This window comes from Cygnus olor, chromosome 1, assembly GCF_009769625.2.
Source record: "Cygnus olor isolate bCygOlo1 chromosome 1, bCygOlo1.pri.v2, whole genome shotgun sequence".
In the NCBI taxonomy this organism is placed as follows: Eukaryota; Metazoa; Chordata; class Aves; order Anseriformes; family Anatidae; genus Cygnus; species Cygnus olor.
Genome location: NC_049169.1, coordinates 117,675,287 through 117,745,125, shown reverse-complemented (window position 1 = coordinate 117,745,125; position 69,839 = coordinate 117,675,287). Strand labels below are relative to the sequence as shown.

General features: G+C 40.7%; 1 protein-coding gene across 1 annotated transcript; it reads right to left on the bottom strand.

Annotated features, from left to right (window-relative positions):
- Positions 1 to 9,410: 9,410 nt before the first annotated feature.
- MAOB (monoamine oxidase B) lies at positions 9,411 to 60,955 on the bottom strand. Its single transcript, XM_040545492.1, has 15 exons — positions 60,811 to 60,955; positions 41,993 to 42,087; positions 40,884 to 41,021; positions 28,314 to 28,418; positions 27,152 to 27,243; positions 24,103 to 24,244; positions 22,730 to 22,879; positions 21,907 to 22,066; positions 20,386 to 20,482; positions 19,483 to 19,536; positions 15,229 to 15,286; positions 14,144 to 14,241; positions 12,888 to 12,999; positions 11,256 to 11,318; positions 9,411 to 10,853 (listed from the first exon to the last, which is right to left on the bottom strand). The coding sequence occupies exons 1-15, from the start codon at positions 60,854 to 60,856 to the stop codon at positions 10,698 to 10,700; spliced, it is 1,566 nt and encodes a 521-aa protein (XP_040401426.1). The 5' UTR covers positions 60,857 to 60,955; the 3' UTR covers positions 9,411 to 10,697.
- Positions 60,956 to 69,839: the final 8,884 nt, after the last annotated feature.

Sequence of the window (69,839 nt, the reverse complement as noted above, 5' to 3'; positions counted from 1 at the left end):
CACATCTCCTGAGCTACTTTCTTCATTGTTCCCAGCCATGCTGTGTGAGGATCAGACAGCCCCTACCAGTTTCTCTGGGGAAAGAAAGCCTGACAGATTATTTATGAGACTATCTATGTTTTCAGTTTCAGCTTTCCCATCTACCTTGAACTTACATATGTGCTTCATGCTCCTTTCTGCACTGGAAAGAAGAGAGTGGTTTCAGTAGGAAGCAACAATGTTGGATTTTGTGGTATTAAATGGTCATTTTTTCTCCCCCCACCCCAGCCTTTACCATGCAGGTGTTCCTGTGCATATGGACTGCCTCTGTGCACGCAGCCTGGCATTGCTGTATTGCGAGCCTGAGGCTTGTGGGGGGAGCACTGCCTGTCTTCTGAGACATCTTCAGCGTTGTAAAATAGTTCTGCACTGTTACATCCTCTCCCCCGGGAATATTTCCACCACCAGAAAAATACTGCCCGTACCTGTTCGAAAACATTCACCCATACATGTATTTATGGCAGTTAGAGACGTTCATTTTGCTGCTGACTTGAATCTTCTGAATTTCACAGCCAATAACAGCTTCTGTGCAATATGCCTGTGGCCTGACACTGTCCAGCTTCGCTTTCCACATCACTCCTGCATGTTTCCATTGCAATTTGCTTGGGTTTTGACATGCAAGTGCAATCCAGCTGAACCACTGGCAAACAGGGCCAGGTACAATGTTCCTCTCTGCACAGGAAAGGAGCACGTCTCACTGCTGTGGGAGCGGTAAATGGTGAATGAAGTGAAAGAGGGTGATTAAAACTGGCATTTCTGAAACTCCTGCAGCTCCCAGGCACCGTGCTGCTACAGGAAAGGGCAACGTTTGTGACTGTCAGAGATCACAGACCTGCTTTCATGCCTCTTTTGACTATCAGAACAATTTCCCTGTTTAAACATTAAACATCTAGCTTAAATATTAAACAGCCAGGCATCTTTCTTAAACCAATTTTGAAGCAGAATGGGACTGAGTTAATCACTACTGACAGCTCTCAAAGAAGCGAGCTGTTGCCATCATTAAAAAGGCTGAAACACAGTGGAAACACCTCTTTTCACTGGGAATGGAGCAGAGACCTCACCAGGCCGAGGGGTGGGAAAGGCTTCGACAACCCCTTCTGAGGCTGGGGGTGCTTTGGGCACCATTTGTTGGAGGAAGAGCCCTGCACCCTCCCGCAGATGAGGGGGAAGCTCTGTCTTCTCTGAGTGAGGGGTGAGACGGGAGAGACAGGCAAAGATGGGGCATCCAAGGTGCACACCAAGCACCTGGGTGGGAACTGAATTGCATTTACACATTTCTAAGGGCACGAAGACCCTTAGTTTGGGTGTCAGTCTCCAGCTCTCCCATGTAAGCCACCAACCACCTCTTGCTGCCCACCTCCTTTCAGCCCCACTCCTCTTGGCGGCAGCTCCTGCCTGCACAGGGTGGCACTGCCATCCCCTCCCTGGCTGCCACCAACCAGCTCCATGAGGCTGGGGAGCTCCGAGCAGGATGGGCTGGCAACTCACACCCGTCTGTCTGGAAATCCACCATGTGAGAGGTCTGGGAAGGTGCCCGCTTCACAAGGATGAAGCGCTGGATTGCAGGGGCTGCGTGCTTCAGCTCGGGGGATGTCAACCTCCCACCAGTGTGGGCAGCATCCATCTAGTCATGCTCCTTGTATGGGGCAAGGAGGAGGTCTGCCCACCTTCACCCAGGATGCTAAATGCAGCACATCCAGGTCTAAAAACCACGCTGGGCAAGCAAGTGCTTGCAGCCTTCAGCCTGGTCTCTTTGATAGTCGTTCATCAGAGATACTTTCCAGTTCGTGTTTGATCCAGCCTCCAGTTTCATGCTGTTTGATCTTTTTTCCCCAGATCAAACACACCTCCAACTGTAGGCAGAAATTACCATTATATATCTGAACAAAAATACCGCCCAGAGGGGTGTGCCCAGCGCTACCCACTCACAACATGCAGGTTTCTGGTCACTCTGTTCCCGTGCCCTATTGACCAGGTTTGCTGCTTAACACCAAGTGCTTTCCTCTGCCTACAAACCATGCCGTGGGCAAGCTGGATGCTGGTTATATGTGCTTTATACAGAACACAGCTCCGATTTCCTAACAGCAGCACCAACAAGTAGAAAAATAAAGAAAAATCCAGAGGGTCCTTTTCTGTGGAAAAATAATTTTTGTTGGTTCTTCTCTCTTTCCTTTTGGACTGTTTCTGTTTTGGCTGTTTGAAACAACCAATTTTGCTTGTAAATGTTCCTTGCAAGAGTTGCTTTCCACATGCACACACAGAGAAAGCAAATTTCATCTTGGTGAAAATCCAGAAGGGGAAATTAAATATGCTCGCTGTTAGTGATCTGTAACTTTTCCTTTTCCCACTCAGCCCCTGCACTTGGCAATCAATGTTTTCAGCTCCAGTTGCATTTGCTGTTCTGCTTTTTTTTTTTTTTTTTTTTTTGGTAGCACTTGGCTTCTGAGTTTCTGTTCTCTCTCTGTCTGCCTCTTTTTACTTTTTATAAATTTTATTTTGGCCTTACCTTACATAGTGAAGACAGATTAGCCTGGGACAAGTAGGAGGAACAGGGGAAAAAAAAGTTTCCCAAGGAAGAACACATTACTTAGGAAAGGAAAAAGCTCCACCGCCATTTGCAGTGCAGCATGACAGGTAGCTCATCCTCCCTCTAGGACTGGCAATGAAGCAAAGGATGGTAATTACAGCCTGTGCTGGGGTTTGGCCTTCCACATCCAGACCATTCACGTGAAAACTCCTTCGATTATAGCCTGAATACCATCATTTTCATCCAAATATGAACTAAATCCGGTGAATAATAAGAGGCAGAGCCTGGCTTTTGAGGGGGACAGCTCCTGATGCGCACCAGCTGCAGACAGCTGGCTCAAGGCTGGCCGCCGCCAAGGCTGAAATCAAGGCTGCCATCTGGTGGCTCCGTAACCCCATCAGTTTGTCATCTCACAGGGAAGATCTGGGCGCTTTGCTTAGCAGAAAGGTCTTGGCGTTTCTGCACATGTTCTTACAAGTCCTGTTGGGCAACCAAAAACCATGGAATCAAAACACTGAAGGAAAGGGATGCAAGTGGTCCCCAACTTCAAGGCTTCCCCAAAAGGGACAGCTTACGTCTTTGCAGCTGCTTGTCAGCATGAAGGAGCTGGAATAAAAGCATGAGCACGGATCTAAATGCATCTGAACACTCCCCTCCGCTGAGAAGGGGTCACTTCGGGGCACTGCATTTTATCGGGACAGACAGAGGCGTCGACTCAAATATACCACCTCTGGAAAGCACTCTGGCCAAGCTCCAGCTCACAAAGAAGTGATTGGGAAATAACATACTTTCTAATTTAGTTTAATATTCTCATTCTGTTTGAGGGTGGCCAGGCTGGAGCAATGTCTCTCCTTGATTTTGATGAGGTACAAGCACGCATTTCAGTTGTTTCAGATAATGACTGCGCAGCCCGATGGAGCTCGGATCTGGAATAGTATTTTCCACATCTGAAATTATAATGTAATTTCTGCTAAATGCAACACTGCTGTGCAAAGTGTTTTCTTACAACTTGGAGCATATGCAAATTGTTAGTGAACAGCCTGAGAGTTGACATGGATGCCTCAGTGCATTATTAATACCCTTCCTTTTCTCCCTTCATTCCCACCTAAGCATTAGAGCATATTCGAGTGCAGTGTTGAATGCCATTAGACAGCAGCCATTTGACAAACCCAATGAGCCAAAGGCTGCTGTTTCTGCTGGATACCACGTCCTTGAGTGCTTCTTCAAGTCTCTGCTGTGCTACAGAAATAGCAGCAACGAGACCCTGAAAAGTTACCATTGACCCTCAACGACAATATGGCCACGTGGAGATGAGGCTGGGCTGCATTTGCTCTGCCCAATTCTGCCAGAGGTCAGATAAACAGATCACTTGGACTCGGATGAGACTTTTTCCCCTGGAAAGATGGGGTTGGAGTCTGCAGAACCTGATGACACCAGATGAAACAGAGCTGGATGGGTAGTAATTATTTCACTGGGGCCATTCCACTACAGAGTGACTGTAAAAGTTCCTAACAGAAAATTCCATGTGCACAGCAAAAACCAAACCTGAGTAAAAGCTAACAGCTCATCACTTCTAAAACAGAAAAGGTCTCTCTCACATTCTGTCAAAACACAGCAAGACTGATGTTAACCTACAGTGGATGCAAAAGCTCAAAACAATTGTTTACCTCTTTCAGCAGTGCCAGGAAGAACGGAAAGCTGGGATGAGCTAGCATGATGCTGAGTAAAGACCCAATGGACGAGATCTTTAATGTATGTTTTACAATTTATCAGAGCTATTTAAAATTCTTTTTTGATCTTTTCCTAGTCCAGCTTCAGAATAGGTTATTGCTGCTCTCTGTAGAAAACATGCAAATGAAAATCAGTTACAAATCCTGTTACATGGTTGTATTTTTTTTTACAGCTTATCTTAGCACTTAGCTACTGATGGCTTTTCTAGCAAACACCACAAATACCCTAACTTACTGGAATACCATGCCTTTATTTTTCTTTCCAATGACCAACAAAATCATTGTATAACCTTTCTGCATAGAGGGCAGCTATGTGTTAACACCCTATATGTGCAGCTACCTCTTAACATTCGATCCATTAACTGAGATCACAGAAGCTTCACAGCACCTACATTATTCCTGTTTGTATTTCTCCCAAGCTAAATATCCCAACGAAGCATTTAAGTGCCTAATTGCCATCAACATTTGGTGGGACGTAGAAGCTGCCTTACTTTATATCCACAGCACATCTGTGCCACCTGCGCGGGGCTGGTTGATGGCACAAGACCTCAGGAAGACCTGTAGCCTTTTGAGGCAGCAGCTGGAGGCCAGACAAGGTGCCCTCAGATGTCTGAAGGCTCCTGAATTGCTCTCTAGGTGAGTAGTTACCATATACTCCTTGAAAATATCTAATTCTGTTATTAATGTCTTTGCAGACAAGTGAAACAGATGTATTGGGTACAAAATCTCCTATACTGAGTTAATTCCATGTTCCCATGTCTTTGGAGTGCAGAACCAAGATACCGAAGCTGGAAACCTGGTCCATGTAGGTGTCCTTCTCCACCGAGAGCAAGAGCAGGATGTGTCCATAGGCCTCCTCCAGCCTTGCATGGGCTGAGCCTCTGTGCAAGTAGTCCATCTCTCCCCTTCACACGCAGAGAATGACCAGCAAGACCAAACCTCAATTCTCATACTAGAAGTTTTGGATGATCTAGTCAAATGATTTTCATACATGTAGCTGTTCTATCCTCTCCTAAACAATGAGCGAGATTTTAAATTGGTTTCTCAGGAAATCATACTAGTATCTGTTATAGATGTTGCACAAAATATATTTTTGTATTAATCTGGATACATTTGAGCAAAGAGTTAAAGAGAGGGTTTAAATTTGATCCAAGGTAGCGATGTTTAAGAGTCACAACCATTTGCTAACCATTTTGAGGGCCTGTGAAATGCAGTGTTGGTTCTGATGCATTTATTTGCAGACATATGCTTTATAAAGCATACAGTGCATTAGTGCAGGACATTTGCTTTCGTGGTATTTGTGTTCCTATATAACTTGTCAGTAATTCTGACAGTTCAGCCCATACACAGAGCACTGCATGCTTTCAATGTGTTTTTCACGTGGATGGTTAAGCTTTTTCCAGTATTCATAGACGACCTTTTGGTGAAGCACAGGTCCCTTCCCAAGGTCATCTTTGTTCCTCAGTTACAGCCGTGCACCTCCCGCCCCTGACTCCTATCGTCAGCTACAAAATGTGTCCTTCCTCATTTGTGTCCTGGTAAACGAAGAGCTGTGCTGCAGCTGGGAAGAGATTCTCTCTCTCGCGCTGATACTGAGCTGCTGGATGAAATTAAGGCAATGTTTTTGCCTCTCTTTTCTTCCATGTTTTTTACATTTACACCACATAGTATTTGGTACAAGGTCTGTTTCTCCCCATGTTCAGATGGAGACACCCTAAAACCCACCTATAGCAATAAAAAATACTTCTTGAGTGTAAGACTGTCAGCCACCTATATGTTAAGAAGAATTATTGCCAAATGTTGTTCTCCTTCTTTACAGAATTAAAGATATCTCACTGTCTTCAATGTGAAATGTGTTACTAAATAATACTCACCGTCACAACCAAATCAATAGGGAGGTTCTGGATCCACAAAATAAACGCCTCAAACAGTAAAGTGACATGACAATATTTATTGATTCCAATTAAGGTTAAAAAAAGGTTCACAGCTGTCAGATAAAAATATCTGCAGAGACAATTGAAAAGGGAACTTAAGAAGTAAACCAACGGAGACAGTCACCACAGAGGCACTTGAGAAAATGCTACAGTTATAAAAGGCACAAATTCATCACACACACAGCATATATATTCCTGCAAAGCAAAGTCACTTTTTTTTTTTCTTTTTCCCAAAACACAGAGGCAGGCATCACTTAACACTGACCCGCACACGGTCACAAGAGACACACTATAAGAAGCAGTCTATAACAACGCCTAAACGATTTGACTGTAGAGTTACTTTGAAAACAAGACTGCTTTGGCCATCTCATTTTTATCTCTAAGAATGGACTGTGAGATCAAGGTGATCTTAAGGTGGAGATGTGAGAGAGAATGTTAGTCTATTTAAACACAGGTCAGGCTTATTCCTGAGCATTGGTAATCTGCAATTTAAGTGGGTCTGCTCCTTGCCTGAGAGCAGTAGCAGTTTTGTTGTCATTTAATTCTGGCTCCCTTTTGCATCCAAGTACTTCTGTAGCACACACAATTCCTTCTTCCACAAAAATAGTTTTCTTTCGTGTCTCAAAAGAAAAAAAAAAACTTACAATTTCTGCACTTCTGTAAATTCTACGTAAGTGAAAAATAGTCCCACTGAGGAAACAGGAAGATCATTTTAATAGAAGTCCCTAGCTGCTCCACCAGATCTTGGGTTCTAATTTGGACAATGTTTAGATATATACTTGTGTGATTAATGTTTTTGTCTTATTCACAGCAGATATGCTATCTGGAATCAAGATTTGCATGAGGTGAAAAATGTACTGGAAAAGGAAAGACAAGGGGCCACCTTACAGTGCTCATTTCCTTGCTAGTGTTGAGTAGTTTGTAAAATTAACTTTCAAGTATTTCAAGTATTTTTTTAAGTATTTTGTTTAACACAGATTTTCCTGCCATGACTTGTCATCCTTTGCAGTATACGGTTACTACTGCAGCAGGGTATAAGCAAGTAAACCTCTTTTTGTAGCAAACTCTTAAGACCCTTAAAAATATAATGGTAACACAAATTAGTTTGTAAGAGGCAAATACAATTATTTCCATAGTTGTGCCTATTATACATTTCACTAATCTGGTAAACTCATTTCTCATCAAATGTTAAAATATAGCACTACTGGTTACCCGTTAAACCAGACTTCATCTTTCTCTTTAAAGTGTTGGCACGGAGGAATTTTATAGTGTAAGCCAATGCTAGCACAGCTCCCTCTATCCATGGGAAAGCAGCCTCATTCTCTACCTACATTTGTCAACTTTCTCATCATACTGGCATACACATATTCAACATGCCACATATTCATTTTGTGTAGAAGATGTGGAGAAAACAATAGCAAGCACCTTTTTTTTTTTTTTTTTTTTTTTTTTTTTAATCACGCAGTCGTCACAAGCTCCACAGCACAATGTAAAGACATGGCTGTGGAGACAAAGAGACCAACCCTAACACTTTGGTACTCTGGAATGAAGAAGTCAAAGACTTCTGAGTGATAATACAAATGTGGCAAATCAGACCTCGTAGCTCCGCAAGTATTGCCTAGGAAACCTCAGGGAATCCAAATTTAATTTGGGATTTCATGTCACCCCTACTTTTAGTAGTGGCAGAATAACATGAAAAATGCTTTGTGGTTTTTTTTTTCTGTTTTTTTTTCCCCATTTTTGTTTCACTTTGAAACTACGAACAAGAAAGGTTTATAGCTATACACACATTAAAAAAGAAGACCAACCTCATGAAAAGGTGTTGTTATGATTCAATCCAGTTCTACCTACATCTAAATTCTTCTTTTCCTTGCATTTTCTGTTCCTACAGCACGCAGCTTTTTATTGTTAGACTAGGAAAAAACTCTGTCAGATTCAGGAGCAAAAAAGAAGATACCTTTCGGACATGAATAAAACCAATTTATCCTCTTTAGTCTCATAGTTTTGCTCCCCTTTCCAGACCTGCAGAGTATTTCTGGGGCAGAAGTGGGACTTGAATTCCAAACACTGTTGGCAGGGAAATTATCTGCAAAGGCAGCAGTACTTTATATGTTAAGTATGCATTAGCTGTCTAACACTTAGAAATACTGGGGCAAGACTTCAAGAATCTCTTCCCAAATTTAGGCTCCTACGCTCATTTTCAGCCTGAGAATTGTCTGAGTTGCAAAAGCTCCGAACTCACAGAGTTCCTGTTCAGCTCTGGATTTCTAATTCATTTAGTAAATAAATCACACAGGAAAAAAGCCCACGTAGAAGCACTCTGTGGTAGGCAAATGTCCTGGCCAATTAGTGCTCAATGTGATACAATGAGAAAGGCCATATGTACAGTGCTGCACTGTTCTTCTGACTTAAAGATCTTTATGTCTGAAAAGTTCCCCCATGCATTTTAAAAGGCTGTTATGAGAATATTCATTTGTGATAAAATCCAAGCTGCTGCTACGAGAAGATTTTTAACTGGCACATCAAGATAAAAAGAATGAAACCTAAGGGCCGAAACTGATGCACTGCTCACAAATATTACAGCTTTATAGACAGTTTAGTGGATTTCCATAGGACTATTTGGAGAGTAAAGTACTACTCAGCACAAGCAAGGAGATCAGATGCTAGCCCAGAAAGTCTGCATGAGACTGGTGGTAAAGTTCCTCTGCCGTCTGCTCACCCATTTGCTGAATATATTCTTATTATACTTCCCTCCACAGCTTTTTACTGAAATGCTATTTTTTACATATAAATCACAGCTGGTTGAAGACAGAAGTGTAGCAAATGGGGTCAGAAAAATTCCAGCCATGTAACTTTCCTCAAATCACATGCACTGGGCCTCATCCTGTTACCAGTTATACCCGTGACTTGCTTTTTTTGTGCTGCAAAGATGTTACACAGCAGAAATACCTAGTTGACAGCTGGACACCTATGGTATGGGTGGTCTGGTGGTGTTTGTTTTTGTTTTTTTTGGCTGCTGTTTTTGTGTGTTTATGTGTTTCTGCCCTCCCCCTCCCTCCTTTGTTTTTTCTGGTTAATGTTGTTTGAAAGGTACCAAACTAGGGAGGGCAGAAGCACTCGTATGCGACTCTTCTATCCCTGGTTACCTTTGATCTCTTCATCATTAAGATCCCTGATTAGTTACCAAAAGTGCACAGTCAGGACAACACCACACAGCAGGCAGAAGTGGAAGTGCTAATCACATCAATATGGTTGTTAGGAGAGACTGGAGCTCTGAATCAGCTGAGCTGTGTTCAGCATGAAGTAAGCGTTGAGAGACAGATAAGGGTATTATTTACTACGCTAAAGGTACATTTCCAAGCCTGTTGTGCCCTACTAGGCAACAGACACCCTCAAGGTGTTCAAAGTATAAATGTAAGCAGATGAAAGAAAGGAAGAAGATAAGAAAATGGGGTAAAACAGTTTGTATGGACAGCTCTACAGCTTCCAGGGGTAAGCAGAGGTTAATTTGTTCACTTGCTATCTTGCAGCTCCCTTTAGGGATCTAAAGGGGGACCCTGGAGGCAAAGAGATGTCAGACAAGGTGACAGAAGTTCAGAAGGCTTTGTCTGTATCATCACATTTACACAAAGTTCCCAGTTCACACTCAGGCCCAACAGCCTGACCAGCCATGCTGCTCTACACACTGGCTGTCCTCTGGAGCCTGCTGTCAGAGAAGACCTGATCCCTTACAGTGACAGACTCAGACACATGAGCTCTGCCATTCCAGGCAGTGTGAACACAGCCAGGGAGCCTGAATTGCAACTCCTTTGTCAGAGGCAGTAAAAACATTGTCTTTTAACTCACTGACAAATGACGAATGTGACTTGCAATGACAAATATGCCATTGGAAATACTAACAACCTATGGCCGTTTCAGATGGTAGCCTGACTTGTTCTTTAAGTGCTGCCTGGGCTCTGGACATCTGGGAGAAAAAAAAAATCATTAAAAAGGTCCTTAGCAGCAATTTGCATGAACTAATCAATTACACTTTAAGTTAAGGATTTCTTTTCTCAGTCACACAGGAGGGCAGAAATGCTTTGTTTCCAGCTAGGGATGAAGTGCCAAGAAGACTTGGAGTTCAGGGCCTGGTTCAGAAGTGTAAACCACACTGGAAAACTCATCAAAACAGGCTTTATCAAGGCATTTTGTCACCTGTGTTCTGAAATCTGGATAAAAATCTCAAAGTGATAATTCTTGGCAGGGTTTCCTAGAAATGCAACAACAAAAAAAGTTACTGCTAGATGGAGGCCTGGATTCAAAGGGCTCTTTTTGAATATGGATCTCCACTTATCTCTCCACTCTAGTGTCTTCTTCTACAGTTTTCTCCTCTTCCCCAGTCCTGATCTGTTTTTGGAGATAGGGAAGTACATGCCAAAAAAACCTCTGAGAAAAACAAAACTGTGAGGCTTTGTGTTGGCACCTTTTTCAGTTTCGAACCAGAAGTCCTTTTTTGTAGGCAAGTAACCCTGCCACAGCCACAGAGGTGAATACAGTGGAAAATCCAATCAGCTTTAGGAGTCCTGGCACAGATGGCAAGTTCCTCTCCCAAAAGGTTGTAGTGATGGGCAAAGCTGGAACATCCTGTGGAGAGAGCATGCATTACCAACTCCACAGTGAGAGGCAGGATGTTAATCAAAAGATTCTTGAGCAGAAAAAGAACTGGGTTGAAGCAGTTCATGTTACCAAGAAGTTCAGGGCATCAAAGTTTTCTACTCAGTTAAAAGGAATAGGAAGAGACACATGAAAAGGATTCATAGCCTAGTTTAAAAGTGCAATTCTTTCTAATCCCATGTTACAGAGCTGTCACATGGGTACCCTCTCTTAGTTTCTGGTATGTTCCTGTTTAGGGATGGACAGTTTTGCTAAGTAAGAAAAAGATTATTGTTGTTTAAAGAATTTTAAAAAACAACACAAAAACCCATAAATTTAACTCATCAACAACACCAAAGGAAAGATAGTAATCCACTTAACAGAAAAACTTACAACTGATTCAGGTTCTGGCTTCCAAATTTCACTTTCTGGGATTTTCCTCATAGCAAACAGTATCTGAAAATAAGCAAAATTTTCTAGTAAGCACCACTCATTTTTTGAAAGGGAAAAGGCCTTGTTTTCAATTTTTTTTTTAAAATAGCATGATTAAGATAACAATTCATAAATCTTTGTGTATCCAAATTTTAAAGAAAATGCAATCTTTGTAAAACACATTTCCAGGGAGACTTGATATTTAATAAGACACTGCTCCTAGTAGAAAATAGAAACAGTAACAGAAAAAGCTCTCTGTTTAGTTGTTCCATGTGATATCAGAATTTGACTAGTCTCATGTGAATAGGGTAATATGAATACAACTAAGAGTTAAGTATCCACTCATGGCAACGCGAGGTGTGCATAAACCAGCTACAACACGTGCAACCAATATAGCCAGGAGTGGTTTGTTTTGCAAATTTTAACATGATGTAGGAAGAGAAACAGAATCCTGTGCATAATGACAGACCACTGCTTTCAGTCAGAGAAAAGCAAGATTAGAGAGGAAACCTTCACAATGGAAAACTAACCATTCATAGTACCAAACATAACAGAGATGAGTAGGAAAGCAAATTGTCTGAAATGACGGTAATGAAAGACAGCAAGATGAACTTCTTCTATAGTAAAATGAAACGGAGGTGGTGATATAAAAGTTTTTCCTATTTCATTTTAAGATTTAAAAAGATCTCACATCTTTTGTGATGGGCTTTTATTCTAGACAAGATTCAGGAACACCATCAACTTTTCAATAAAGGAGTGTGAGAAACGTCCCTGTACTGGATTTTACACATATTTTCCCTCCACTAGCAAATGAGGGAAAGAAAGGTATCATATTTTTACCAGTCAAGCTCACTTGCCAAATTCCCTGCTGACATCCATGGAGATTGTGCTGCAATGTATATTCTTACATTAGAGAGGTCATAAAGCACTACCTCTGGAGATTTTCAAGAACAGTTTTTTCCAAGAACAAGGTATAACATTCACAAATGGGACAGTTTAGGGACAGATGATCCCTGTCTTGACAGTAGTTTTTAGCCATCAGTTTCCCTTCATGTCATAAAACAAAGATGAAATTCCTTTTGCTGCTCTACAAACATAATATTCATTAAAATATTTGAGGAATTGGCTTTTTCTCAGAAATGAACTATTAAAATTCTTGTTCAAGGACTATATATAGCGCTATATCAATGGTATATCACTACATAAATGGTGATGTTGTAAACAGTTGAGGAAGGGACTGCCTTGGTCTGCAGACCTGCAGAACTGAGCTGTTCCCAGTGAGGCTAACAGCCGTGATCTCTCAGTATGATGACTAACATGAAGTGCCCATCTGAGGGAAAGATGTCTAGATGAGAATCTTGGATTTCTGTTGAAGAAGAAAAAAGGATTTTGTTGCTGGAAATAGAACGGAGTTTGATCAAACAGACAGAGTTCCTCCTAAGCACTCCAAGTCTAAGGGTTCTTCACCCTTCACCCTTTTTCAGAATGCCTGAGGATGTCAACACTCAAGTCCCATTTTGCCTCCAACCAGAAGATCTTCCATTTTAAATAGGATATTTGACAGTGTTGCCTGCTTTGGGTTTGTGCCTGTACCTCTCTGGCTGCTCTTTCTCCAGCCTGTATGGCCCCCTCCATGTATCCGCTCCACTCTGTGGCTGTCTCTGTGCCAGCAAAGTAGATCCTGCCAATGGGCTGCCGAAGAATCCTTACGGGGGAACAAGCAATAAGTCATGTCAGCCATACCAGGAAAGATAATGAAATCCTTGGGTGAACATTGGAATGGTAGTTTTTAAAATGACAATGGGTACTTAAAGATATTAACTTCGGATGAGTTGAGATGGATGGGTAGGCTGTCTGCATTGCATTGCATTTCTTACAGTAAGTGCAACAGTGTTAGTATTTTCTAAAGTTTTTTCACTGCACTTCTTGCAGTGCTATTTCTGGATGTGAATTTAATGCTCATGTAGGTGTAAAAGACAATTAGTTTGAGATGAGACATTTTGTATCTCGTGATTTTAGCCTATGTCTTAAATACCAGTGCTAGGTATTGCTGGTTCTTCACACTTCACAATGAAACATTCTAAAATATGTCCCCATAATATCTAAGCAACAACCAAAATAAAATAATTTTTATGCTTTTTTTTCCAGCATTCACAATTAGTGTCATTAAAATTACTTTAAAAACTAAGGCCTCCATACATTCTTCATTACAACTGTTTTATTGATCTAAATTCTTTTTAAATTGTGAAAACTTACATTTCAAATAGGCATTACAAAATATGTATCTGAAAGCCAACAACTGGTCTGAGCAGTAAGCCTTTTTCTTCTTGGTAAATCTTATTTCCATGCAAAAATTTATGCCTGAGAGGACTGTAAACAATGGCACACTGATTGCTGTATTAAGCCTTGTCTGCTAAAAGAACAGCCCAAAGAAATCACTTGACTGTCAATGTTGACAGGAATTAACTCTCCATCCGTATTTACAAAACACCAGTTAAAGATGTGCTGGAAATGGTAACACTGATCTCAAATACCCAAAGGTTGTTTTGTAAACATATCATGAAAAATTCCCAGTTCCTTTCCAAAAGCCTACTAAGTTGTATTCACCAAATAACAAAAAGGAAAAAAAAAAAAAAAAAAAAGACAGAACCCTAATGATACTGTACTCATCCATCATAAAGCCCAACTGAGACAAGTGGAAGGTTATAATATCTGTTTAAAATATTCTCTAGCAATCTCAAAGGTATAAAGCCAACAGAATGACAGAGGATTTATGACCCTTTCTGAGATTATTTATTAACTTGGTCTTATCTTGCTACTCTGAAGTCCACTATAAATAGACACCGTACCTTCCATACTGAGTCATTATGCCTGGTGGGAAGTAGGCTGTGTAGCATCCTCCAGAATACTGCTCTTCACACCAGTTCTTCTCTTCATAATGTACTGGCTGTAAAAAAGACATTAATTCACTCAAGGAAAGGACAAAGTCCTGAGGAAGCTAATAAAAGAACTGAGGAGACAGCGGTGAAGAATAGCTTATGATTTGTTGCATGACAATGCCTGACATAATGAGTACATTTAACAAGTCTCTTAATGCAGCATGGATCAGAAACAATAAAATAAACCTTAATTTTAGACACTGCTAGCTGATTTTTTTTATTATTTTTTTTTTTAAAGCTAATCTGGGCACTGTAGAACATAATCCTCTTAATCTGTCAATGTAAATTTACACTTTGAGCACAAATTTATGCTTTGGGCCATGTAAAGAAAAATTAACCTCTACTGTAAACAGGTGTAATATTTGTAATATATACACTGGATACAAACACATACTGTTAAAAAATGTGACGTGGTACTTGCATGGTTCTGCATACGATATAACTGTGTTTAAAATGATGCAATCTTGAGATTGGTGTCTACAACATTTAACTCACATAGATAGGATAAACTTACTTAAAGGATATAGGGCTTCGATCACACAAACTAAGTGTGAGTTCACACAAATCCTATCAGTTATTTACCATTACAGGGAAGAGAAGACAAGGGAAAGGCAAAAAGAAAAACAGATGCAGCAATGGATCTTAGCAACTACTAAGAGAGAAGAAACATTATGCTCAATATGGACTACGAGGGAATTTCGACAGTTGAGATTTGTGGTGGTAACCACAATGAACGCCACCCTCATGAAGGCAGAGAATGAGGATAGATTTGCCTTTTTAACTGTTTCATAAACCCATTCTTATCTTCACTGTCAAATGCAATGCAAGACTTGCAGTAATGTTCTCTCCACTCCTCCACAGAGAGCAGCATGCACTCCTGTAGCAAAATGCTACGCAGCACTGTGCCAGAGCACTGATGCATTCCAGTTTCTTTCTCCCCTTCCCCACTGTAACACAACCGATGAGAGACACCGTGGTTTAGATTGTGTGCTTACATGTAAAGCTTCCTCTGATCCCAGAACCTTTGCATAGAGCTCACACAGCCTCACCTTCCTGCAAGAGAAAAGCAACAGAAGACCTATGTGTAAGGAAAGAGAAAATAGACTGCTTCTAATGTTTCAGTTTCAAGAGAACAAGCATTAGTATCTGCTCAAACTTGAGGTTCCAGCTTTTTGGGATCTATTCTAATTGTTTAGACTCCGGAGCAGATGACTTCAGAGATCTTTCACTCAAACTTCTGTGCTGCATAAGCGCCAGTTTCACCAGCAGTTATGCAAGCTGTTCCCTTGACACCTCTAGCAGACCAAGTTCATATACTACCCAAAGGTTCTCTAGGCTGTCAGGAAAAGAAGGAAGACATTGAACTTTTTTTTTTTTTGTCTTGGCACACAGTCTAAGTTATAATTTTTTCCTACAAAGATGCAGGTATTGATAGCCTGAGGCTCTCCGAGAATCAGTACTTTATTTCTGTATCTATAAAATCTCCTCCTGTTTTAGTTTATGAGTCTATAAATCCATGAATATACTTCATGCTGTAGTAAGCCCCAAGTGCAATTAAGTTCGTTCCTACAAGCTTTTGGGTCTTACTGTTAGCTGTACTGCACCAATTCCCAAACAGAAAATGATCAAGATGAAATAATGGTTAACGATTATGAAAAGCAAACAAATACACAAACACAATGCTGGAAAGACATTTACTTGGTTTACTTCTGGAAGCAAATTCTGTCCTCCACAGAGGGCCATGTTGGGCACAAGGGACAGCAATACAGCAGTCCCAGCTCTGCACAGGCCGCACTTCCAGCTTTATAATCCTATGAGGAAACCATATTGACACTGCCCTACAACGCAGCCCAGCTATACCCACAAACAGCTGAACTCAAGGGATGCTATGGAAAGAGGATGAGAAAGAGAATAGGAAGGTCTGAAGGCCCTTGATGAAGGTGTCCTTCTGTGCAGGCTGGGGCTGGAGCAGCAAACATGGAGGCTGCTACTGCTTGGGAAGAGCTGCGGGCCTGGCGTGGTGTTGCTGCTGGCAGGTGATGGGCCCAGTGGCAGCAGTGAAGGGAAGCAGCCCCTTCCTGAAGCCCCAGGACAGAAGCAGAAATGTGTGGTGACACAGAGATTGGCTAGGGGGCTCAGAGAGCTGCGGGATATAACTATGAACATCTCTCTGCAGTCAGGGGGTGGCAGGAATCCAGCAACAGCCATAATGGAAGGGCCCATTTCCTCCATCTCTGTCTCTCTCCTCAAGTGAAGTGACCACCTTGCCCTGCAGGCCGCCAGTACCCCCACAGCATCTGAACCAAATGAAGCCATTTTAACAGCAAAGCCCCCTGCTAGGGTCTGCCCACTGCCCCTCACAAACACCCACCAGCTACTGCTTTCAAGGCAGCTCAGTAACACCACAGGGCTTCATGGCAAAGTGAGCATCACCTTGGGACCCATCTGCTTCTGCTCCTCCCAGCACCATGACAGGGATGAGGAGCATCCCTCCAGGTCTGCCTGTGCCCTGCCCCTTTTCCATATGTGGGTTGCAGACCCTCCAGGGAGCCTGGAAATGGCACAGCAGAGGCTGGTAGGGATTCTCATGTATGGGCACAAGCAGGGCTCCAAGACACTGCAAGCCCTCTGCTGTTTGCCATCTATGTTGCAAACTCGCCTAAAGTTAGTTTAAGATAGTTGTGTAAAAGAAAATATTAAGCTTCAGGTCAAGGGCATCTTCAGACTACAAAGAAACTTCAACCCTGGGAGGAATTATTTTTCAATAACAAGGTATTACTTGAAAGAAAACAACAACAATGCACACAGAAAATCAGTTTCCAAAGGACTAAATTGTACCAACAATAATCCTGCACTAAGGACATCCCCCCTAATAGAGGCAATCCTTGCAAATGCGCTGGCCTCTCTGCACCATCTGCACCTTTTGTCTTGGAGCAGTTTAAATAAATTCTTATTTATAAATTTGTGGCTAATGCCCGTATGGAACATATGGAATATGCAGCAAGTAAAATCCTTATTTCTGGGCCTTGAACTCAGCTATGAAATTACCACCAGCACTAAATAGGAGGAGTGTTATGCCTGGAGCTACCAAGGTAGGATCCTGTTGAGACCGACACCATGCCCAGTGCTTCCTCCCTGCAGAGAGGATGAAGTGCACATGCAGACACTCTGCTCTCCTCCCTGTTCTTTCATGCCAAGGCTGTGTGTGATGCCTTTGTTGCACAGTTGTGAAAGGTAGGGCACAATTTAAACACTGTAATTAGTCATTGGCACCTGGCCTGGGAACGCCAGCTGGAAGACAGTGGTGGGCTTCACTCCTTTGGATCTGGCTTAAGCTGTAAAGCAGTTCCCATCCCCTCCCACCACTGCTGTTCAGCCATGAATTAAAATAGCTGCCATGGACTCTACATCCAATTCCTCATATGCAGTACTGAAAACCTAACCCTGTTGTCCATGCCATGATAAAGGGAGAACCCAGCTACTGCTGATAGGAGAGCACTGTCTCAGCAAGGCAGCTAGCCCACCCTGCTCCTGCAGTCCCTCCTTGCAAACACCATAGCCCCTGTCTGAATGACGCAAACCATTTGCTTCCTGACCGTACAGTGGGAGGAGACCCAGCTTTGCACTCTGCCTTCTCCTGGAGCTTGGTTTCCAGTGAAGAAGCCTTGTACTGATGTTCAGGGGAGGAGCTGCAGTCCAGGAGGCTCCTGCTTTGTCTGACTGTGACCAGAGAGGCACCCCCAGCCCTGGCACCAGGGTGCATCTACCAACCCTCGCACATTTCATGACCATTCTTTACCAAAACAAAGTCCTTCCTATTCTAAGATCTATTGTACAAAAGACAAGAGTTCTAAATCCTTTTGTTTAAAGCTTGACCGTAGACAGCAGTGGTCAGATGGTCATGCTAACATTTTTAATGCCCAGGGAAGAGCAGCCTTTCTTCAGTGGTGCCTCACAAATAGCTAGGACAGCCCTTCATTTCACAGAAATAGAAGCTGTTCTCAAGTACTGCAAATGCTCAGTAAAATCTTGTATGTTGACACACACTGTAAGATACCATTTGGTTTTTATGATGGCTTAAAATGCTAGGCATGCTGGATTTCAGAATACCTACACTGCTTTTATCGTCTATCACCTGCTGGGGGTCTATTTCAAAGCCTGAGTGCTGAGGAAAAGAGAGCCTTGTCCATTCCTGCCAAAATTAAGGGAGATCTGTGATACCTGGCTGTCATTTCAAAAGCCTGGGATATTAACAGCCCCATCTAGACCCATTATCCACAGACAGCTAGACTACCTGCAAAGCTAATCTGAGATGACTGCATCTTCTCTAGTTAGGCTAGCTATTACCGTAAAAATGTTTACTTGGACACAGTATTCCTTGTGGCATGCTTGAAATACAAATGCATTTTTTCCATGTCAAAATAAGGCTCTTCTCATATCCATACTCTATGTGTAGCTTTTAATTTGATCAGATACTGTGAAACCATGTGATGGAAAAAAAAAAACTCATTACTTTTTAAATTCTAATTTAATAATAGACAAAAGAGGAGTACTGTATGCACATATTTATTTTAACAAGACAGTAAAAAAAAACACTTCACCTGTGCCTGATGGCATTTTTTTTTCTGCAGCTGAGGGTTGAGAGCTGGAGGCAACTTTTTGAACTCTTCATGATACTGAGATCTTGTTCACAGCAGCTACAGCAGTGCAAGGGTTGCACTAAATTACAGATGCTGAAATGACCCACCAGGGTGACTAGCAAAATCAAGCACAGTGGACAAACCTAACCCTTCTGACAAGCTTTGAAATTGCTCAGTGCAGTTGCATGAAACCAGAGGGGCAGCAGTGGGAATGAGGCTACCCTGGACCCTTCCCAGTGAGGGCAGAAAGATATCTACACTACGTCTATAGTCAGCAGCTTAGAGCAGTTCATCTGTTGGAGTCACATAAGTATAGCAGCCCAGCAGCAGATTGAGAACCAGGTCCAGAGGAGTTTCTACAGGACAAGGACTGGCTGCCACATCTGCTGCCAGTTTGGATGAAGACCTCACAGAGTTCACAAAAAAACCCCACACCACAAATAAGAGGACTACTTAATAAGAGGACTTACTGTCACTGTTAAAGTGACACACCCACCTACTGTCACAAGGTTACAGCTTTCTTCAGATTAGGGCACTTTTTCCTGCTCTGGTTGTTTATAACAGAAGTTTGACTCTGAGTCTCTTAAAATCTCTATCATCTGTACTCACCTTTCTTCTTTTGTGAGATTTGTCAGTCTTCTACACTTCCGAGCAAGAATGAAACTATAAAAAAGGAAGACCACAAAACAATTTGTTTCCATTATGTTACTATGTATATTTACTATGTATATTTTATGTTACTATGTATATTTAACATGCCAAAACCTTTTGATGGGATGATGTGATCATTAATATTAGCTTTTGGGTCGCTATCCAAACTATCCATTTCATCTTACTGTGTAAAATTATATGCTATACTTACTATGTAAAAAACTCACTGTAGAAGAAACCACTCCAGAGTTCAGAGCTCATTTGTATGAGCTAAATTATTAGGTCCCAGTGACCTAAATTTTATACAGCAGTGTGTGCAGGCATATAATAACAAGAGGTTAAACCTGGGATTGACTGCTGGGATTGACCCGGAAATTAATAACTTTCTAAGACTGATCAAGCAGTTTTTAAATAAAAATAATGTAATGCTAGAAAACAAATTTTAATTTAAAGAACTGGAAGTTTTGGGGAGGCAAAATATTTAGAGAAAGCTTTAAATTTGTGCATTAACCCCCTTTTTTCCTTCTCCTTTCTTTCTGCTTCTCCATTTTTATACTTTGCCACATGACAAGGCAAACTATGACAGGCAGAAAAAGAGAAGAAACAATAGAATTTCATCATTTAAAATTTCCTATTAAATCATAGTGAGGATTTTTTGGAAAGAAAAACTCATAAAAATATTCACTATACGCTGAGAAACAACCCTTTAACTATCAGAATATTCTGAGTTGTAAGCGATCCACGTGGTCTGTGGAGTGTATTTTATTAAAGGATTTCCCTTCAAAAGTAGCAGGTTTTCTGCTTCAGTTGTTGCCTCTAAGACAAAATAAAGAGGCATTAACTACATATCTTTTTTCTTACCCTATTATGGCAGGAAAGCTACCATCAGGCTTAGTATCATCAAGTGTTAAGCCAATTGCAGCATCCTCATCTTCAATCATCATGGTACCGCAATACCCTGTAAGCACAAGGAGGAAAAGAATTTAGGATCCATATATTCGGACACATGTGCGAGCTGTGAAATATTCAAAATTTGACTGGAAAATGCCCTAAACAACCTGATCTAAAGGTACCCTGCTCTGAGCAAGGCATTGGACTAGATGACATCCAGAAGTCCCTCCTAATCCATATCGTTCTCTGACTCTGTGATTCTAACATAAGGAGATATGAAAATGAAAGAACGGAGAAAGAAACAAAACAAAACAAAACAAAACAAACATCAAGTGACAAAAATTAACATGTATCCCTCACTGATCTGCAAGGCAGCTCACATTGGCTCACAGAAGTGTTAGATCCTATCTTGAAGAGGAAGTTTGCATCTGAGATGTGCTGACAATTAGCAATCTTTTTGAAACAGAAAAGCTTCTGTCTTCTTTAAAGCAGAAAGACAGTAAAGGAATCTATTGTTGAATTCACAATACAAAAATAAACTCCAACCCAGTTAGCAAGATTGCATAGAAATTGCACTGAAACAGATTGTTCTCAGATACCGAAGATGTTCAAGTGCCCCAAGCACAATTGTTTCCATATGTGACATTTATGTCAGACAAAGGAAGAGATATTTGTAAATTGTTTTGAAAATGTAATTGTTCTTAAAAGAAGAATTTGAAGAAAATAAATTCTTCTTAAAAGAAGAAAAACTGTGCTATCAAAGCACAGTATGCAAACTATGGGTTGTACCAGGAAATGGGAGTTATCTTTTGCCAATCCATCCCAAAACTTAATGGCCAGTATATGCCAAAATCCAGAGCTCTTAAAATCATTCACAGAGATGAAGGGGGTGTGACACTTGTAGACAAACAGGTGTGGACTCATTATAACCATGGAAGAGAAATGGGTGCTGTTACATCACAGTTTGTCTGAGACTAAGTTATAAAAGAGATCTGAGGAATCATAATTCAGCATATAAAGGGTGCAGGTGGAGATGTCCATGGGAAGACAACCTAAATGAATCCTGCCCAATGCAGTTACAAGGCAGAGGTTTTGCATACTGACAGCTGATGGGATAAGACCTCTCTCCATCATACGTCTCTTGTACCTTTGGATTACTGTACGAGTGGGAGAAACTCATAACCAGGTACCTCCAAAGGAAAAGTAGAGGACAACAAAGAACAACCAAGGCAATAAGCAACAGGCATGACTGTACCTTGCCCTCTCCCTTCATACCTACCCCCTTCTTTTTCTTCTCCCATCCACCCAGTCTTCCAAACCTCTCTCTAGTTTCTCAAACAAGGAAAGGCAAAAATGGCATGGAAGTGTATGGAATCTCCTTCTAAGATCCACCATTCCCTAAACTCAAAGTCCACTCTGTTACCATGTACTTTCTCCCTCTCTATTCCACTACTACTACTACTACTATTCCCTTTAATTAAAACATAATACCCTTCTTCCTCCAGAAGGTTTCCTTGTAGTACACGATGCATTTGATGACTGAGCCCATTGGGATTCGATTGATGAGCTGGTTTCTCATTGGGGGCAAAGGTGGGTTGAAATGAATCTTCAAACCAAGAGCTGGGGGAATGGCACTGATCACATATTTGCCCTGCAGAAGAAATCATACATAAGCCAATGACATTCTCCACTACTTCAACCTAACTATATAGCCCTAATGATTTCAGCAGACATCTGGAGAGGTTGCAGGGTGTATCTTCTAAAGCAATTTTGGCATTTAGCACAAGAATTGCGAAACTGAACCCTCACAAAATCCTGGTTGTTAAAACAACAAACAAGCATTATGTAAACAGCCATCTGTTCCAATGATGGGCAGCTGCTCTTTTCCCAGCACTTGAAAAAATCCAGTGGAGAGATTTTCTGTGTTAAAGAGTCTGTTGGTCTCCTTTCCATCTGGACTCTTCTGTTACGACTTGGAAGCAAAGCCTGATTTTTTTTTTCCACAGGAAGTTTATTATTAAGCTACAGTATCATGTCCACCTTACCACTACCCTTTAATTCTGAAGGTAACTAAACACAAAGAAAAGGTGGTAGTGAACGACAAGTTTCAACAGACACTGCTTTTCAGATATCATTTTACAGTTCTGTCAGTGCTATTACACAGGAACAATCAGAAAACATGACCTTCTGTCATAGCCACTTTGGTCTCTGCTACATTTTTTTACAGGATTTTGGACAAGACAAAAAGGAAGAACTGAAAGTTTTCTAGCTGTCCCAATACAAATGGTTGTTTAGATGTATGAGGTTTCATCACCTCATATAATTCATGATCTAAGGTTTCCACTACGACATTTTCACCCGACTGGTCAATGCGGACTACTGGCTTCCTCAGCTTCACTCGGCTTCCCAGGCGCTCCATTATTTTCTCACTGATCTGTCCAGAGCCTCCAACAAACTTTCTCTCCTGAAAGACAGAAAATGACGACTCAGCAGAGAAGGAATCAGCAAAGCAGTGCATGCGAAGTCCATATCATGACAGATATTTTGCTTGGGGTTCAAAACAAACTTCATTCTTCTGTTGTTAACAAACTTTCTTCAGAAAGTTTAGCAATCTTGGAAAAAGTCTCCACATTATTTTCTCTTTCAGTGAACTCCTGCACTTCCCATGTTTGACCACCAGCCAAAACTAGAAGTATCAGTAACCTCATGAGAAAAAAAAACACTCTAATGCGATCTTCAAATGGATTCCACAGACCTGTGTGCATCAGCAACACTGATCACATATCCTGCAGTATGTAATCCAACCCAACTTAAACTCAAATAACCTCTAACATACTGGAGGATTCAAATAATATTTTATGCAATGTATTTACAATTAAATTATCTATAATTACTGATGTATCTATGCACGTTTATCTATGCATTTTTATGTGTTGTAATTTTTATCTTTGTATTTTTTAATCTTTGGGGTTTTTTAGCTTTGTATTTTTGTCTTTGGGTACTTATTTGTGATTAAATAACTTACACTGGTAAAAATACAATTATTTCTAACATATTAACTAAAATTTGCATTTCTAAAGTAGAAGACCATTAACAGAGCCTTTACTTCTTTGAAATGCAGAAGCAGCACCAAGGTACCAGTCTTACGGTCATTTTAGAGCAATGCTATACTTCAGCATGGTTGTTCATTTTCTTCAGACTGATTTTTAAATCTTTACAGTTTTAATCCTTGGAAGTTTGTGTCTTTAGGAACCGAGCTCCAGGCTACAATTCCAGTATTGATTTGAAGTGCTCTGCACGCTGATGCAGCTAGCATTACCATCCTCATGAAGTATTTCTGAAGCAGTAAGGCTGGCTTCAGCCTTATACCAGAAGGAAGCATGATACTTTCGTTTAAAAAATGAATAAACAAAGCATGTATTCCAACCAGAGCCCAAAAGGAAGACAGTCAGGAGCTGTTACAAATGTACTGATCCCTAGGCCAATGCCTTCAGCACAGGAACAGCTTTCAACATGAGTTTAGCAAGAGTTTGATTAATGTGTAAATGCATACAGCTAGTTACCAATGTGCTATTGGGTCAAGGTCACGGGTGTATCCATTCGCCCTCTGAACTTAAATAAACAAGCAGAATAATGAAGCTAAACAAGGGCTCATCGCAAGTTGCAGAAGGTGATGGCTGACAATACCTGCCCTCCATTGGTTGTTGAGAAGATCCTGGCTGTCCCCCCACACTGCTTCACATACCACAAAAACCAGAGGGCAGAGACCTCATGGGGTTCAGAAGTGACATCCACGTTCACAAACAGAGTTGCAAAACTCTTGGCAGCACTGCAGCAAAGACAAGAAAGTAAGTAAATTTAAAGCTTGGAAAAGGGTGACAATCTCATCCTTTAGTACGGCAGAGACTGTCTTTGGCAATCTCTTCTTCCACTGAAGTTGAGGGCAACTGATTCCCTTTTTTCAGTTGCAACAGGAAACAATATTAATTGCTTTTATGGAACATTTTTCAAGGAACCCTGTAAAAACATGTTAATTAAGTATTGCTGTAGACCTGCCAAATTAGGGCTCCAGGAGACACAAAGGCCACTGAAAGCTTATAGCATTTTTATGCTACCAATACAAAGTTAGCTTGTCATTCCAGACTCAGGAATAAGGGAAGCAGGCTCTCATGTCTTCACTGGACTGCAAAACCTATGTGTCCTCCCATGGTTCCTGGGTCATATCCAAGATCTGCTGTTCTGTTTGCACTTCCTGAATACTTGTCCCTCAAGCACACAGCATATGGATTATTCAACATTTGTCATTAAAAAAAAAGTTAGGCATCTTGTCTAAGCTAACTATCTAAGTTCTCTGGTTAGTCAGCACCCCTCACTGCTCTCTCCTCTGCTGTGTTCTGGGAGGGTGCTGCAGCAGGAACATACCAAGGAAAGAAGAGAAATAGAAAGACGTAAGTGAGGTTGTAGTTTATACAGATTAACACATAAGTTTTGCAAAAAAGAAAAAAGGGAAAGGATACTTTTGGTTACACAACTCAGTATTTTAAATGGTGGTCTGGTACCCAGTGGTGATGAACACAGAAGTGGAAAAGTGGCCTGTGTCTGAAGAAGAATCACTGCTTTATGTCTTCCAGTTGGTGCTTTCATTACAGGAATATGCAAAATGGCAGCTCTACTGGAAATTATTGTATAAATCTGTACAACATTTTAAGGTGCACTAAGACAGTTAATTAAGGCTCAGGCAAATATTCTTCCTGTTAAAAGTAAACACTTCCCTTGCCCTCACTGAGAAATATTTTAGAGTGACATGGAGAACACGACCAGGAGATGCTCAGCTTAACTGCACTGTGAACTACAGGGACTGAGCACCTATAGGTATTTCATATGCCAAGCACCAGGTAATCAATAAGTTCCAAAGCTAGTACAGAATTCACTTTCAGTTGTTTCTTCCTTTTTTTCAGTCTTTGATCTTCAAAAAAAAAAAAAAAAAAAAAAAAAAAACCAGAAAAAAGCATAACTCAAACATATTATTTCAAGTTCAGCTGTAGTTCTACATATAAAAAAGGGTCTAATGTCCTTGCTAAAAATGTACAAAGCTCTGCCGTAGTAAAATGCTGCCCCATTTTCTAAAATATGGGTGCATTCTGGCTTCATTCTTGACAGACAAAAATGATACAGAAAATATTTATCATTTTTTATCTATATAAACACATACTGAAAAATATGATCAGCTCTGAAAGATGGGAGAATGGGAGAATTAGTGTATGTACTTATTAATATTTCATAGACAGAAGGTACTAGGCAGTGGTGAAATGTTCATTGTTTCTGCTGCCTTCTCCCATTGCTTTTCAGCATTTCAGTTTCCCAGTTTCTTCTGATGTTTTACCTAGCAATGGCAGAATGATTTCAACAGCGCATTTCCAGCATGCAAGTCTAGCCAAAAGCAAATCTGTACAGTCTGTTAGATGAGAGGAAATAGTAGAAGATTACCCTTCTGGATGACTACCTTCCAGGGTGGGAAGTTTCTACAGAACGTTAACTAAATCTTGAGCAAACTGGGCAAATCAAGCTGAGATGCACATATGAAATCTGAAAAGCATCTTGGAATTAAGGGAGGCTGACAGTTATGCCAATACTGAGGTAAAATGTCAAGTCTTATTCCATCAGAGAGTCTGAAAAAATATGACTGTAGTTCTGTGACCTATTGGATATTGAATAGCTACCAGTGTGCGGTGTTCTGCTAACGCGAGTAGGTCCTTACCAAATCAGAGGTTAAAAAGGCCAGCAGAGTGGACAGCATACATTTCTATTTCGTTTCACTGAATATGGATGGTGGCACAAATGAGAAATGTTTGTGTACAGCGATAACTCTTGTTGCAAATGAAAGCAAAATGACCAGAAGACTGAATGTTTTTGCACAAGAGCCTACTGTTCATTAGCAATGCCCATGTTCCTCTCTAAAGGCTGACTGAAACCATAAAAATGTCTCCCAGTGCTGCTGGCAGTGTCATTCTGAGAGGGTGCTATCAGGCTTTTGCACTAAGGTTGTGCCTGCTCCCTGCAGCAGGGTGTTGGATGCTTAGAAATTCTAACACTGTTGCTGTAGAAATCAATCTGCTTTACAGCAAGGCTGAATTTATGTTTTTTTGCTTCATTGTGAAGAAAACCAATCAAACTGCTCTTGAATGGCAAGTAAAGAAAAATTGCTTTGATATATACATAAAAACAGGAAGCATTCTCAGTTTCCCTGGGTGGTATATAGTGCAGCAGTTAAACAATAGAACAATGGATGTTAGTGATTTATTGCCATTTCAAGACAAATGTTATAGTACTTTGGTAAAATCAGCTGGTCCATTACAGAATAAATGTATGCTGTTCCATCAAAAATATGATTCAAAAACCTTCTGTAGCCAGAGCATTTTTCCTTGAATACTTAAACACACAGTAATATGTAACAGATGAAGGTATTACCCAAGTATTCAGAAGTAACCTCTCCCACAAAATCCATTTTCCTTATATCTTTGTATTAGTCTAAAAAGTTATGGAAATGTAACAGAAACTACTGTGTGGGCTGATAAGTGTTGTGGTCTACTGTAAAAATATTTTCTCATTCCACTTCTTCAAAAAGTCTGTATCCTAGTGGTAATTATATCTGTTTGCCAAGCAATAATGTCTACTTGGAGTTCTAAGTTATAAATATAAGCTTTTATATCTACTTCCATATTACATAGTTTCTTACTTTGTCCAGCAAATTTTATCTATGAAATCTTGCATAGTCATTTTGTCCCATTCTTCTGCACGTGGAGCCTTCCACGGGGCTTCATTAGGAATCTAAGGTAACATAAAATAGTATTCATCAGCAAATGAATGAGTGGCATAAGAAAAAGACAACAAAGTGAACAGGTTGATTTCAGGTTAAAATGAGGAAGTCCAGACTGTTGTTTAGGTCTATTGTCAGAATAACTTTGATATAGTGTTTTAATATTAATTTTTAATAATTCATTCTGAATGTGTTATTTTCATAAGAAACAGTTACCTCTTTGGGTTCGAATTAAAAGTTCAGGAAAAAAAAAAAAAAGGAGAGAATTAACATTTGAAGCTGAATGCATGAAAGAGAAATACATAACACAAGAGGCAGCGAACACAACTTCTGCTTTATCCTCAGTATCTGCAACATTGCAGACATAATCTCATCATTACATGATAACTCTGCCTGCAAATTCCTGACAGGTAGTACAGTGAACTTAACAGAAGATGCTTTTACGGATCATTCTTTTTCATATATGTATTTTTAGATATAAGAATAGAGAATAATTTTAGAGTTAAGAGCTAGAAAGATAAAGCACAGTGCTGAGGAATGGGTCTGGGTTGTTCTATAGCTCTCTTGTTCATCTGTGCCAGTAACAGCCACCTCTTTTTAAAATCTTGTAGCTCAATGGAAAATATGCACTAATGGTAACAAACTAAAATGGTTGGGTTGAATTTGAGGGTGGAGAAGGACATATTTTGCAGGCCTACAAGATTCTTAAAATGCTGCTTACTCAATTGCCAGCCATAATGCTAAAATCACAAGCATAAACCCTGATGTTCATTAAAAAATAAATAAAAATAATAATAATAATTAAAAAAAAAAAAAGGTAAGATGGTAGGATTGCAGACAGGCTTAGCAGCATGGCTTTCAGAATGAGAATGCCACGATGCCATTTATGCATGTGCTCTGACCACCAGTGTGTACCAAAGTACACGTTGTCATGCTGTTTTTGTCAGGAGCTAGGCATGTTCAACCTAGACCAGCTTTGCCTGTCTACATCCTAGTCCCATCTTCACTCTGCCCCACTGATCAGCTTCACACGGAGACAAAGCTGAGCTGAAACGGTCAGCTGCAATTCCTCCTGCCGTACCTCCTTTCCCATTTCATCCATGGTCCTCCACAGGTTGTTGTAGTCCAGGTAGGCCAAAGGATTCCACAGAGGAGGGAATGCACCTTTGAAGGGGTAAGACTTACCCTACAAGATGAAAAAAAAAAAAAAAACCTCAACAAATTCATAAAAAATAAAATACAATCATACTGATAGTTTCTATGTGTGGGAAACCACACCAAATGATTAAGTTCCGACTAGAATAAAGCATAAATTTAATCAATACTTGTAATGCCTTCTGGCAGATGATGTCTGTGGGCCCCACACTGAGACACAGGAGGCTCCATCTGAACACCAGGCAGCACTTCTGTGCCATGCAGGTCATGGAGCACTGTCACAGGTTATCCAGGGAGGTTGTGTAACCTTGGAGATCTCCAAAAGCTGCCTGGACATGGTCCTGGGCAGCCTGCTCTGGGTGGCCCTGCTTGAGCAGGGGATGGAGTAGGTGGCCTCCCTTCCCACCTCAGCCGTTCTGGGATTCTGTGTGTGCAACTTAAACTTGACACACAGTTAAGCCAATCATGTGCAAAACTGGTAGTGCCTTGTATCTTGAAAGTTTTAAATTGGGTACTTCTGGGCAATAAAACTAATATCCTGCAGGAGAGTCACTAATATCAGACGAAAAAATGAGACAGAACAGTATTGCTCAACTGAGATGAGAAAACAGCTATTTTTTTCCTGAAAACAAGAAAGATATGTTACATATTTTCCTAAATGTTCATGAAAAAACTTAATTGGTAATTTCATTTAGTGACTTTTTTTTTCTTTCAAAATCAGACCAAAGCAGCTGTGATAAGCTTTATTATACACTAAAATCATAGCTCAGAGACCTTCCTGGAACAAACTCTTTCCAGCTAACATACACATCCACAGCCCTATAGAAAATGTAGTATTTACTAATAATCACTATTTCTCCCATTCAACAACCACACCTCTGGCCATATATTCCTGATAGTGACAGTCTGGCCAATGTGAATGGCCTAATTTCGTCATTATATATTTAATAGTTACATTTTATAAATGTAGCCACTACTATCAGTCCAGAAAGTCCAGTTTAATTAAGGGCAAAAGACAACAGTTAATTTGTAAAGCTCTTTTATTTACAAGGGATTTCCTTGGCTTACTATATGTATGGCAACATAATAGTTATAAAAAGTCACAATGAAATGCACATTAGCATTATATGGCTACTCTTTCTTTACAACACATTCTGGACTCCATAAAATTGATGACCAATAAAGGCCATATTGTGTGGCACTGTTGATTTTTCAAAACTTATATTAAATTACATATTTAAGGGGGCATTGCATCACTATGAATGCCAATTGGTAGAAGTATTAAATTTTAATAGATATTGATACAGTGCCACACCAACTGATCACCCTGGCTTCAGAAGAAATGCTGCATCAGGATTAAATATTTAGAGCAAGGTTACAACGAACAAAAAACACTGTGTCTCATTGAAGATAAGTATACAAAGACCACTTACATGAAGAAGTGTCAGGCTTGGTTTGATTTAGCCACTTAATTAATAATGTGAAAGAAGGGACAGAAAGTACATTATTCAAATCTGCAGCTGTTGCAAACACCAGGAGAGACAGTAAAATGGCACAAAAAGATCTTGAGAGACTAAAGACTTGGTATGGAATAACAAAAATACATACAACCTTGAAAAATGCTGACTTGTAACTTTGAGGACTTCTAATTCAAAGAGAGAGAAACTTAAAAAGCAGAAATTCCAGAAGCAAAACCTCAATATAAGAGTATGAGCAAATTGAAAATCAGTTAAAAAAAAAAAAAAAACCAACAAAAACAGAGCAGGTTAGAGTAAATGAAGAAGAAACTTTTTTTTTCACCTAGTCTTTGTAAGGCCATGAGACTCTAATGGAATTCTTGTAAGAAACACCAAGGTAATGAAAGTTTGGAAGAAAGCAAAGTGCAGGAAGAAAGAAAGAAACTCTGCAGAACATGTGAAAAAGTAGCTGTAAAACAACAATTCCATTTTGCAGTGCTTTTGAGGGGAGATTATGGTTTGCAACATGCCAAAATGTCTATTTTTAGAAAGTTTTCAATCAGCAGTTTTGTCATAGTTGGAGTTGATCCCCAGTCACTCCATGAGGCAGAGTACCAAGGCTGAAAGCCTCGTGTTTCCAATCTTAGAATGCACATTACAGCACATGTTCAGAAATACTGCAGAAAATGTCAGGAAAGGTTTGCTTTCATTCAACATGGAACAAAGTGCATCTATACAGCTCTTGTGCTCAGCCGTATAAAAATACATTATATTGGAGTCGAGCCTATAGATGGAGATCATGAATTGCTGTAAGTTTATACTTCACTTGGTCCTGAAATGGGCATTTTTGGTACTACTATGGAATCTCTTAAAATGAAAATAATTTGTACTGAGACACACCTTCATGGTCTACTGTCAAGGAACTTTGAAAGAAGAGCAATAGGTCAGAGACTAAGTAACCTCCCATCCCAACTAGTAAAATCTGAACCGTGTTGGTAATTACCAACACCAACTATCAATTCGCTTTTTTGGGCACAAAGATTTCATAGCAGCCACAAGTCAGTTTTGCTGTGCCTTGTTCTGAGCACTGGAGCTACCCTTCACACGCATACAAACCTGCATAGGTATTCCAAAGAAAGAGTATATTGGTTTGTTTTTTAATACCTAGCATTTCCCAGATTTAGATTTATGAAACATGTATACTGCTGTGCCCACAAAAACCAGGACAGCATCAGAATGGGTTATTCCAATTATTGATTTTGTTCTGAGCTTCCTGCTCTGCCAGAGGCAATCCTACCTGAGTTATCCCCTCTGAGTTAACTCAAGTCTTATGAATTCCCTGTGGTGTTTTTTCATGAGTGCATGACTAAGAGACACATAAAACACATCTTTGTTTTAGTATTCTTCTATTTCACTGCATTTGAACTGCTGAAAGGGAAAAGTTGGGTATGTCTCTTGTGCAGAAATCTGGGGCAACAAGTCTCATAAAGCACGAGAACAAATCTCAACCTGGAAAAATAAAAATAATCACAGAAGTGAGGGAGTCTCCTGTGAAAGTTACATTCAAGAGCTCCTAAGACATTATGTAAGGCCTGATCCTTATTTCCTACGTAGACAAAACTCCAGGAGCTGCCAGGCAGAACTCATTCTGAGAGTGCAAGACTACGATCTATACAGAAACAAAAAGAACACCACTAAAGAAAGACAACATATATTTCTGAGTAATTTCCAACAAAACAAAACATTTCAGCTTTACTGATGAATTTGTACTTTTGCAGGTACAACAAGCTTTTTGATCCTTAGGCAAAATTTGCCTATTTCTATCATATTGCTGGGAATAGCATTCTCCAAAACTACTGGTGCTGCATAATCTCTAAAGAAAAACAAGATATGTGAATGAAAAATATGCTCAAAAATGCACAAAACATTTACTTTTCAAATGTTTTTAATACCCAAATCAGAGCAGTATATAAGCTGTAATAATATCAATCCCATCTAATCATTTGATAAAATATTTTAACGCCAATACTTTAATAATGACCAGAAGTATTTCTTACCATTTCTTTTTTTTTTGGTGGGTGTGTGAGGGCACACTCAGTGGTATTTAACAGAGGGCATAAATAGTTTTTAGAAACTGATTCATAATGCCACTTGCAATGCTTCCAAAAGCAGAACACCAGCAATGGCAGCTGGAGGTCTACCCGCTATTGCATGGGTCACTTGCTGCTTAAGGAGATTGTTGCCGCAGTATGGGCTAAAGCATACTGAAGAAGCTGAAACAATAGGGAGCAAATTCTAGTAACCCAGCTGTCTCTGGAATAAACAAACAGGAAAATGAGGAATCCAGTGTAAGATGTCACAAATATTACAATTCCTGAAAGATTTTCTCATTTATGTGTTTTGAAGAACGTCACATCAACCAGTGTTTGGCTTAGTTACACTAGACCCATGTAATATAAGTGGTATGGAAATAAATTCTCTACAGACATCAGCTCTGCCTCAGGGCAAACGGATAACATAACAAGAAATGGGTTACTACTACAGGGCTGGGGAAATATACAGCGTGGTAACTGAATACCAGCAGCCCCTTGAGTATCAGCCCCAGCACCTGGGAGGTCATAAGGATGGGTCCCACACACCTCCTCCTTGAAGTGGGATTGAGAGAATGGTTAGGGGAGAAAGGACATGCTCTGCCAGGAAGTGTCATCAGTATCTCACTGCAGATTGAGATCTCAGAAGAAAGTCTGGTTTTGCAGGCACAAGACCACTTTGTGCTCCCCTAAAATGTTGTGTACCAAGGCAGTACCCAAGCGGTATTCCACATCATGACCTGCAGCCCCTCATGCCAATGATCCGTGCAGTTTTTAGAGGTGGTACAAACATAAACATAGCCAGCTTTCAGTGTAGGAAATGAGACTACATGATGCAATCTCTGCACCCGTGAATGAGCACAGATACCCCCTCAGCTAAGCTCTCTAAGCCTTGGAGAAGCAGCTTCTAACTTCACGGGGATGTCAGTCTGCATATTAATCCGCAGTTACACAGCTTCACAGGCATGTAGTGCCATCTGCTGATTCATAAGCACGAGTACATCACACACCTTGTTCTCTCAGCTTAAAATCCTAATGTCATTCACGTGAAGTGCAGAAATAGTAAGATACAAAGTCATGAGAACGTAAAAGAGAAATGGCAAGGAGTCACATCAGGCTGGAATTCAGTACCCTCTCACGCTCAGTTTGTCATCTGCTGCATCATGGAAAACTGTCCCCATTTTTGTTTTTGTTTTATCCATAACATCTAACAATATGTGTCCTTGGGACTCAACCTCTGATTAATCATAATTCTCAGTAAAATGTGGCAACTAGCTGGACCAAATGATGTCCAACAGCTGAGACAGGTAAACAGACCTGCTGAGAAAACTGGAACCGTGAAGTTCCCTTCTCTGAAAAACTGTTCCATTCGTAAACTTAGCTGATTACTATGCTGACAGGTATTACAAAAATAAAAAGATACAAAGATCAGAAAATATAAATGCAGTGCAAGAAAATCCAGATAACTAATGGTGCAAATCTGCAATATTAAGACGTGCCAAAATACCCTCTAAATATATTTCAGTATTTAATTCTGCATCTTCAGCTCTGGATGCCAGTGTGTTTTGTGAAATTTGATCATCAAAAGTAATTTCATTTTAAGTGTAGCACAGCCAGAAACACTGGCCTGAAACATGCCTCTTGAAAAGGAAAGGAGCTAATTGGGAACAATGTATTTCCTCTGTATTATAAAGTCCATCTTCACTCTGCCACCACATAAGTGAAAAACTCGAATACATGTCTTACCTGAAAAAAGGCAGAATGGGAAAAAAAATAACACTGAGGTATTTTAGAAAGAAAACTTGAGGTTCTGCTCTGAATTTAAAAGAGAATATAACCCTTTGATCCAATCAACTGAGAAAAAAGTTGACTAGAACCAGACTTTTTATTTACAGATTTAAGACACACCTTTACAAAAAGTGCTCAAGTGTCTTATGAAGTACATATTTCAAAGGACTGTGGTTCTAAATGCTCTTCCAAACTGGACCTGCACAATGCTTTCAACACCTGAATTAAACCTCCCAACAAAGTGGATAAAATCAATAGAAACCTTTCCTGAGTATTTCTAGAGTTTGTCTCAAAAAACCAACAACTCTTCCCCTCCCAAAAGCAGATAAGTGGACAACAATAAATAAAAACAGGAGAAAAGAGGAGTTTTATTTTGGAGAAAACAATGAAGCAAGCTCTCTGCCTGCCCACAGGTAATATAACTGAGCACTAGTTCTCAAAATGAGAATGCTGTACTTAACACAGGAGATAATATTAGGCTCACTGGTTTTGTTTCTGAGATATTCCAGGTTCTAAAATTTCTTACCTAAAAAATGAAACCTTCCATAAAATTTTACAGATGTGTGAAACCCAGCAGTGTCAGCCAGTTCTTTCAGTATGAAATACACATGTATTCTGTATTTCTGCAGACCTCAATCAGCTTCCCAAGGGAAACAAAAATCAGTTCTTGTAATCAAATGCAATTGAAGCTTTTCTCCCAGCAGCCTGAATTAAATAAGCTAGGTGGAAGCAGAGCTCCTTTTCCTTATCTCCTAGGAAACAGACCCTGTGGTCTGGGAGGGCTGAGACTGAGGAAGTTTCTTTGCATTCAGTTTTAATTAAGAAATGCATACTTTATTTCCAGTTCATTTTCCTTACTGCTTTCATCCTCATGCTGTCATGAGGTCACAGCTGTCAGCCTTCCAGCCAGTTTTCCTGATCAATAAACATCTCTTGTGAGACCCTTTTTTATGGTCCACTTTGGCAGAGATCACTTTGCAGATTTGGTGTACGTTATCTTGACCCTTTTAGACTGCCGTAATACAAATATTATCCATTTTTAATTAGAAAAAGGCCTAATTACAAACTAAGTTGTTGCAATTACTGCCAGGTGGCTGGCACAAAAAAAGGGAAAATGTCCCTTTATTTACAGGGCAGGTGCAACAAGACCAGCCGTTTCTATACTCCTACTGATGATCGCTTTCATTCACAGCATGGAGGACATCCCTTGTGAGTCTAGCACATACTCTCACCTACCTCAGCCTACTCAATGCTCAGATCCTATCCTGAGGCTATCAGTGAGTGAATAATGACATGGTGTTTTGTGACAGGAATGCCTGCATGCTTATATCTATGAAAGAGTTTAAGCAGTGCAGACCTGCATTCCAGCAAGGACGCATGAACGTGCCAAAGCCCAGTAGTAATTTCAGTGTCTTTGAATTTACTTGGCTTCCTTTTCAAGACACCAAATGCCCAGCTTCTTCATGATTCAGATGATTCTCCCCAGTTCCCTAAGTTCTTGCTTACAAATTGTCAGCGAAAAGGGGGAAAAAAAAGATATGATGACACTTCACCTCGCTTAAACTGATGGTAACTCAGTCTCACATACTTTTCCTTCTCTGAATGCACTCTAATTAAGATACACAAAAGAAAAATGAAAGAGCTTTTATGCAGCTATTCAAAATCCATTTAAGCTGTTACACTATGTATTATACACTATACTAAAAAATACTTTGCAAAGAAGCAGGGCTGAAGCTTAAACAAATCACGTTGTTTAGCTTTAGTGCATGTATCAGTGATATCACAGAAGAAACCTCAGTAAATTCTATAACTTTAGATACAGCAATCACTTATCCTGCTGCTAATTAAATCCCAATACAACAGGGCCATCACATTTTTATTCATGAATGAGACCACAGCAAACTGCATTTTAATAAACACAATAGTGCTGAAAATGAATGACACCCAAGAGGGCTGTAAATTTTTTCTTCTGCATATCTATTGTAGATCAGTATGTAGCCTGCTAACATTAGAGTAGATTTGTGGTCCTAGTTAAAAGTATTGTGTGTATAAGACTAAATATTCATCTCCAGTGATATCCGGCAGACTGAATTCACCTTAGCAATCTCCTCAGAGTTGCTAGGTTGCAATTACTTGCATGAAGGTTGTGCTAACCTTGGAGAGGGCATGACATGCATTCAGACACCTCTAGCAAGTGCTGCTGACAGAGGAACGCATGAGGAAAGTCCATCCTCATATGAAAACTGAACTGTGGTAATGAGGTACCTGCAACTCTCTGCCAAGATCCTGTCTGCTGACTAGAGAGGGGATGTTTAATGTTTCATCCAGCATTTTGGCTTGAAAGATCTCCCTGGACGTACACAGTATTTACATGCCTGCCTTTTGGTGCTAAGGAAACAACTAGCAGGGCTTATATCAATTATCATCACATGAGGAATGTTCCACCTGCAATACTCTGTCCAAATAACTAGCCACCTAGCTAACCGTTAGCACTACCTGCAGTGAGAAAACACAGAGATGAAGAGGAATAAATTTTACTGCCACTTTCTAGCTACGATGCTGCTGTCTGGGGAAATTCCAGAAAGGATCATGGTATTACCCCCTAGACAGTTCTGGTGGAAAAATAGATCTGGAAAAAAATGACAATGAGCATCAATGGCAGTGGGGGATCTACCACAGACTAATGATCAGATTTGGAGAAACAAGTTTTGTTGGTCTCACGTAGCCAGTAAGGGGAGTCACGCTGTTGGTCTATGCTGCCAGGTTTTCATGCAAGCTCTCCATCAGTGAAAATGGGAACAGAGTGTGCTCAGCTAGCATCACAGCAGGACAAAAGGTAGAGCAACCTTACTGGTTATGAAGGAATCAAGTTCTAAAAAGATTAATTCGGCAAACCAGTCATAGAAACAAATGTTTCTGTACATAGAGTTACGGTAGCAGAGCAAACCAGTTCCATAGTTACCTTACTTTGCAAAGGAACCTGTGTTACGTTTGATAACACAAGATCTGTGCTTTAAAATGCAGTAAGTTTGCATGGTTATTTGGACTGCACAAAAGTGAAGTGCAATTTGGATTGACCAACCAAATCTGTTCTTAATTAAACCTACACAATGATTTGATATGCTTTCATATTTTAACACCTCTTTCCAGAGACTTACATAGCAAAGGTAAAAATTACCTGGACTGCATGTAGTTTGGTTTGTTTTTCGAAGACATTTTGGTGAGGGAAATAAAAGCCAGTGCTCAAAAGCTGCAGATCTACCTAAGGTAGGACCTTGAATCCTCAGTTAGGCAGATAAAGAAAAATTACCAGATTTAAGAAGCATTTCATATCCGCTTACCAGTTCAGTGAGAGCACTGTTAGGAGATGCTGACATCTCAGATACTTCTGCTTTTGCTTTTTAAATCTGGATTTACAAACCTAACTTCAGTTATGTTATTAAAAAGCAATGGTGTTCAGACAGCAATTTGCCTACCAAATACAACTTGCAGAGCTATCCTAATTTTCTCACCGAGTCTGATGAACTAGCACTTACACAAATGAAAAGAACATACTAATCTCCTTTCAAAGACCATGAAAAAGGCCGTTTAACCAGTGGAGGAAATGAAAAAAAATAGGGCAAGAAATATAATTTTGAGTTTCTGTGAAGATATCAAACACAATATAAGCAAGGCCAAAAATATTCTAGCAATAGAACCTGGCATTAAAAAGGATTAAAAGGGAAGAAAATACACAACCTAATCAAGTTGGTAAAGCCTAATTAGCAGAGACCCTCCCAGAGATCAACAAAATGCACTCTTTTCATTTTGTAGTACAAAGAAGCTGCATATATTACTTGTATTAAAAAGCCTCTAAAATGAATTTAATTAACTATGAAAGGCTTGATTTTGCCTTGGGGTATATGTAAAAACAGCAGCTGATTTTACAAGATGCACTGTGTTGCCTGATAGTGTAGTTAGAGAAGAATTAATACCTTTAGGTTTCATTGCCTTTTTGGATTCAGAGAGAATTTTTTGGTCCAGAATTTAATTAAATTTGACCGTAGTCATAAAGCTTGGGTCAGCAGGTGAATTCAAATTCATGCCAGGGTGACAGACCTTTGCATATTTTGGAATCTGTTTTATAAGGTATGACTTAAGAGTACTGCTTGGATTTCAGGGAGCACACAAGAGTACTGTCCATCTGCAGGGAAAGCAAGGGCAGGCCACATAGCTGAAAGTGAGAGACCTGCAAGGAATGGATTACAGTTATATGAAATGCAGAAGTTTGAAGGTTATTACACTCATTTGGCCACACAATGATGCATATATTTACTGTATAGTGTTCATCTTATAATTCTTTAACTGTAATTCTTTAACTATTATAATACTTTCCCCACAGTTGTGTAAACACAGTAGCAGAAAGGAAATAATTTTAAAATGAATGAAATTAGGAGATTCCAATGAGTAGCTACTGACTGTGTAGTATGTCCTCTTTCACTCCTCCTTGGCTACCAGGGAGTCCTGGCACACACTTCTCTTTCTGACCACTTTTCCCTTGCCTCCCTTCAGGAGCTCTCCCACAAGCAGCGACCACCAAGAGGTGAGATGTCTCTCCTTGGAGATTTTCAGTACTTGATGGAGCATGGTTTCAAGAAACCTGACCTAATTGCGAGGTAGACCTAGCTCCAAGGCCAAGTTGGACTGGGAACCTCGAAGGATCCACTCCAGGGCAGCTGTTTTCTTGGGTCTGTGTAAGCCGTGATGCCAATCTCACACATACCTGCCAGGCCTCTGCCAAGCTACTTGCCTGTACCAAATTATCACAGATGCCCCATCGCCCTGTTATACCTAAGGACATCACCCATGTCCTACCAGCATCTACCTGCAGGTCTCAGCACAGGCACTTGAGCGTCCGAGTGAGTCCAGGCCCTTCTCATACATCCTCCAGAAACTGCTTGCAGATATAGCTCACAGATGCAGGCATCAGTCAAAGTGACAAGCATCCCATACCCCAGGCTTGGATGGCTTAAATGCCTCCTGGAGCAGTGTCTTCTCTCAACTCTGGATTTCCAGACAGAATTTGTACTGCTGCATAGGTTCCCTTGACTTGAGTCCTAAGGCCTGGAAGGACACTGCTGACTCAGTCCTCAGCTGGGGATAAGCCTTAGCGCCGCAGTACAAAGCCCTTTCTCTGCCCAACACACAGAAAAAGCCAAGGCATATCCTTCTCTGCCAGCCTGGATATATCCCTCAATGCCAGCAAGTTCTGTCAGTGCTGGGTAGAGAGGAAGGCTGAGAGCCTTGACTCACACCAGAACTCCCAGCCCTAGGCTAAAAGATGTCCACAGGTGATGGCAAAAGGCTACACACAACCTGACCTACCTCTGGCAATTCATGTAATAAGACACTTGTGGTCAAGGGAAAGACAGATTATCCTTGGCAAGAGCCCAAACTTCTACTTTTGTGTCATTCTCTGTTTTCCTCACTCTAAAAGCCTGTTGGAAAACAAAAGATCATTTCAACCAGCATACTAATACCAGTATCCCTCCTAAAAACCTACTTCCTTGAGACCCAAAAAGGAAATGGGGTCTGGATTACAAAACTAGCAGCCACACTTGTGCTGGCTGCTGACAATAAATGAGGCCCAAAAGTCAGCTCCAGAGTTGGCAGTACCAAGTATGTTTCAGTGACTTAATGGCATGGAGCTATGACAGGGGAGGGTCAGGCTGTGTGCTAGGAAAAGGTTCTTCACCAAGAAGGTGGTCTGGCACTTGGACAGGCTTCCCAGGGAAGTGGTCACAGCACCAAGCCTACCACAATTCAAGAAGTGTTTGGACAATGCTCTCAGACAGGGTTTGATTTTTGGGTGGTCCTGTGTGGAGCCAATGATTGCTGGACTCAATGATCCCTGTGGGTCCTTTCCAGCTCAGGTGATTCTGTGATTCTCTGACTTCTGGTAGTATTTTGGAAAGCTCCCATGCTAGGACAGCAAGGTTGTCCTAAGAGATGGTCATCCAAACTGGCCATGTCAGTTGTCTTCTATCATTAATTTCCCCTTCATGGCACGACCTCCTGCTGCCACTGAGGAGACTCTGAAGGCTAAATAGTATGAACAAGCAGAAAAATTGTCTTTGAGGATGATACCAGAGGCACACTTAAAAAAACAGTGAGGATATACCCATTAGTTCTACCACACCAGGAGTAATTTTTGGCAGTCATCATACCAAAGTGCTTTGAGAACATACTTTTTTTTTTTTTAAATAAAAACTGAGAGGGAAAAGTTCTTGAAAACAGATGGTAAAACACCTTTTCTCTATCACTGTCAGTTTAAATATGTCAACATTTTCCTTAACCTTTGATCAAATACCAACTACCATCTGACAAATATTTTGCCAGTCATTGCATAACATCTTTTCATAAGGATATAATGAAACTCAACGTTAACTTCCTCAGAACTAACATAGAAAGTATCTTTTCTATGGAAGTGCAACACTGCTCTGTATCAGAAAAGGAGGAAGAATACTCTTTTGGATAAAACATAGGGCGAAGACTGAGAAAATATAGGCTTTTTATCGGCTTTACTGTAGCTTCCTGTCCCAGACTGTTTGGATCTGCCCGCACAAGAATATTGGGTTGCCAGAGACATTCACTATTCCAATTGCAATGCCTTTTGCTACTCTGCACTTTAGTTTCCCCATCCACAAAACAGATTTATCCTGCCATGTTTATTTCAGTCAGGATAATAGCTGCCCTTGATTTAGAAAGCCTACCCTCAGAAACTTTCAGCCTGATTCCAGATACGCTCATTTCCCAGACTTGTGAAAGGACATTTCAGATACCTTGTGCAGGTTATATGAAAGCTGGCATGTACACAACAGTCACAGTTGTACTGTTCAGAAACACTGAAGATTTTTGATAGCTTTTAACTAATAGCTCAGACTTGAACCAAAGCATCAGTTACCAGGGTGCATGTACAGGGTATACATCCAGATATATATAGTAATTGTATGCATATAGTAATTTGTAGGAGTTCTTCCTTACCAGCATACTTATTTTTCTCAAAGAAACTCAGAAGATGTATACTGAAACTGGTATACTCCATTGTAGCACAGCTGGTAAATGATGAGAAAGGAGATCTCTACAAGTCTGTCTACAGCAGCAGGCTTGAGGGCATCTTACCTTGACATGGTGTATCAGGTGCTCAACTTCATTCACTTTATATGTCTCTATTCCCAACTCTTTAGACAACCGCAGGAGACGATTTTGTGTTGGCCCCACATAGGCTCCTCCAAGGTCCACATACTTAACTTGCTTATTCTAGTTTATCACACACAACACACAAAAGGAAAAAAAAAAAAGATTAAAAAAATAAGCCTTTTGCAAATACCACACAAATTAAAAGAGCAATCCAGAGGAATTATTCAAGGGAAACATTCCTAGAGCAGTTTGGCAAAGATTCCTCTCCCCATGCAAAACTCCATTTTCTTGTTAAGAGTTCAGGAGTGGCAATTACCAAGAATCTCAGATATGGAGCTCATAACCAGCTGTTATAAGACTGTAATGTAAAATCGGGCTATGTAACAAAAATGAGAAGACAGACCCTGGCAGACAGACAAAGAAAGAGTGAGAGAGGTTTGTGCAGTTCTTCCCTGGTCTCGCCAGCGACTAGTTCAAACAGACTATACTGGGGAACAGCAAAGCTGAGGCTTTCTGACGAGCAAAGTGGGAAGGGATCTCATGGGTCCAGGTAGTGCACACCGTAAAGGAGTGAAGGAGACAGGCTGGTTCTAATCACCAGCTACTTCTGCCATTCCTCTAACCAACATCACTCCTCACTGGGTTTGTTACAGTTCAGCTTGAGTTTCTTCATGGCACAGTTGTCTTTAAAGGTGTCTTTTCACAGGGATTTTGCCTGAATCTCTCCCTGGGAGATGATTCTGAAAATTAGCTAATCATGTTCTCCTTCCCAGAGGAAAGGACTGATGACTCCAGAGCCTGCAGATCACATGGAAACAGTCTGTCCCATCATTCTGCTGCTCTTTTTCTACTCTTGCTTGTACAGTATCAGGAAATTTCCCATCTGCTAGCGCTCTGGCAATTTTCCCTCAAGTAGGACCACTAGCAGGAAAGTTAAATAAATAAGTTAATAAAATTATGTGCACTATTCACATAGCATATTTATAATATACATATATATATCATACGTATGCATAATTTTACATTATACATGTGTATAGTATATGCTATGTATGTGTAAATAGAGTACAAATGGGTTTGGAGATAATTACCCTTACGGTGAAAGTTCTTCCTCCAACTCTGTCATTGGCTTCCAGCAGCACCACGTTCAAGCCCGACTCAGTCAGCAGTTTGGCTGCTGAGAGACCTAAAAGAAAAGAAACAATTAAAAATTGGGCTAGGAACTAGTTTCATTCCTCATCCATTTTCTCCACACGCTTTTCTTTCATCGTGTTATTCTTGACGCTGAGACACCAAAAGAGGAAGCAAAGGAAATACAGGAGGGAACATCTCATTTTAGTTTTGATGGCATAAATCCTTACAATTGCAGAGAAAATATCAGTCAGGCCCTCCAGAAACTGAGTCAAGACATTATGGGAATGATGGGAACTACAAAGGATGTATAACATGGAGGGAATGCAACTTGCCATCTCTAAACTTCTTAAGATCACCTCTGTCTTCCACTTCATCACAAATAAACAGAGATTTGTATCAACCAAGGTTCTCATTTTGGTCACATGTAGATGAATTTCTGCTGGGACAGCAAGAGATACATTCTGAAGGGTAGTGTGGTCCTCTTGCACTGATAGGATACGTTGAATAAAGTTGAGCACAGACCAGGCTAGAAGCCACACTCACACAGCATAATTTATTTATCCCTTCTGGGTCTCTGCTTCGTCACCATCAGAGGGCGATCATTTTCCTCTTGATGTCCTAGTACATGTAGTTTTTGAGGAGGAGGAGGGAAAAGTGGAGTCAAAGGAGATTGTTGTAAGCAGAAGGCAGCCACAGAAGAAACAGCAAAAGCACTGGCAGGAAAAACAGATGGGCAAAGCTAGCATGGCAGGACTGAATGAAATGGCAATGATGAATATACAGCCTTTATATAGCAACCCTAGATAGACTGAGTATTAATGAGAGCTACTAAAGGTGCTACAGAACATCCTGGTGGTCAGACAGTGGCTTGGGACCTGGAGAACCAGGTCCTATTCCCAGCACTTGCAGTGAACCAACCAAGCTATGCTGGTTAAATCACTTAAGCTCTTTGTTTCCCCACCTGTAAAGAGAGACAGTGTTGTACACCTATCTTTTTAAAGGACTTTGGCATTTTCTGGGGAAAAAAATAAATAAAGGCAGTAGATGTTTCCATTGAAAGATTATTTTATCCTGCTTTTATTTCCAGCTTCATGAACTTATTTATCTTAGGTTTTCACAAAAGTCCTAGTGAGTAGAGAAAACCAATAATGACACTGATATCAAGGTCTTTCCATACTTCCTTATCGAGAAAATTATATTATAAAAACATCTGGCTGGATCAGTAGCCTTGACTACCCTCACAAACATTTGAGGATGCCACAGAAGAACAGAATACAGTAAAAATAGTCATGGTGTGCAAACATGGGACAGATCTCCTATCAACTTTTGAGAAGAGATTGGTTCTAGAAGGAAAAATAGACAGCAAAACTCCTAAACAATATTGCTTACTATGCAAAGAAACAGGTAAAAATGTTGTTTTTAAGAAAAGACAAATATTTGATCAGCCAGGACAAGATCAATAGTATTTATTAATAATTTACAGAATTAATATATAATCTGAAGGCTGCTATCAGGAAAGGTTTCTGCTGGCTTATCACGCTAACCGATATTTACTAATCAATTAATAATACTCAGCGACCAACACTGATTAAGCAATATGAGATTTGACTTTCTTTTTGAAAATCTAATGAATAAACATTTCAGTACAGCTGGGAACAGAGCAAGATTATTCCCAGGAGCTGAGCAGACAGAGAAGACTGTGAAAGGAGAGTTGGTTAGACTCAAGTGGAAGTTTGCACAGGTAACTGCAGACAAAGGCAGGGGACACAGCCACCCTCCAGCTCCTCTCCCGCAGCACTAACAGAAACGCCAAACACGTAACGCTGGGGATAAAGGGGGAAGAAGTGAAGGCGGGGGCTCCGGAGGTCCCGATGGCACTGCAGAGAACCAGATCAGACCTCGTGGCACACACAGGTCACGATAAGACAAGACTGCTCTTGCTAATACCACATTTCAGCACAGTATCAATAGCTAGGTATTTTGCTGTTTTTCATATCTCACACGTTTGTCATCCTGGTATTGCCAAGGTACAGCCACATCGCCCCTTCCCTCTTTCTGCTGGAGCTAGACTGTAGACCCCCAAAGGGGCTGTTGGATGTTTCTGCAGTAACAGCGAGAGGGCTGGGTGCTGCAGAGGGAGAGCTCTCAGCCACAGTGATACAAGGACAGATAAGGTGGCAGAACAGCAACACAAACATATTAAAACGGAGATGAATACTGGTGGACAAGTATCAGGCATGAGGCTCGGGCTCACTTCTCAGAAATTAAGAATTGCTGTGGGAAAATCCTTACAAACTACAATCTCTTTTCTGACCAAGAGCCAGAGGCTGGGCAAGAGGCTTCTCTGTGCTTGATGCTCCAGTTGCCATAAAGCACGCACAGAGCCCATCAGGAAGTCTGGAAAAATCTGTCACACAACTGTCCTGTAGGTAAGGTCTCATCCTGAGAAGTTTAACCCTTCACAGATTTCAGATGTTTCAGTGCTGTCTTGGCTCACCTGTCACTCTCCATCACTAGCAAGAGGAAGATTAAATTTATTTATATACTTTATATTGTCCACGTTGCTAAAAAGGGATGCAATCAACCACATTCGAATGTTAAGCCCATCCAAAAATGTGACTAGTGCTGTCGCTACTCCCATTTCTTATATGATGTTTTGCCACACAGTGACACCATGCTCTCCTCCCTGGGAACATTTCTGCCAAACCTGATCTGAATTGCAACGTAAGGCTGGACCACTTCTACCACTTGGCCGAGGACAGGAATTTGGTCCGGCATCCATGGCAGGACAGCTCACAGAAGTGCAACAGAACCTCATATACAGAATATATATATAGTATATGGTTAAGCAGCCCCACCTGCAGCTCCACTCGGAGAAGCAACACGCAGGCAATTAATGCAAACAACGAAGAAGCAAAGATGCACAGTCTTATTTGAAGCCTCAGACAATGTTAAAGCAGGGAAGCCTTCGTCAGCTACCATGGCAACCTGGTATCTAAATGCTCCCACTGGAGATACTGGTAAGAGATTGCCTTCCAGAGGATGTTATAATGTAAGTTCAAGCCACGAAAATTGTTTCTCCATCACGCAGCACTTAGCATTCACGCAGATCTTACCCAGATGTAATAATCGCTAGGATTATTTCATCTCCACTTCCAACTTCTTTCTTTCCCCTCTGATATCTCTGTGCCTACTAAGCACGCTAACTGCACCGTTGGATTAGACGGCTTCATTACCACCTCACTTCCTAACCTTCACACCTTCCTTACAGTAAGAGAACAATTAATTTGTATTTGTTCTTTTAAATAGTAATCTTGAATTTCTGTACTAGGCAGAATCCATACTCACATTTGGACTGACAAGTGTGACAAGAGTCACATTTTTCCTCTGGACCTCATGCATTATGGACTGCAATGAAGTCCTAGAGTCAAACAGATCTGACTATTTAAAAGCATTTCTAAGCACATGTTTAAAAAATGGAACCAAATTTTGTAACACTGCTGTGATTCTGCTTGGAATCAGCAAATTTACTGAAATACCTTTTAAACCTTAGCATTAAAAAAAAAAAAAAAAACCCACACTGAAAAGGACAACGTCAGAAGTTGCATCTCTGATACTTCTCCAAATTACGTTTGCATCTTTCTCCACTTCATTATTTTTTTCATAGGATGCCTCTGTCGTATTCTGGACAGCCAGACAAGCAATACATAACAGCAAGTCCATCTGCAGGATTTTGTTTCTCCTTCAGGCTATACCAAATTCCATTGCAGTGCGCATGGGATAGGGTGGGTACATTGAAGGGGAATAGATTATAAAGCTTTAAAAAAAAAATTATTTTTGAAGGCATTTCCACAGTTCCTGTGGAAATGTTCTGTTCTGTTGTTCTGTTGTACCCTCTCTGAATTGCTCACTATTTTACAATGTCCCCCAAAATTTATTATCTCTCGTCTAGGAACAAAGCATCTATCTTCTCTCATACATGTAATTGTAAAAATTATCCACAAATTCTTAATTTTTATTCGGGGTGGAGAGACGTTAAAAAAAAAAGTCACTAAACCAATGGCACTCACTTAATAGTTTCCAAGGTGACTGACAGAAATTGGTTTACTTTTATAACCTTAAAAATTTCTCTCTCCAACTAAAATTATAGGTTGAGAATGAAGAACAGCTGCCATCATATTTGTACTGTACTTGCTTGGAAAATTTGAAACCCTGATTTTGCATAGTCACCTACACAACTCACACCTGGATTTCCCTGGATTCATAAAAATCGCTGATATTCCTTTCTCTTTATTTACTTATTTATTTTGGCACCAAAGGTATGTTTACACAGTACTGGCCAGGGGAGTTTTAAACAGGGGAGGGTTTTTTTGTAACACATGCCAGACACTTGGCAATGCATATAAGCATCATCTGTACAGGTAAGCTAGAAATTTTCACTGCCTCCAGAAAAGGCAAGGAGCTGATTTTTACCTTTGTTGAGCCCCCACAACTTGAATGCACATAGTGAACAAGCTCTACACTAGCTCGGCTCATTGCTGACAGTGTACCCCTTGACAATGTGTGTTTTAGCATGGGCGAAATTCTAGTTTTTCCACTGTGTTTTTGCAGGTGCACCTGCACTGCGAGTCATCCTCCAGCTCAAAGCTCAAGATATGTTTCTTGAGGTCTTCTTCCTTGCTCTCAACCTGTCTGGCCACAGCTATATCACTGTCTGCAGAGACGCCAGATAGCAGACTCCTTTGCACCCAGGTTGAGCCTGCAGAGCAGCCAGCAGCAACACAACAGAGAGCCCCTGCTTGAGAATGTTTTATGAGGTCCAGGGCAGCAAACAAACATCGTGTGAGGCCCAATAAGTGGCTCTGTCACAAAATACACCTCAGAAATGGCATTAGTAACAGCCTGCTGAACAAGCAGAGATCTCTACCCAGTGAATAATGGGGAAACTGGGAGATAACAGAATGTTTCACAAGACTGACAGCAAAAAAAAAAAAGGGAAAATACCATAACTGATTATATGTAAACCAACAAAAGTTGAGTTCAGGGTTGCTAAGGTAAATGAACTCCAGTATTTCTTAACAGAGGTATTCAAAAATATTAGTCAGACCACCTTGGTCCATGGACATTCAACATCTGCTACATCAGAAAAATCAAAATTTGTACTTGTCTTCTTGATTTTAAGCCTTATTTTGACCAGAGAGACAGAAATGTTATTTTCCCAATGAAACCAATGAGTTTCACATAATCATGAAACCTGAAGTAGCAGTAATAGAATAGGAGGAAACAGCCTCAAGTTGCATGAGGGGTGGTTTATGTTGGATATTAGGAAGAATTTTCTTCACAAAAAGAGTGGTCAGGCATTGGAATGGGCTGCCCAGAAAAGTGGTGGAGTTGCCATCCTTAGAGGTATTTAAGAGGACATGGTGCTTAGGGACATGGTTTTGTGGTGGGCTTGGGAGTGTTAGGTTGATGGTCATACTTGATGATCTTACGGGTCCTTTCCAATCTAAATGATTCTATGATTCTAGCTGAAATGTTAATGAATAAACTTGCACAAAGTTACAAAGGTGGCAACACTGCTGTGGGATGACATGGGAAACAACTGCTCTGTTTCTAGATGTCTTCACATAGTAACCCTTATCTACCTGGTCTGATGTTATATTTCTCAGGAATACATACAAAATGCACATGGCAAATAAATGAGCTTGACCAAAACTGCTGCACTGTGCCCAGTAAAACAAAACACACCTGACTATCAAAATTCACCGCAGAAGACATTTCAAGGAGAACCCCTTTGTTGGTGGTTAGCATAATTGCCATGTTTGACCAAGGGCAATAGGAAGAAATTAAGAAGAATATGCCCTAAGCAGTTGGGGTAAATCCTGGGGGAAGCAGAAAAACACTCCTTCAACCAGAAAACCTCCTGTGTTAAGTTCCTAGCATCTAAAAATTAGATCAGTTAATGGAAAAATTCTGTTTGCTGCTGCTTAGACCTAATTACTCTAAAATTCAAATAAAAAAGCCTCCTTGCTTATCCTTAGGGCTCTCTGACCTCCTTTTTAAGTAAGAGTTGTCCCAAAAGCATCCCGTATGTTCAGTGCTATTAGCAGGACACAGTTTGCATATCACTGCGATACTGAAGTAAAAGAAGGGATGGAGACTACAATCAGAGGAGAGACATGTTCTTATCTGCATCTAAGCAGCCATTTTGCACCAGTGGCTTGTCCCCTTGAAATCTTCTATGGCTTCTTTATTGCATTAGTGTGTCAGAAACTGCAATTTAATAGCATTGTTTTTGTTTGTGTTGACCACTCTAATGAGCACAATCTGATTACTGCTCCACTGCTGAGAGATTGAACCTGGCGCTGGTCACCTTTAACTCTGTCACTCATCATTAGTCTGCTAAAATATTTTAATTGAAATAATGGCTTCAGACAATAATGCCTGTAAGGCAGTATAGGTAACGACTGTAAGCAAAAAAAAAAAAAAAAAAAGACAAAAAAGACATTGGTCTGGGGGCTGGGTGAGATAAGGTGATACAGGCATTTTTTTGCAGCTTTCCTCGCCTCACAGAAAGGTCAAGGGATTTTTGCTCTTGTGAAGAATACTTTCCCTTTATAAATTCAAGGGACATGCTCAGAATCCTAATGGAAGCTCTACAGACACAGCTAAGAGCACAATGCCTGAAACTCAGTTCACATCAGACCAGCAGAGTACTTTCAAAAATAGTAAGAATGCACAAGAGTGAATTTTCCTTCTTCATTGCATCCTCAGTCCTTAGTGCAGACAAAGTCTGCAGTATCCAGATTGCTCCAGGAGTTCTGGATGGCAATCCTTCTGAAAAGCAAAGGGCAACAAGGACAACGAGGTACTGCAACCCAACAGTACCTTTTATTAACTTAGCTTTTCTCCTTGATCCGTAGGCTTTCAGGGTGAAGGTACCCTTTTCACCTCTCCAATTTGGGCTATATCTACAAAGGTATTTTAAATATTTTACTCAATCTCACGGAAGAAAGAGACAAAATCGTAGTTCAGAACCTCAGCACAAGGTAGAGCTGGGTCTCTGTAAATCATCAACTTGGTTATTCTCAATACCTTACCTCCATGCACTGAACAGCACAGTGAAAGGTATCAATGCAACTCCTCTGCTGCAAGTAGTTGTAGTGTGGGGAGAGATACTCTGTCTTCCTAAGCTTTATCACTTTGCAGTAATGAATACCATTAAAATGAATATCACTCACCTACAACACTGGAGAACTTAAAAAAGCAACAGTTTCTGAAATCCCAAGGAGCAAAAAAAAAGACATTATCAATCTGCCTATCTGTTTAAAATGTACATTTACTTAAAATATTTGTACATAGGACACAACATTTCTGACTAGGATACAGAACCCCATGAATAAATATAATTTACTTTTGTTAGCATTTCATTGTTGAGCTGAGGCTATGAGTTTTTCCATCTGTGAGCTGGCTCTGTAACCTGTCACTGAGGTCAGGATGAACATCCCAGTGAGTTAATGCGACCTTATGTGAGCATCAATTCTAGTCCCAGCCCTCAGCTTTCTGTGATCTTTTCCCTCTAGCAGTGCTTCTAGATGATTCATATCCATAGTGCAGGGAGCTGTATTTATTAAGCAGAGCTCTTTAACATTAAAATCATTCAATCCAAATATGTCCTAAGCATTGCACCTTGGAAGTGAAACAGAGCCTGGCCAGTGATGAGTGAGATGAGCCAAGTGGTAGCCCCTTGAGCTCAAACCCTGCCACGTGAAGACAGTTCATTGCATTTGTGTGGCAACCCAGTGCCTTTGGTGCATTTTTGCCTCAGCTCAAGCACTGAAACCACACCTGTCCTGCCCTAGACCAGGGCTTCTCTTTAGCTCCAGTTGTATTTTTACACTTGAAGTTTTCAATGAAACTTTAGTTTGACAAAACTGGGCACTCCAGCATTTCAAAGGATGAATATTTCTAGTATTAATCATACACTCAGTACTTTGTTTATGTTATGGGCCATATATACGTAAATATATAAATATATATATTCTGTGTGTCCTTTGTTATGGCCCCAGGACATGCTGAAGAGTTCATGTTAATCGCATTATTATTATTATTATTGTTATTGTTATTGTTATTATTCGTACCGCAGTATTACCTCACAATTTCAACGCCAGGACCTCTTTCAGCTTAGATCATCCCTTTTCCTGCTACTTTACAACTTAGGTTGCTTCTGAACACAACAGGCAGAGGAAAGAAGCAAAGCAGACACAGATAACTGAAAGACAAGGTAGTACTACATCAAACGTATCATAGCATTAGAACAAAGCTTAGCACAATGACCGCGGCATAACTCAGTCCCTTCCTGGCTGAGGCACTACAAGGACAGCTTACTTAAAAGCATCCTTTTAGGCATTACTGTTACAAAAAGACATAAAAGCAAATAAAATACCAGCCAAATTTACTCTGGAGAAGAGGTCTTCCTTCCAAACACAGAAAAATGGGGAAAAAAAAAGACTAATGTAAGTTTGGAAATTTTTGCAAAATTATGAGCAGCTGTCTCAAAAGAGAAATGCTTTTTTGTTAAATCTTGCATGTTCTCAAGCAAAGAATTCTTCTCTATTTTTTTTCAGTCTCCTAAGGAAAAAAGTAAATGCTCAAAACTCATGATCAAATAGATTTGAATTTAGATATTAAAAAAGAAGAAAAAAAAACAGACTACCACTCTCATATCTTGACATTAAGGAGTAACGCACAATTTCTCACATCTCTCAGTAGCTGGTTAATCACAGGCATCCATTTAGAGAAGGTCACGTCACAGGGCAGCTAGCAAAGCCCCCACCTGAGCAACTACATCCTCATTCTGTGGCTGTTCATTTTATTTCATCTTTTGCTTGATCTTCTGTGAACTTTTGTCACTCAGTTGCACCTAATAATTATGGATTTATGTTTCCAGAGCATGTCTCGGTGTCAGTGTCACTTTGAAATATTCACTGTGCTATGCCCTAGTAACTCTACCGAAACTCATATCATCTACATATACGTAGCAGATGTACACAAGTAGGTACACACATATGCACACACAGGCTAGATAATATTAGCTTGTAGAGCTTACAAGGATTAGTGAACATTTTGTCTATTTAAACAACAGAAAAATGAAGAAGAAACCCACTACTGCCCAGCATCCTGTATAAACACCATACATGCCCACCAGCTCTTTGCTGATATTCCAAGAGATCACTCAATTTCTTGAGGGCCAGCTCAGGATGAACTATTCCCTAGCTGAAGTAAACAACCAATTTGGCTGAGATACCAAGGTCTGAGAACATAGATGTCATCCAGAGAAGCACAAAAGGGAACAACTGAATGGGATTTCCTAGTGACTGTCCTCCCTCCACCTCTAACTGCAGGCAAGAGAAAGCACGAGAGCTAAGCAGCTTATCCTACATTTATGTTACGATATAAAAAAATGCTTCCATCAGATTTGCACCATTCTGTTACGACATGTGGGGAAAAAAAGGTGAAAGAAGTAGAGGTACAAAGAAGCATGCAGATTGTAAAATGAAAGACTTTACAACTCTTTCCTTTCCTCACCTGTGCTCATTATTTAGCATAACTTGCTGATTTAGCCTCTGGTCAATCTAGCCTCATAAATATTAATTCATATTGGAACAAAAGAGGTGACTTGCTCCAATATTCAATGCGTTCAAACACAGATCTATCACTAGAGCAAACAGGGTGCAAGTTTACATGCAAGCTACCCAGGTCATCAGGATGTATAGTACGAACTGGCTGTTTGATCAGCTGTTGCTGTGTGCAGTCAACCAAGAAGACTCCATTTGATGTTCTAGCTTGATGGTATAATTTATATATAAAAACTAGCCGGCTGAGCAGCAGGAGGTTACAAACGATTTTTGTTTGGTGGTTTTTTTTTTTTTGCTTCTCACTCCCAGCTGAGTTATATGGTAGAAAATGTGATGTAGTTGAACAGTACAGACATAAACTAATAGATGGGGAAGCTTCAAATGGATTAAAACTTCATGAAACTCTTTAACCACTTGAAGTATGAAATGTCAAACAATGGTCACCATCACAACCTAGTCATTGCAACTGCAAGATGCCAGAACCATGGCCAGACTCTTCCATTTGCTGCTGAGCACACAGAGTATGCAGAGCAAAGGTAAGGCAGTAAGGGTAAAACTACACACCCACTTTGCTCAGGATATAAGATTAATTTTAGCATCAAAATTATACATTGAAATAAAAGTTTTAAAAAGGCATATCTGAGGCAGACTCAGATGGAAATTAATCAAGCTACTAGCTTTCACCTAGAGATGTTTCAGTTCACCAAGACTGCTGCCTGTTCACCAGGCCAGTACAACTTCACAGATGATGTATATGCTCTGGCTTAGGTCTGTGTTTCACTGCCTATCTCATCCTTACATAGTAAGATTTCTGAAGCAGGGACCATTCTGTCTCACACTCAGACAAGGTGTTACACTGTGCATTCCTTATTCTTAGCTATGGCACCAATAAACAGTAAAAAATAAGAATAAAGAATTAACCAACCATTTCACTAACGCAATCTCTATAGAATAACATCATTATAAAAGCCTGTGTTAAAAATCAGCAGATCTAAGATGTATGTAGCCATATATAACATGACCAAAAGTAGCTTCGACTCTCTAGACTGGACTACCTTTTCTTCCAGGGACCTTTTCTTCCCTGCCCTTCCTTCTTCTGTGCAAACAGACACAAATGCCCTGCAAAAACCCTGAGGCCCATCATTTCCTTAAGCAGATCCCCTGCTCTCCACTCATAGGTGCAAGGCAACGTCTCTGTGGCTTGTCAGGCACTTTCCAGCATCAACTTTTTTGCTAAGCCACCCAGAACTTAGGATCTCCACAACCGAGATACAGAAAACTGACAGGACAGAAGAAGCTGGGTAAAATACAAGTGCATGGATGGGTTATTTAAAATAATACAAGACATTAATGATTCATATAACAAGGTACTGTAGTGTGCTCCTATTGACCACCGAAATCAGCAAAATGTATCTTTAAACAAGGATCATACATTACAAAATTATAAACCTTAGACACATCAGTCTGTATATAAACCAGTCAATTGGATAAATGATCACATTTTAACAAACCATCTCACAAGGCTGCAAGAACCTTAATATCTGACATAATTTTCCAAGGACGAAATAGGTTATCGACCCAGGAGGAAAATCACGTTAAGTTAGAAGATGGCTATATAAAAATTAAATGATTGGAACTGTAATGAAATGAATGCAATTTCCTCATGAAATTAAAGCCCAATTGAATGATGACTGATTTCAGAAATCATGTAACTGAGTGCTTTGTAAGTACATCAAGATACATTCTCTGTAAAGGAAAGCGCAAGAAAGGTTTTCAACCCACCATGGCTTCGCTTAGCAAACTTCTATAACCAATGTAAAATCTACCACTGTATCACTCTGTGAAATAGCTGCTACTGAAGGGAGACAAAACACAAAAGGCAAGCTCCTCCTGGAGAGGGGCAGTGAAACATTATTGCTTTTTATCTTTAATTAACACAACTATTTCACTACAGCTGTCAGTTGTGCTATAGAGAAGCAAAATGGACCGGTGGGAAGTGTGCCAGAATCACACAGATTGTTTACATACACAATAGTAACTTCTGAAGAAGAAAAGCCTTCCTGATTGACTAAATTATGCATAAGACCTAATTCATTGTCATTAGCTGCTGTGTGAGATATGCAAATACAGAGCAAACTCTCTGCTGGTTTATGATACTACAAGCAGTGCTAGAAGCTTACCTCTGGGACTACCAGGGCTGCGTAAGGCTGCATTGCTCAGGCTTTCTGTCTACTAAAGCAGTAAAACAAGCCTATTTGGCTTTTTGCCACAGTTCTCCACCTTTTGGAAAGACCACCGGCACCCACCAGCTATCCATAAATCCTTGCACGCTCCTGAGCAAATGTCAGACATCCTGAGCACACCAAGGATGGAGCCAGAGCGGTGGGCTGCTCCTCACAGCCTCTGGGGCTGCGGGCACCAGAGTTTGACCTGGACTTGTATCACAGCAGTGAGTAACATCTTCCATTTGCTGGAGACTGACACTACAGTCACTCGCTGCTTGGGGGTAAGCAGGCTGAATTATGTGTCTTTAAAATTACTCCTGTCCTTGATGAAGACAAGGAGTATAACAGACAAACCAGAATTCATAAGTACGCAGAACTTGATCTTTTGTCAATCTCTTGATGTTACAAGATGAAAGAGGGAAGGAGAGAAAAAAAAGTAGTCAAGGAGAGGACACTGAGGATGGAGACGGGATGCAGGTGCACATCTGTGGTCAGGATGGCAAAGTAAATTATTTTTGATTGCACCTTCATGGAAGAAGAGCACTAAACTGAACAGTTTTATCTCTCCTTGTTACTACTCTTGAACTGCAAAATTAAAAGTATTCCAAGAAAGCAAGTTTGCAGTGTTTATGCTAGTAAATAGTATGGGACAACAGGAGAAGATTTGGAGAGCAAAACAGTTGTATCCTGAATACCTAGTGTCATATCCATGAAAGGTGCTTTATTTCAGACTAGACTTCATATGGCCCTACAGGCTGAACATCCCATTAGGGCTTGGAGTTCAAATAGTAAGCTCCTAGAGCACGTCATCCCATGTGGTCTCATGCAAAAAGGAATCCAATGTGCATGTATTGAGATTTCTCTGTGACACACACCATAGAGCAGTAAGTAGGGTCAATCAGGAGATCTGCTCAAGGCATATACCTGATCTGAACCTATACATTAATGCATATGAATATCTACTACCACCTCTCGTGTGATTAGGTGGCAATCTAATGCTAAAGTAGACTCAGACAAGTCTACTGAACTAAAAGCACCACTGCAGGTGTTTGCCTAAGTAAACAATGCACTGAACTTTCTTACAAAGGACTTTCAGCCTCTCCTCTGTCTAACCTTGTTTGTCAAAAACATCTAATTCAGCAGTACAGATAAGAAAACCCCGTGAACTTTGCAGTTTGTAACACTGTCATTAACTGCTATGCACAAACTTGGGTTCTCCAGCAGTTCTTCACATACTAGTTACTCAGGAATCCCTTACACAAAGTTTTGTTATCCTGATTTACCTTTATTGCTCCTTCCAAGGTGGTTTTCACGTTTTGTTGAACAAACACAACAAACTTTCCCTAATACCACCCTTTCATAATGGTTAAATAAGTTAATGGAAAAGCTTTTCTTAATGATGTACAGCTTTGAGCCTTGAGAGATGAGATTGCTCCTGCAGGCAGAATGGAAAGCTTCTTATCAAATCAACTAGGAGGTATCTATCAGTCAGTGACTTACAACTACTGTCCCTGCTTCCTAGGCTACCAAACTATCTCACAACATTACACAGCTGCTTTCTGTACTGTTTGCTGTGTATTGCCAAGGACTGTGTGAAAAATCTAAGTCAAGTGGTAAGCTCCAGCTAATTGCCTCACGTTCTTCTGCAGTAGCCAAGAACATAGTTGAAAACAAAAGGAGGAACACCTGGTGGCAGAGACAGGCAACTGAAAATATGAACAAAGACCTTCACAGTGTCAACTGATAGAGAAACATCCCAGATTCTCTTTGCCTGATGCATCCCAGAGACAGTAGTATCCCTCTGACAGGAACTTGGAGATGGTCACTGTCCTCCAAAATGCATCATCCCACCCAATGCATCATCCATGCTATTTCATCCATGTCTGCGTTTTTTATTTTGTTTTGTTTCAAATAGGTGTTTAGTATAGGACCACTAGACTGGGTATGTTCTCCAAAAATAGTGCTTTGTTTGGCAAACTGTATCTTTCCAAAGGAGGACTACTATGACAGCATAAATTTCTTCCAGGGAGCAAAAAGAAAACACCAATAATTAAGTAGTGTAGGCTATGAATCTCATGGATACTTTTCATGCAACGTCTCCATTTTGTTTCAAATAAGAGTTTTGCCCTCTGCTTCAGTCTCTTTTAAAACAGACTGAACATCTTCAGATAATAGCCCCCAAAACACTTGACCTGTTTTGTTTAAGTAAATTGAAATTGTCTCACAGATGGAGTGAGAGATACTGTAATTATACAGTGTATTAAGCCTTCATGCAAATGAAGAGCTAGACTTACAAAGAGTACAGAGCAAACTGTATCTCTATAACGCAATGATAGGTATGTAAATATTTTATAAACCTAACATTTAAGTAGAAATATTTTATGTTACAGTAGGTTTTGGTTCTAAACTTACAAGAACACATCAGGCTGCTTGAGAACAGGAAAACACTACGCATACTTCAAATGCCATTCACCATAATAACTCAAAGAAGGTTTCACTTTTTGGGAAAAATAAATCAACCTCACTTTAATTGCAAAATCTACACACTGCTAATTTACGAGAAGCATTTTCTTAAGTACGACTGGAGCAACACTAGGTTAAAATCTGTTAAGTTCTTTTGAAACAAACAAAGGAAAGAGGTCTCCATGGCAAAAGCAGGGACAGGAAGGCAGTTTTGAAAACATGTGGAGGAAGTTTTTAAATGAAATATCTGAACAGATTCCAAAATTTGATTTAAGAAAATTTCTGTCACCAGTGTCTGATTAATTAAAAAGATGAGCAAGTTTGATGACACAACCCCATACTTTTCTCAATCATTTCCATCCTTGTGCTTCAGGAGTCCTTCACAATAATAACACTAATAATAAAATTAAAAATTAAAATTAAAAAAGAGATGCTTCTGAACAAACAGAAGATTTTTTTCACCATGCATGTTCCAACTCTCTGAGGAACCAACTACCTTTTACATTTCCAATCTAAATATTCCTTAGTACGAAGCATATTACTTACAGTTTCTGGGTTAAGTTTTTTTGTATATATATGCATTTTTAAGTTGGGAAGTTTTCTTATAAAATATTTCTTTTTAATCCAAGCCATTCACAAAAATGTCAAAGACTTCAGAAGACATTTTACCAATAAAACAGGACCTACTTCTAATAAATCCCCCTATTCCTCAAATATCTTTGCTGTCTTACCAACTGTATTAAAAGATGATCTGAAATCTTCAGAGAATCCACAGACCATTTTTGTAGACTTCAAAGAAATTAATGAAATCAAATTTTGAGTAGGTTTTTACTATGTAACACTTAAATTAGCCAGTTCTTTATTTTTATTCTTTGGCTTTCAACAAACTTGAAATAAAGGACCCCGAAATGATTCAGCAAAGGCAGTGGTATAAAATACCTTCGCCTTCAAAGAACTGTAGCTGTCATGGTTGTTAAGGCCTCTGTATTGCTATTACACTATCACAAAAACGTGGAATGGTTTGGGTTGAAAGCATCCCTACAGATCATAGATCACAGAATCATAGAATGCCTTGGGATGGAAGGGACTTTAAAGATCATCTAGTTCCAACACCCCTGCCATGGGCAGGGATGCCACCCACTAGGTCAGGTTGGCCAAGGCCCCATCCAACCTGAACGCCTCCAGGGGTGGGGCATCCACAGCTTCTCTGAGCAACCAGAGTGCCTCGCAACTCTCATTGTTAAGAATTTCTTCCTTATATTTAATCTGAATCTACTTTCTTTTAGTTTAAAACCATTATGCCTTGTCCTATCACCACACTCCCTGACACAGAGACCCTCCCCAGCTTTCCTGCAGGCCCCCTTTAGGCACTGGAAGGACCACTGTAAGGTCTCCCCAGAGCCTTCTCTTCTCCAGGCTGAACACCACCAACTCCCTCAGCCTGTCTTCATAGGAGAGGTGCTCCAGCCCTCTGAGCATCTTTGTGGCTCTCCTCTGGACTCACTCTAATATACTCATGTCCTTCCTGGGCTGGGGGCCCCAGAGCTGAATGCAGCGCTCCAGGTGGAGTCTCATGAGAGCAGAGTATAGGGGAAGAATCACCTCCCTCGGCCTGCTAGCCACACTTCATTTGATGCAGCCCAGGATATGGTTAGCTTTCTGGGCTGCAAGTGCACACTGTTAGCTCATGTCCAATTTTTCATGCACCAGTACTTGCAAGTGCTTCTGTGCAGAGCTGCTCTCCATCCGTTGATCACCCAGCCTGTATTCATGCTTGGGACTGCCCTGACCCAGGTGCAGGTCCTTGCACTTGGTTTTGTTGAAGTCCATGAGGTTCACGTGGTCCAACCTCTCAAGTCTCTCCAGGTCCCTCTGGATGGCACCCCTTAATTCTATTGCATCAACTGCACCATTCACCTTGGTGTTGTCTGCAAACTTGCTGAAGGTGCACTCAGTCCCACCATCTCTGTTGTTAGGTTTTTTACTGTCATTTTTTTTCCTCCCTATATTTTAGATGCTACTAATTAAATATGAGTAAAAGATGGACAGAACTGCTGCCAAAGAGGGTGAGAGCACTGCAAATGGAGTTTGCATTACCCTAAAAAAGTAAATAAATAGAAAACAGAAAATCGAATGGTGTGTCTGCAACATGTTTATTCACATCTTCGCATCAGCACAGCAACTTTTTGTTTCTTCTGTGATTAACTTCTGTGCTCATGGCTGTAACAGCTAGCTGAAGAACACTTACTCTGAAGGTCAAGGGAGCAGTCCACTGTTTTACATCAGTGCACCTACTAATGCCTGCCTCACCTAAAGGCAGTAACAGCAAAGTCTCAGTTGGCTGCTCCTGAGTCAGCTTAGAAACAGCGACTTTCTGAAGGAATGCACAAATCAAATCTGGAGCAATAACAAACCTGGTCTCCAAAGAGTGACCCATTTCAAAAATCATATGCTTCATTTTCCAGTCAACAGGAGAACAGATCTCAGCAGCAGCCTAGCATGTCAGCAGGAGTTTTCAATGAGAGCAAAGAGATAGAAAACCATGTTTTTATCACCTGGCTGCCAGACCGATGATTTTTACAAAGAAGCGTGTGGATAGAAGACAGAGGTGAATCAGGAGTGGTTTATAAAAGCTAAAAGAAAGCGATTGAAGGCAGTTATTAATTTTTATGTGTATCTATTTTTCCGGCCTCTATGTGAGGGCAGGAGAAAAGTTGCTACACCATGAGAGCAGAGTGCTTTGGAGAAGATTTTGTTTAGAAGAAAGTAAATAGAAAATTAGTTCCTTACAACACCCTGCCACTTGCTTTTATCTGCAGGTAGAGAAGAGCAAAGCACACAACTGAACACAGCACAGCACTCCTGCTCTGTTCTGCTCCAAGAGCGTTTTCAGGAAAACATATGGAGGCAGTGCAGGCCTGCCATGAAAATATTCCCATGGCAACAATGAAAAACGATATATTAAAATCTGTTACACTAACTCTTTGACTCCAACTCATTAAAGAGAAGGAACCTGTAGCGCTGCATCTGTACAAAAACATGCCACTGAAGATGTTTTCATTTAGAAGACATGAATAGATAGTTCCCAGTAGTTAATTTTCTGTAATACTGTCATTGTCAAACAAGTTAAAAATTAGCCATAATCCTGTGCTTACAGTCATGTTTCACAAAACAGTGATGGTTAATTTTTGCTAACCACATAAACAAACTTTAAACGTTCAATAATTATTCAGCAGTTTCTTATCTGAGAACCATCCTTAGAAAATGATGGTAATGAGTCTAAAGGCCCGAACTATCTATGGAAATAATCGACTCCAAGGCATCTTGGCAGCTTGTGGGTAAGGCCTGGGGAACTAACACACCATTATTCACTACATAATTCCACGCTGCACACCTTAATATAATGGTTGCATAGAAATTCCTTATAGGAATAAGTAGTAGAAATTAAAAGCCACAATTAAAAAAAAAAAAGATGAATTAAATCGTATGTTTGGTGACACATTTTGAGTAATTTGTTTGCAGGTTGGCAAGAGATGCTGTTTGGATCCGTGGACAGATGCATATTCGCTATGCACTAATGAGATTAACATTTCATTAGCACCAAAACTATCATATTGCACACCTTCCAACAGTCACAAGCCAAAAAGCAGCTGTTTGATATGGCAAAGGCACAGAAGAAAAAAACGATCTATTTGGGCACGTGCATCTGTGAACAAAATGCACGAGAGTTTCTTTGTGAGTATGCACAGGTTTTCCAGCCAGGATTAGCCTAAAAGCAGCAGATTGCCACCCGGCGCAACAAGGCTTCCAGGCCTGCTGTCGCCTTCTGCAGGGCCGTTCATAGTCTTAAATCCACCATACCTGTGCTGAGGGAGGAACTAGAAACTTGCAAAATGATCCAGCTGTTTTTTGGCATTTTCCCCTTACGGGAAAATGCTCTAAACAGAAAATACCCCAAGATTTAAACTAGTGATTTGTGACCGAGGTGCTCTGCATAATGCTCCTGGACTCAATATAGAAGCACCTATCCCTTGTCTGCCCCGAACTTCCAGGGGCAGGAATTACAGGATGCTGGGGCTGGACAGTGGAAGAACCAGAAGAATAAAATAAAATAAGATAAGGTAAGATAAAATAGGATAAAATAGGATAAAATAGGATAAAAATAAAATAAAATAAAATAAAATAAAATAAAATAAAATAAAATAAAATAAAATAAAATAAAGCCAGCACAACGTGACACTCAGCCTGCATTACAGTGACTTTACAGGTAAGGACCCGTGAGCCGAGGCTCCAGGGCAGCCCCTCTCCCCCACCGGCACCGGGCAGCGCCCAGCTCCCGGGGCGGCGGAGTCCCGGCGCCGCCATCCCCACCGCAGCCCGGCGAGCGGCCGCCGGGGCTCAGCTCATCCCCCCCGGGTCGCTGCCGGGACCCCGGTCCGCCGGACCCACCTGAGATGCCGCCCCCGACCACCACCACGTCGCATTTCTCTGCCATGGCGCTGCCCCCCGGCCCGGCCGCTCTTCTCCCGCCCTGTCGCGGCGCCGGTGTCTCCCGGCCGCCTGCGGTGGGCGGGCAGCACCGCCCCGCACCGCCCCGGGTGAGGGCGAGCCCGGCGAGGCGGCGGGGATCCGCCTGAGGGGTGGATACGCGCCTCCCTCGCCTATCTCTCGCAGGGCGAGGGGAGAGAAGTCCCTGGCGTAGAGGAGCACAGCCCCAAGGTTGTAGTCACCGTGGTCTTGCTGGCTCTCCTAAGGCCATGTTGGGGTCTGGTTCCTCGGCCTCTGCCCACCACACCAGGGCCACCAGTGGGAACCCGCGGCAGCCAAGGCTGGAGTTGTCGACTCTGGAAGACCTGTAGGGTCAAATGATAGCTGTCCCCAGTCAGGGCTTTCCTTGAAAGCTCCTCAAAATAAACTGCACTTCATGCCAGCTGAGGTTTGAACTGTGTGAGAGAGCCTTGCTGAGAGGTGGGGTCAGCCTATACGCTGAGCATTGTTTGCCCAGACCCTCAGGAGACTGACCCAGAGAGAAAAAGGCTGGCCCATCCAGAAACAACTATGTCAACAAATTCACCTTGAGCCTTTAGCCTTGTTCGCTACAGACCCAACAGGGTTTTCCATCTGTTGGGTTTCTACTTGGCAAGTGAGGCTCCAGGAGACTGGAGGTGGTATGTGCAAACATTCTTCCTCGGCCGTATCCATACATATTACATCTAGAAATTATGTCAGTCTTATTTGACCTTCCACACTCAGCTAGCTCAAGGCAGAAAGGATCCAGCCCTAAGACCCTTCTGAATCAAAAACACTTGGCAGTCTATGGTATTCTTCCTTTCCTGGAGCCGTATATTGGAAGTAGGCAATGGCAGTCTGGACAGGGTTTCCTCTCCCTCTTCCATAATAACTCAAGTAATAGCTTGTGGTGTTCAGAGACAGGGACAGCTATGATAGGAGTCACAAATACTGGCTACAGCAGGTGCAGTCTTACCTTTTTAAAGAGAATGGGAAGGAGAAAAATGTAGGAGTTTGGAGGAAGAATAAAGATGGGTCTAGATCAATAACCTATAAAGTTCATCACTTAGGGACTCATCTTCTCTTTTCCTATTGTCCCTGTGTTTATTGGTGAGGCCTTGATGTGGTGTTTTAGGGAGGCTGACGAGGCACTGGGTCCTGGTGTATGTCAGAGGCAATAGGAAGACAGGCTTGTGAATGATTCAGAGAGATGCTGTGAGATGTTGGCATCTGATTGCCAGCCCAGCAGAGCTGCATCACCTTCACATAGCCTACGTGGGGTCCAGGAAGTTTTCTTTTCCATTCTTGTTGATCAGTTGTCTCTGAGAGTTTTACATCATTGTGAATGTGGATAGCAGTAAATGTGCCCATCTCCTGCAGTAAAAATAACTAACTAATTAACTAACTAAATAAATAGATAGATAAAAAAAAAAAAGAGAGAGAAAAAAAAAAAGAAAAAAGAAAAAAAATCTCACAGCTCTTCACCCCACTTTTTCTCTATTTTTTAATTTCCTTACCCCAGGTTCTCTAGATTTTGCCTAGCTGCTTGCTTACCTTCCTTGTGTCCTTTTAGAAGTGAGCTCTTCCTTGTTAAGGCCATATACTTATCAACTTCTTACAAAAAGAAATAGTCTGATGAGACCATCTATATTTTTATTTTTATTATTGCATTTCTGCCTAGAAGCTATGTGAAGATAAGAATATTTGCCTCATTAAAAGTATCATAAATATCTCCTTCTGAAAACAGTTTTTCTGAGTGATACGTGCTATGTCTGAAACAGTGCTGCCTGACTTATCATTTACAGGGAGAAGTTCCTTATTTTTGAGAGATGTGATTAACAATGGAGAGAGAAATTCAAGCAACCTGAACAAAAAGTTCATGGGAAGCTCCTGAGGCTGAATTAACACAAGATGCCATTTTTGAGTTTCTTCTCAGAAATACATATTCTGGTTAAAAAAGAATCTCTCTGATTCAAGGATAAATCAAATTTCATGGTTGTTCATGCTGAGAGACATACAATTATCAAGTGGCTGTCAGAAATAATAGTTGTAGAGATTACTTCAAGCCCCATGTGAAATACTGATATGTGGGGCAGGCAATTCCAAAAACAGAAGTGGGTCATTTTATTTGGGCACTAAGCGAGGATAGCTATGGTTACATCTAGGTGCCTAATGCCAAATGCCCCAGATTCCCAATGTCCACAATACATAGCACTTAGGCCTGGTGTTCTTCTGGTCTCTATCTTCCTTGTGGTGCACCAAGAAATAATTAATGCTTTTTAAATGTGAGTATGTGTAACAAGAGAGGGCTGTTTTGCCTGCAGTTGGGTTATGTGGTCCATGCCTTAGAGTCATATGCAGTTCCATGGGGGTGTTTGATGGCATAAAGCCCTCAAAGGGCTGTTGCTGAAGTACAATGAAGTGAACATCTGGGTCATTAAGTCTGGTTTCCTAACATCAGGGACACATAATCCTTCTAGTGAATAAATCTATCTCTGTCTAGAGCAAGCCAGTCTCTCCCACAGCCAGGTCAGTTGTTTTTCCTCCTCTCTCCTGCAATAAATCCATTTCAAAGCTTCACTCTTTCATTTCCGACTCTTTTGCTTCAAAAATGTTTACACAATGATGCATTTAAACAGAGATCATATTCCCCCTTCTGCTTTCCTATTAACAAGGTTGTTGCTAGTCAAGCCCATTAGTATCCTCACATGAGGTAGACACATCTGCTGATCCTAACAACTCTTTTCTACACCTTAGTCCAAGTGTATATATCTTCAACATGTATGACCAGAACAATAGATGTAATTCTAATGAAGCCTCCTTGATGGCAAAAAGATTTGCTTATGCACAGAAACAGCCCTTCTAATCACATTAGTATTCTGTTTCTGTTTTTTAATGGCCCTATTACTTCTCATATCCCGTGTGGTTCTAACTAATTAAACAAACAAAGGAGTCCTCTACCTGGATTTTGGTGCATTATCCTTTGAATGCATGATATTAAAAGAAAAGCAAAATTTTTGAGAAAACGGAGCAGCTGAAAGCCTCCACATTTTCTCAGCTTGGAAGGGAACTCGTCTGAGACGTGTACAAAGTGTATTGTTTCCATAAATTTTGTTAGGCGCTTAGACACTGTGGTAATGAGATAGCATAAATAGCTATACTGTCTGGCAGAAAATGTACTGACAGCCTTGGACTACATTTTGAGAAATTAGTGGAAAGATGATGGAGTAGGGGTCAAAGCCAAAGATCTCCAAATTTGCAAAGACTAAGAGGTAGAATTTAGGCTCATGATTCATGACCGTCTGGTCGGTGGCTGGTAAAAACACAGTGCGGCATTCTAAATTACACATTCTCTCAGCTTCTGCTCCTTATATAGCAGTGCTTTTAATAAGCCAGCCTTCTGTTATTTATGTTACTGTCGCCCTTCATCATCTTCAGCTGGAAGGTATCCACTTTAGGAAGAGACAGTTTTCACTGCTGAAATGTCCTGCTGGCAGGTTATACGAACTGACATTGCCTTTAATCAAAGTAGCAGAATGGATTCCTCCATTATCAGCAAGCTGTATTAGCACCTGCATCACCAGGATGCTTCAGCACCAGCAATATGATCAGAGCCAAAAACTCTTCTAAAACTCTGGGTCTGGATGCCAATCCTCGCTCTACCAGGTCCATACGACTGAGCCTTGGGCACTTTTCCCCAACCCTTCCCCACCATCCTCTACAGCACAGGGTGGCAGCTCGAGCATGCAGGCTAGATGGACACTATGGCACAGCTCCCAGACCTTCACAACTGCAGACAGGACACAAGGACCCAACAGGTTTTAAGCTGTTTGAAGGTCAGAGGATCAGGCTTAGGAGCACATGTAAGTCTAGACACAGTCTTAAGGAGTCACAGTCACATACAAGAAAACTGTGTGAAGAGAAAGATAACAAAGGGATTGGTTGTGAAGAGTGGGACTGTGTCTTCCATCAGCCACAAGCATATACTGAGACTTGGCGCTTTCAGGCACCTGGTAAACTTGGTTCTTATGATTCATTACTGGATTATGGTGGAGAACCCTTTGAATGGGGAACATTGCCTGATACCTCTCGCTACTCTGCAACGAGGTCATGCAGCTCTTCCAGTTAGCGCCTTTGTTTCTGTCAATATTGATGTTACAGAAGATAGGCATGTTTAAATACACTTTAAGCGTACATATTACATAATTTAAAATTTCTCTAAAGTAATCAGAGTAGAAATTGTGAGAGCACATGTCAGTGCTTTTGAAATACAGTGCAATTAAATGAGCATAAGCTCCATGCCAGGCTTTCCAATAAATGAAACTGCTGCAAGGAGTCTCAGGAGGTTGTCTAGTGTGCCACTTCGCCCTAAAGCAGCATCAGCCAAGACCAAAATGTATCTTGATTAACACAGAATGTTAACCTGAGAGCCTAAATGTTAATAGCCAAGATTTTTAATCCAACATACAACAGTCTGACATTAAGCTACAGCTAATAAGCAAAACCTGAATATTTTATCAGCCAGATTCCATTCAAAGTAGGACTGATCATTAAATATAAAACCTACAGGATTAAGCCCATTTGTAAATGTGATGAACAAATATGAACTTGTTTCTCTTGAGTACACAGAGCCACAGCACAAGAGCAGGACAAGGGTCTGAGTACCAAGGCACTGTAAGGCCAGCCACTCCCCGGGGCCAGGACCACTGGTGGTCCCCATGGGGTTGGTCAGGGCAAGGTCTGGCAGCCAGGGCCCATTTCACCACCCCACCAGGAGCATGGCAGCTGAGGTCATTGGGGCAGCCCCAACACCAGCACCATGCACCTCCCTGCGGACTGGCCAAGGACAGGCCTGGACACGGGCCTGTGGGTATGCCCTGCTGGGCAGGGCCCATGGTGGGGCAGGGCTGTGGGGAGCTGGAGCCTGGCCCTGATGCAGCCTTGCTGGGGCAGGGGCTGGCATCCCTGGGGCTGATGTGGGGGCCTGGGCCTGGGCAGTTGGGGTATAAATTAACAATTATATATGATATATGTATATGCATATTTACTCATATATCCAATAAATATAAAGCAAGGAAAAAACCTTAAACTCTAACATAAATTATTTTCATAACCTCAAGCTCATCCCTGCACTATGCTAATTTATTTCTGACTGTTAGCTATAGTTCAGGGTGGTCCAATTTCCTATTATTTTTGTCTTTTGCAAAATTTTACTCCAAAATAAATCCACTGGCAGGTTCGCGATGATGTTTGCTATTGGTATCAGCATGCATGTCCAGCAGAGGTACCTGGTACTGCCTTGACATCTGTGACATGGACTTCTAACAATTTCAAAACACTCTGCACTCATTCACAGGTAATGCCAGTTCCTGCCATGCAGAAGACCTAATAGACATGTCCACAGGTGACCCACATGGAAAACAACAGTGATAAAAGGGAAAGCAATGCGTTAAGTAGACATTGAAAGAGATGGAAAAATTAAAGTACCTTAGAAGGTAAGAAAAATGGATTGAAAAAAATCTCAACAGCAGCAGCTAAACTGAACACCATGTATGTACCATGGCAAGGTGAATTGCTGGTTCCCCCACTGGCCAGGTTGGAGAACTAGTCTGAGTGAGGTGCCCCCAAGCCATCCAGTTTACCTCTAGCCTAAATGACACCAAAGAGACCATCAGGCAGGGCATGACCTAGAACGGCAGAGAGCAGTCCAAATAAATAACCTTACTGCTTCAGACAGAGACAGATTTAATTTTGTAATCGAAGGATACTGCTCCAAAATAATCAGAGTTTTGAAAGCAGAAGACATTTTTTCTGACCTAAAAATCAACAGTCTTAGCTATGTACCATCTTTTTTTTTTTTTTTCTGACCCTTTTTAAAATCTGTTTGAGCTCTTTTTTGTTGTTGTTTTCTTGACCTAGATGGGCAAAGGCTAAAGATGCAAAACAGATTACAACAGTGAAATTTCTTCACATAAATCTACACAGTGTCCTATGTAATATGCATTAATTAATGATGACTTAACTCAGAGCACATAACGAAATATGTACTTTTAACCATTGTTCTATATCCTCATTGTCTAATTATGTCTTCTCCCCAGTAAATCTTCTAACACTTAATTCCCTAAATGTTATAGCAGTGGTAAAATAGTCCAGCATCAGTAACAAAACTCACGTTCTTCTTCTGCAGAAAAAAAATATACATACCAATATGGGGGTTATTATCACTGAGGAGGCTACTATGTATGTATATATGAAATATTAACATATATCTATATGGTAATGCTGCTGTGACTACTAGGAGGATGTTGTTTACTCCTCCATACATATTTCCATAGTCCAAGAACGCTCTGTGTAAATTGGAGCAGCTTCAGTGGAGAGCTCTGAAAATAATTAATGGTTAGGGAAATATGCTTTCTAGTGAAAAATCTAGATTTGAAGAGGAAAAGGTTAAGAGGTTATAGTTTTTGCAGGTAGGATGCATTTTGTCTTATGCTGACCATCCATACTGGCTGACAAACACCATCTCTGGGAAATGGAAGAGATACATAGGTCTAGAGACTTATTTGTGCTATGCTAAGATAATTATCAAGAGAGATGGGACAAGTATCCTCCCAAGACTCCTGTCTCTCTCCATTGACCACCAAGGACACCTAACTGAGTTAGACTAGTTAACCTTTCAGATGATTAAAGCTAGTAAAGTAAGTCCCACGCCAAGTATATAAATTGAGAGTAAAGAGCTACTCAGAGAGTTCTCCAGTGAAGGTGACAGAAGTGCTAACTAATACTTTTAACCTAGAAAAAAAGGAGAAATCAGTGCAAATCTTCCCCGGAAACTTACTATTTGGGTAATTTTGTACAGACCATAGGATCTCATTCCTGAAAAGCAGCAGGTGGCTGTGATTTCAGGATTGGATTGACTCCTTGCGCTTCCACAGAGTTTAGGACTATCCCTGCAAAGGCTCTGTGTTGTCCTGGTCACCCTCCATGCCTTTCATTAGTATCTCTTGATGTTCTGAGGCAAAGTTGATACAGCTTCTTAAACAGGCATGGAGATCCCCTTTACATAGGAAGGCAGGGGCCTTGCTAATTACTAACATCATAGCAAAAATTTTAAGCACCCATGATGCAGACAGTCAGCATTAGCTGTACGCTGGACCAGATTCAAATTTTTATCCTGTAATTACCCTTTGCACTCTGCATTTTCTAAATACTCAGAATCCCAGCCTGCAAAGTGCTGAGTTTAATCCAAATATTTCTGTGCTAAATCCTGTGGGGTCAGGACTTGATCCCATTCCCTGAGGCTTTGGATAGATTTTCCATACTCATGTTATTTTTCTTTCTATCATTACATAGTTTTTTATTCTTTTCAGGCCTACGGTTTCTCCAAAATCTTTAATTGCCTTATAAATCCCAAGCTCTTCATCAATTTTTCCTTATGTGCTTCCTTCAAAACATTTTCATAAATGACAAACCTCCTCCAGAGAATTAAAAAATACATATATATGCACTTGCTAGCTGTACAATAGTTTAAAATCTAGAATCTAGATCTAAGATTGAGTAGGGCTTTTTGTGCTGTCTTTTTATTTTTTGTGTAAGTAGTTAGGTCTGTCTTTACATTATTGTCTTCAAATTTATAGCCTGCTTCTTTTGAAACACTTGGTTATTTTAATAAGTCTAGCTTGCAAATTTAGATGAAGTTTTTGTTGAAACTTCTCTGCATTGCAGCCAGGATCAGTCATAAGGTTGTTGTTTTTTTTTCAAAATAAGCCTGATGCTTTCACTTTATGTTTATAGATCTCCAAAGCCAATCTTCTCTTCTAGTTTCAATAAATTCAAAATACTTTGAATTTAGGTGTATCACAGTTCTCACTGTGAGAAGCCAGCTGGACAACACTAGGGGTCTCATTCCCATTTCTCAGTGCAAGAATGTCTAATTTCTTGTTGCTGGTGACTACATTGAATGGATTTGTCAGGGATGGAGAGCACGTTTAACTATTTTACCTAAAGACCTCTCCTGATCCCAGCTCTATCTTCATAAGCTAGATTCTTGACTTATAATATCATCTAGAGGGGTTGTGGTGTGAAAACAGTGTGTTTTGATATTAGTGGGGTGAAGCACATCATGTTCACATACCTGACCCTACTGTCTGCATGCCTGGGAGAAGAACTGCAGTGATGCTTCACATTCTGGCAATTATCAATTAACAGCAGATGGAAATAAAAAATCAAGGCATGCCTTCTATGATTTCTCTGTTGTAATTAAATCTTGTGTGGTGGGCCACCATACAGATTTCACTGCTTGCCCCCTTTCGGTATGCTATGGCCATTGCTTTCTCTCATGCCGTTTTGGGGGTGGTTGATATCTGGTGGTGATGTGTCGGGCTTCTCCTTTGTAACTCATCATATGCAGGTACTTGCAGCCTCCTCCTATGATATAGTAGGGTACTCAGCAAGGCTATTTCCATCTGATTTGGTGTTCAGACAGACATCTATTCATTTTAAGCATTTGGTCTGTCTTGTTTTGTGTTATTTTCTTCAGGTTCTCCATCACTGGCATTCTCTACTGTCGCTGAATGAGCCTGAACTTTCTCAATCTTATTCCTGTTGCTTGTGCGTGTCTGCAGTGTAAGCATAGCAGTCAGGGAAACTCCTATATGAGTTCTGAATACAGTAGCACTGCTTACTGCTTTTCTTTATGTTGTGCATATAGCTAGTTCAGATGTGGGTTGTTGCTATGCCTCTCTGCCAGTTTGGAGACACGTCATAGAAGAAGTTTGACTGGATTTTTTCAGTACTGCAGGCTGCAGTATGAAGGGCTAGTTTCTAATCACCTGCAACTTCTGCCACATCTTTTGCTTGTCATATTTTCTAATGACCAACTTATTTTGAAATCTTGTTCCACTGACTGCTAGAGTCAGTGAGAGATTCATACTGGAGTCAGGGACTATTTTCTGATAGCCCATGTTGGG

Coding starts and splice junctions, on each gene's coding strand:
- MAOB (XM_040545492.1), bottom strand. CDS start 60,856: ATGGCAGAGAAATGCGACGTGGTGGTGGTCGGGGGCGGCATCTCAG. Junction 41,022..41,992: donor GAAGAACTTTCACCGTAAGG/GTAATTATCTCC, acceptor GTGATAAACTAG/AATAAGCAAGTTAAGTATGT. Junction 20,483..21,906: donor AACCTTCTGGAGGAAGAAGG/GTATTATGTTTT, acceptor TTGTGCTTACAG/GGTATTGCGGTACCATGATG.